Source organism: Eptesicus fuscus, chromosome 20 (assembly GCF_027574615.1).
Source record: "Eptesicus fuscus isolate TK198812 chromosome 20, DD_ASM_mEF_20220401, whole genome shotgun sequence".
NCBI lineage: Eukaryota > Metazoa > Chordata > Mammalia > Chiroptera > Vespertilionidae > Eptesicus > Eptesicus fuscus.
This window is the reverse complement of record NC_072492.1, coordinates 41,711,600-41,779,207: the sequence shown is the minus strand read 5'-3', so window position 1 is coordinate 41,779,207 and position 67,608 is coordinate 41,711,600. Positions and strand designations below refer to the sequence as shown.

The window sequence follows — 67,608 nt, the reverse complement described above, 5'->3', positions numbered from 1 at the left end:
ATAATTCTGATGAGGGTAACACTGATATCCTGAAAACGCTGGTCTTCCTGCTTGTGTTAGAAGAGGAAGGCTGAGCCATTGGCGATGATGATGGCTGCTGCTGGTAGAGGTGGTGGCTGTAGTGGAGGGGGCAATTGTAGTGATGATGGTGGAGGTGTTGGTTGTGGTGATGGTGGAGTGGATCCTGTAATGATGGTGCTATGGAAATGCTGGCTGTGGTGATGGTGGAGGTGGTGGTTGTAGTGATGGTGGTGATGGTGGAGGTGATGCGTGTAGGGACAATGGTGATGGTGATGGTGGTGGAAATTGTTATGGTACGGGAGTGCCTGTTTCTCGGAATTTATTACTCTGGCACACTAATGCAGCGTTCCAACACCAGCTTCCTCCACTTTCCCTGGGAGCCAGGACTTCACGCCTGAGGACTGTGCTTGAGAGAGCCCTCTTGCAGGTAGATGGAAAGCTCCCCTTCGGACGTTAGCTGCTTCTCTGAAGGCCCAGGCCTGGGGCAGTCCCTACGACAGACATCAAGGCCCAGAAGGATGGGGCAGGGAGAGCCCGTGGATGGGTGCGACGAGGCGAGGCGCGTGTCAGCACCGTGACAGCCACAGCGGAGAGGATGTATGTCGGATGGAGGCCAGGCCAGGGCTCGGGGGACTGTGGCCTGAGGACTTAGTAGGAACTGCCTGTGGGGGGCTGGCTTGAGGCTTTGGTCTCCCCTGGGGAGCAAACATCTAGTGGTGGCAGCTAATGTCTGGCCACTGGCCCTCTGAGAGAAAAACGTTTCCGGAAGCCCTGATCCACAGTGTGCTGATTTCCGTGGTATCAATACCCCTGCGGTGGCTGATTTCGAGCGCCCCGTGTGATATCCCTGAGCGTGGAGTTGGGAAGAGTCACGGAGTCTGTACATTATCGGTTATTAGGTATAATAGACATAAATAACCGCAGCAGCAGAGACCATAGGAAAATGTAGTCAAAGTTTTGGAAAGTGATGAATTTTTTAGTGCTCATCACCTCAGTTTATAATGTAATGTACAGGGTGGGGCAAAAGTAGGGTTACGGTGGTTCGTATGGAAAATAATACAATAATAAGCCCTGTGTTTCGCGTAGTCGCAGCTGTACCCCCGGCATTTGCCCCACCCTGTATTTCACTGCGAGTTTATACAACTTAATGGCTGTTGAACGAATGGTGGGCAAACTTCCTGAACATGCCCAGTCGGCTGTCGCGAGGGGTGGAGGCCAACCCAGCACACCACGGGTGGCCTTTGCACGAGGTGTGGCTGTCCGAGGGGTTGGGGGCTGATGGGTATTGGTGGGTCTCTGTCTCCCCAGGCGGATGTTTCCATTCCTGTCCTTCACTGTGGCTGGGCTGGAGCCCACCAGTCATTACCGGATGTTCGTGGACGTGGTCTTGGTGGACCAGCACCATTGGCGGTATCAGAGCGGCAAGTGGGTGCAGTGCGGAAAGGCCGAGGGCAGCATGCCAGGTAGGCGCCCGCCTGCGGGGAGTGGGCACTCTTTTCCTCCGAGACGCCCCCTAGTGGATTCAGGAGGAACCTTCGAGTCCCTGCGCCCGGCACCTAGGATTTAATTCCCCATCCCCTCCCACTTCTCGCCTCCATTCTGTTTGTCATTTCTTTTCTGCCTGACTCTGGCCAGTCTTCCGCTCTGTCCCCTGCCCACACCTCCCCTCGCCCTGCCTCGTCTGAGCCTCCCGCGGCATCCTTTTTGGTATCCCCTTCGGAGCAGGCAAAGGCCCACATCACTGTGGGTCTGGCCCTGGGGGCTGCATGCCTCACAGGTTAACTGTCTGCAGGAAACCGCCTGTACGTCCACCCAGATTCCCCCAACACGGGAGCCCACTGGATGCGCCAGGAAGTTTCATTCGGGAAACTGAAGCTCACGAACAACAAAGGGGCCTCCAACAATGCCACTCAGGTGGGACTCCTCCCCGAGGGCCAACGGGGGTGGGAGGGGGGTGGGGGGAGGGGAGGGGTAGCCAGCAGGCTGATACTGTTGTGGAAGAGTCACTTTTCTTCCTCTCGGACTGTGTTTTCTTCCACCCACCTTGAGGTGGGGAGAAGCTGAATCTCGGGGCACAAAGGGTGTCCCATTCAGGCCAAGTGCCAGGCTGCCACCGCTCTGGTACCATGCTGGGCATGGAGTCGGTAGCTGTGTCCCAGGGCATGGATGCCCGGAAACGCCCTGTTGGTGCTAACAGCCTGGTCACCGTGGACGGCTGGGGAGAGGAAACGGGGCAGGAGGGTAGCATTGGCGCCTCCGAGGAGCTGGGGGCGGGCGGCGGAAGGCCTGGGAGCAGTTGCACGGTGTCAGGGCAGGGGAATGGACAGGATGCCCTCAGGGTGGGGGGGAATCCTTCGAACTCCCTCCTCCCCACCCCACAACCTTCCTGCTCCCCCTCAGATGATTGTGCTCCAGTCCCTCCATAAGTACCAGCCCCGGCTGCACATCGTCGAGGTGAAGGAAGGAGAGACGGAGGCGGCCTGCGGTGCTTCCAACACGCATGTCTTCACTTTCCAAGAAACCCAGTTCATCGCCGTGACGGCCTACCAGAACGCCGAGGTGAGGGCCGCCCCCGCAGCCCAGTGAGGGCCCAAGCCTGGGACGGGGAGGACGGGGGGGAGGGGGCCCCCAGTCTCCCCTGGGAGGGATTTTGGAAGTTTCCTAGCCCCACACTCAGGACTCAGGACTCTCTACTTCCCTCTCTCCAGATTACTCAGCTGAAAATTGATAACAATCCTTTCGCCAAAGGGTTCCGGGAGAACTTTGAGTCGTAAGTGCCACTGGTTTCAACTCACCTTTGCAGAGCCCTCCTGAGCCCGGGACCCCAGGCACATGCTCCGCGCAGTTTCCTCTCTGCCCCTGAGGGTGGGAGAGACTGGGATGGGTGCTGGAGGGCGGGTGGGCCAGGGAAGAAGGACCAGGGAGGCCTGTGCCATAGGCAGGCTCACAGGCGACCAGTACTGCTCCTGACCTGTCTTCTTGCCTCTAATTTTTTTTTTTTTTAGCATGTATGCATCTGTTGACACCAGTGTCCCCTCCCCGCCTGGACCCAACTGCCAGTTGCTTGGGGGAGACCACTACTCTTCGCTCCTACCCAACCAGTACCCCGTTCCCAGCCGTTTCTACCCCGACCTCCCCGGCCAGGCCAAGGATATGGTCCCCCAGTCTTACTGGTTGGGGGCCCCCCGGGACCACAGCTACGAGGCCGAGTTTCGAGCCGTCAGCATGAAGCCTGCGTTCCTGCCCTCGGCCCCTGGGCCCGCCATGTCCTACTACAGAGGCCAGGAGGTCCTGGCACCCGGAGCTGGCTGGCCCGTGGCCCCCCAGTACCCTCCCAAGATGGGCCCGGCCAGCTGGTTCCGCCCCATGCGGACTCTGCCCGTGGAACCGGGTCCTGGTGCTTCAGAGGCGCGGGCGCTGGAGGACCAGGGCTCCCCCTCGCTGTGGACGGACATCGCCCCCATCCGGCCAGAGTCCGGGGATTCGGGACTGGGCGAAGGAGACTCTAAAAGGAGACGTGTGTCCCCCTATCCTTCCAGTGGCGACAGCTCCTCCCCTGCCGGGGCCCCTTCTCCTTTTGACAAGGAAACCGAAGGCCCGTTTTATAGCTATTTTCCCAATTGAGCAGATGACTCGGCTGGAGGACACCAGCTAACGTAGACAACGGACTCGGGACTGAGCAGTCCCCAGCTCCCTCTGTTCCTTCTCCTTTTGTAGTTGGTGGGGAAAGAGGGGGGGTGCAAAAGAATTCTGGGGTTCACCGGCTGCTCCTTGGCCCAAGGAATGTTCCCTCCCCTCCCTGTGCCCTAACTACAGTCTTTGACCTGGTGCTGCTTCCGGCTGTGGGCTCCCAGCCGGAGAACAGAAAACAGAAGAAGGTCTTGGCCACAAGGGAGCGTCCTCTTTTCAGGGGGGCGGGTGGGGGGCTCAGGCGGGGACGTGAAGGTTCAATTCTCTTCTCTGTAGAAGAACTTTCAGCATTTTTATTTGTGTGTGTGCGCGCGTTACTCTCTGATGGGAAAATAAAGGTACGTGGATTTGATGACGGCCAGCCGGCCAGGGTCAGGGAGAGGGTGCAGGTGACTTTGGGCAGCTGGCCCCACCCACTCAGAGCCAGCGCGTCCCGAGGGAGGGACTGGGGATGGGGGGCCTGGTGCCTGTCTGGGGAAGCAAGATTGGTCATGTGTGCGTGCGCGCGTGTGCTTTTTTCTTTTCTATTTTTTTTTTGTTTTTGGAATGAGGCGGCTATTTATTGTACAGAGAGTGGTGTCTGGATATACTTCTGTTGTCTTCATCACTTTCTGAAAATAAACATGAAACTGTTAAGTGTATCTTGCTCTGGTGCCGGCTGGGGGACATGGGGCCGCACTGGGGATTGCACCCAAGTTGTCCTGTGGGCTCTGAAACGGAACCTGAGCTTCCAAGAACCTGTGCCCCCTAGAAACCCGGAGTGGCTTCATTCAGGGGATAAACTGAGTTAAAGCGAGAACACGTGTCCTACGGTCAGCGCTCAGATCGATGGGGGTGCCACCTTGAAAGGTGTCTTGGGGCAGAGAACCATCCCTCGGCCCGTGCGTGCACCCTGACCTGTGGAGGAGGGGTGTGAGGGCAAGGCCAGAGGACAGGACTGGGGTGGGGGTGGGGGTGGGGGCTCTGAGGGGAAGGATGGCCTGGATTTCTCCTCGTGTTTGTAGCAACTTTGGCTCTCCATCTTCATCTTAGGGTTGTTCACGGGTTAAAGGCGTAAATGTAAGTTGGACCACATGAAATTGCTGTGTTAGTAGGTCAAGAAGAGCCAAATATTGGCAGTTTCATATGATTCAACCTAGTACATGCGAAGGGTTTAGAACAGTGCCTGATAAGCGGTAAGTGTGTGAATTATTGCTGCTGTTACTGCTATCTTGCTCTAGCTCTGCTTCTCTCTTTACTCACAGATGAAGTGTGTTGGATCCATGCTTCTTTTAAAGAATTTAAGCAATGCAGAAAAGCATTAAAACCGCAACAAATTATCCCAAATCTAACCGCCCATCAATAATTATTAACATTAGATGGTTAGATAGAAAGACAGAAATACTTTTATAAAATTGGAATCATACTGAAAATGCTTTTTCTCAAGCAACACTCAATACTACCGAATTTTAGTTAACAACGTATAACAACAACAAAAAACAAACCCAAACCTGTCAAACCATCAAAACCCCCCAAACTCTCAAATGAATGAAGGGAATTGCTGAACTCAAGATCAATTTTTCTTCGCGATAAGAAACATTCCCTGAAAGAGCACTCTAAGATGAAGAAAGTCGCTTATGGGGAACATTAAGGAGCTGCAGTTACTGTGTGCGCCCCAGCCCAATTTAGAGTGCCCTCATCCGAGTGGGGGGGACGTCCTTATGGGCTTGGAGGTGTTATTGCAATTCTGTCTGGGGCCTGGGTCTCTTCCTGCCTGTCACAGTTCACGTGTCTTCTCTCGTGGGCCTCTACCTGGAGACCGTTTTCATCACCACCTGGTCGAGAGAAGGAAAAGGTAAGGAGACATATTTGGTTCCCTCCTCTTGGATTAGAGAGCTCAGAATTTTGGAAAAGACGTCGGGAGTTTTGCCCTCTTGCATTCTGTGAAGGCAGGTTATTCCTCACCCCGCCCCACGCTTTGGCCGTCGCTGTCTGGAGTGAGTGGTATTAAGCTGGGCTTATCTCCCCTCTTGGGGAACTGTGGTTAGTAATTACAGTCCTCTTCTCCTCCACTGTTTTTAAACAGCTTTTGTTCACTTCATTATATAATGAGGCGGAGGGAGTATGATTAAGTCTTACTCCATCATTGTTTTCCCAGAAGCCTGGCTGCATATGTTTTGATTCTGCGTCAGAAAGGTTCATTACTATTATTTCTTCTCTATTACTACTGAGTGTATATGAATATACTATTTGTTACTATAGTATACATACAGTCTTTAGTTAATATAATGCATTTTACCTTAAATGTTATATGGTCTGGCATTAATATTCCAATTTGTACTTTGTTTTTATTTGAATTCATCTGATCAGTTTTCTCATATTTAGTTGATAATGTTTCTCTCTCTCTCTCTCTCTCTTTTTTTTTTTGCTGCAAAAAGCTTTATTGTTTCATTTGGTCCGATGCAGGGGAGAGGGCTCTAGGGTGGTTAAAAGAATGGCTAGTAGTTTCGGGAAGAGGTTCAGGTAAAAGCCAGAGACATGGGCGTGGGGGGGAGCCTCTGAAAGGTTTCTGGGCTCCATAGACTCCTAGTCATGCTCGAGCGGGAGCCTTTTGAAGAGATACTCGCCCAGCCCAGCCTGGGAGCCCGCAGCCTGCGGAGGTGAGTCAGGTGTCCCCCATCTTCTTGATGAGTTTCACCTCCTCACCCCGGAAGTGGTTCCCCAGGAAGTCGCAGACGTGAGGGTCTGCACGGGTAGAAGCCAGGGCCTGCAGCTCCCAAAGGGCCTGGGTCAGGCTCTTCTCCAAGGCCAGGGCGGCCTCCGTGGCCCTGCGTTTTGGCCCAGTCATCCTGGGAAGGTTGCTGCACGTCCTGGAAGAGAATGCGGCCGCCTCGCTTGTTTTGCAGCTTTAAGAGATGCTCCGGAAGAAGCGACCCACACCCTCCAGAGCCACATCGTCTGGTCGAACTAGTAGCCCAGAGAGAGGCAGGTGTGGGGCCGTGGGTGCAGGTTGGCCAGGCGGTTGACCGCAGCCTCCTCCTCGGTGGAATAATTCCGGTGAATCTGGGAGCTCATGGTTGTCCGGCAATGAGGAGTTAAGGTAGGAAAAAAACACACCGGTGTGTTGGCTGGTCCCGGAGGTGGTTCTGAAGGCGGTGACTGGATGAGGCGCAGGAGAGTGGCCGGAGGCTGGAAGAACGGGCGTCCCTGGGTCTGTTCCGACCAAACACTGTAGAAGCCAGAGGCAGATCCGGGACCTCCGAGTGCGCTGCGCTCATGTTTTCTTAGTTTCATTTTTGTTGTAGTTATGTCTTTGTCAAGCTACAAGCTAATGGATTTAAAAACACATTTGAAGACTCTTTCCTTAATTTTTTTTCCATTTATTGACAAATATAATGATCACTAGTTAACACACAACTCAAAAACTTAAGCACTGCCGAAACCAGTTTGGCTCAGTGGATAGAGCGTCAGCCTGTGGACTGAAGGGTCCCAGGTTCGATTCCGATCAAGGGCACAAACCTTGGTTGCAGGCACATCCCCAGTGGGAGGTGTGCAGGAGGCAGGTGATCGATGTTTCTCTCTCATCGATGTTTCTAACTCTCTATCCCTCTCCCTGCCTCTCTGTAAAAAATCAATAAAATATATTTAAAAAAAAAAAAACTTAAGCACTGATAATATCATAGCTAGTTATATATTACTTCATCCCATCTCCTACCTTTTCTTTACAGATAACCAGTACCATGAATTTTGTGTTTATCTTTTTCTTGCTTTCAAAATTATGTGTTAACACTTTTTATTATCTCATTATTACACTGTTTAGTTTTAGTCGAACTTTATAAAAAGTATGTATGTCTGTATATATCTTATGTTATCTTTCTGTACACGAACAGGGACTATTTCTTCATTTATTTAGGTCACCCTTTTGGTCCTTCAGTAAAGTTTTACAGTTTATAAGTATGGGACTTGAACCTCTTTTATTAGATTTATTCTTAGGTATTTTTTTCGCTATAAAAGGTATCTTTAAAAAATGTATGTCCCCTAATTGCTTATTACTGGTATATAGAATTGCAATTGATTTTTGCATGTTGAGCATAAGATCCACCCACCTTGCTAATTTCTCTTATTATTTTTCAGTGGTTTGCTGTAAATTCAGATTTTCGCTACGGCTAGTCAGATTATTTCAAATAATGACACTTTGTGATCATTATGCTTTTAACTTTTTTCCTGTCTTCTTGTGCTGGCCAAAACTTTGAATGCTAGTTTCTTGCCGTTGGGCGATGATTCCCACCCCCTGTTTATTTCACTTTTCCCTTTGTTCCGGTTTGGCATTTCTGTAATTTATTCCTATTATTTTAGTGGTTACTCTATACATTTGAATATGCACATTTAACCTAACAAACTTGAATGATATTTTGCCTTCCTCCTAGTCAATAGGACAACTTCAGATCACTTCTTTCTGGTCTTCCCCCCCTCCTGACATGGTATCGATTTTCCTCCCAATTTACCGATTTTGAACACTTCAGTTCTGCCGTACTTTAATCTCCACAGATTAGACTCCTGTATTACTGTACTGAGACAGTAATTCTTGGGACTTATTTTTATGTCACCATTTTTTTTTTTGGTTCACTTTCCATTTTTGCATTTCTACCTTCTGGGATCACTTTCCTATTTCTTGAACTAAATCCTTTGTAAGTTATTTTAGAGAAGATCTCTCTGTAAATCCCTCATGGCTTGTTTCTTATAAAGATTATTATATTTCCCCTTATTGTTAAATGATAGTTTTGCTGAGTACACAATTTTAAGTGTGCAGTTTGTTTGTTTTTTAACATTTTATGAAAGCTGTTGCACTCTCTTCTGGCTTCCATGATTGTTTGTGAAACCTGTTGTTACTCTAATTATCATTCTTCTATAGGTCATCTGTCTTTTTCTTTCTGCTTTCCAGATCTTCTATTTATATTTGATGCCCAACAGATTCACTGTGATGGCAAGGTATGAATTTATTTTTTTATCATATGTGGGATATGTTGTGCTGCCTGGATCTGTGTATTCATGGTTTGCATCAGTTCTGAAAATTCTCATTCATTATCTTTTTAAATATTGCTTCTTTCCATTCTCTCCAATTTCAGCTTTTGGGACTCTAATCAGATGGATGTAAGACATTCTCATTCTATTATTTTTCATGTATCACAACTCTCTATTGTATTTCTTTCCCCTTCTTTCACTTTGTGGCACTCTGGATAAATTCTTGGGATATATATTTTAGTTTAGTTCTACTTTTAACTGTATCTAATATACTGATTAGCCCATCCATTGAGATTTTTTTTCACATTTTACAAAACACTTTTTAGACATATTTTACATATCTCCATTAAATTTTATTTAAATATTATGATTTCTATTAATTTCTATTAGTTCATTTATTTCTAATTTGTACTATGCCGGTGGTTTCCTGTTGTATCTTTTCTCTCACAATTGCATTTTGTTCCTGTAAACATTCTATACACAGCTGCTCTGTGTTTTGTATTTGATATTTACCGTATTTGCTATCTTTATGGAGGGTGGTGGTTAGGGTATTATCTAAATACTAGAGGCCTGGTGCACAAAATTCGTGCACTCAGGGTGGGGTGGGTGGGCCTCAGCCCGGCCTGCGCCCTCTCGCAGTCCAGGAGCCCTCAGGGGATGTTGACTGACAGTTTAGGCCCGCTCCCCAGTCGGACATCCTTAGTGCTGCCATGGAGGCGGGAGAGGCTCCCACCACCGCTGCTGCGCTCGCCAGCTGTGAGCCCAGCTTCTGGGTGAGTGGTGCTCCCCCTGTGGGCGCGCACTGACCACCAGGGGGCAGCTCCTGCATTGAGCGAGATCTGGCCGAAAATGGCTCTCCAACATCCCCCAAAGGGTCCCGGATTACGAGAGGGCACAGGCCAGGCCAAGGGACCCCACTGGTGCACGATTGGGGCCAGGGAGGGACCGTGGGAGGGCTCCAGGGCATGTCCGGCCTGTCTAACTCAGTCCCGATCAGCCAGACCCCAGCAGAAAGCTAACCTACCGGTCGGAGCATCTGCTACCTGGTGGTCAGTGCACGTCATAGCGAGTGGTTGAGCAGCCTTAGCATATCATTAGAATTACACTTTAATTGGTTGAACGAACAACCGGATGACCGGACACTTAGCATATTAGGCTTTTATTATATAGGATGTTGTTTCTTCTGACTCTCACTCATGGTGGGTTTGCCTTCTTACACACTTTGTGATCTTTATTTGTAAGGTTATGTTTGACTTTTAATCCATGGAAGTCCTATAAAACTAACGTGGGGAACTCTTTCTATCACTGATGTTGCCTCTGATTCAACAGATGTGGAACGCCAAGTTGTGGCTAGGCTTTTATCTCCAGCAGGATAGTTGACCTTCTTGGCTCAGGGCTCCAAATGAGCAAGACAGACGCTTCCAAGCCTCTAAGGCCTGTGCCTGGAACTGGGACAGCACCATTCCCAACACAATCTATTGGTTAAGACCAGTCCATAAACAGGGGGAAGGGAAGTAATTTCCCCTCTAGATGGGAGGAATGGCATGGTTGCCTAGCCATTGTGCTGGGACCTCTCCTTCACCATCAGCCTGGACACTGTCTTCATGTCTCTCTTACGTTGGATCTCCTGTTTCCTGGATCACATGTCTTTTTCTTTCTTTGTTTATTCTCGTGTTTTGCTGAAGGACATCACCCCACCCCCCCTTTATAGTCATTCCAGGCTGTTGCTACATTTTATTTTATTTTTTAAAAATACATTTTTGTTGATTCCAGAGAGGAAGGGAGAGGGAGAGAGAGATAGAAACATCAGTGATGAGAGAGAATCATTGATTGGCTGCCTCCTGCACGCCCCCTACTGGGGACCAAGCCCACAACCCGGGCATGTGCCCTTGACTGGAATCAAACCTGGAACCCTTCAGTTTGCAGGCCGTCGCTCTATCCACTGAGCCAAACCAGCATGGCCAGGCTGTTGCTACATCTTAGGTTGTCATTCCATCTTGCTTAGTCAGATACTCTTCTATCTGCTTTCTGTATTCCAAAAATTTGTTGAACTGTATTGCCCCTCTACTGTTCTCTTTGCTTCTCTGGTTCCATACAGTAAGAAAATTCCCATATTTCTATTTTGGTAATCAATATATAAATTTTAAACTAAATACTCTTCATCAATTTTGAATGGAACCTTGTAAATCTTTTTAACTTTCATAAGTTGGCCTTCCCCCATTAAAATGGGAAGTTTTATTTAATTTTGTCTTTGATTACCTTTCATCCCGTTCATGTTTCTTTTGCAGGGACACCTGTAACTTTCTGACTTGATCGCTACCCTCTGTTTCTCTTCCGATTACTTTATTTTCATTTTTTAAAACTTATATTCAGTATTCTGGGAGGGGCTTCCAAATTTATCTTAGTAATGGAATATTAATTTGAGGATGACTGAAAATTAATTTCTAAGGAGACAGTGAGCCAGAAGGTTAAAGGCCTGCACTTAGGATTTACATGAATGCCTTTGTGATTGTCTGTGGTTACAGCTATGTCTTAATATGATGTTTTATGAGTTAATAATGGCAAGGGTTATAAATAGCTGGGCGTAGGGTGAGGCCACGTGCCCCGGGGCCCGGGTGATGCTGGGTCCCAGGTCCGGGTGAGGCCGCGCGCCCCTGAGTCCGGGTGAAGCCGCGCCCCTGGGTCCGGGCAAGACCAAACCAGAGGGAGTCGGACCTGCATTACCACCATTTGTCCACCATCCAGAGCTGAGGGGTCAGTGCTGACATGTACACATAAGGAACTGGTGGACATTGAAATTGGGTCTCAAAAGAACTGTTGGTCCAGAAAGAAACTTACTACAGACTGATTCATTTGCCTGTCAGCATAACTATTACTGCTCGTCTCACATTCAGTTCTTATAAGTATATTTCTAGTGACACATGATCTCGCTCATCTAGGGGAAATGATGAACAACATAGACTGATGAACAACACAGACCCAGAAACAAGGAGGCATCGATCGGACTGTCGGGCCTCAGAAGGAGGGTAGGGGAGGGTGGGGAGAGGGGGGAGAGATCAACCAAAGGACTTGTGTGCATGCATACAAGCCTAACCAATGGTTAAGGACAACAGGGGGGTGGGGTGGGGGATGGGAATGGGGGGATGAGGACAAATATGTGACACCTTAATCAGTAAAGAAATTAAAAAAAAAATAAAGAAATAAATAGCTGGGCCTAAAAGTAACTATTGGGGTCAAGATGTGAAACTAGATTAAACACTAGTCTAATCTTTTCTCAGGCTCTGCAGGACCTGCCTTGTTTGAGTTACTTGTATCTAGATTACCAGAGGGTCCTACAAGTAGGGAGAAGGGGCACAGGAATTACTTCAGGACGTATCTGAGGAAACATAACTGCCTATGCTCCCATCCTTATATGACAACCATCCTTCTGCGATGAAAGAGACCTTGGGGCATAGATACGGGGATGAATCATCTCCAAACACACCGAATCATAATGGTTTTTCACTCTACTGATATGGTTTTCCCTCCATTCAACTGGGCTTGTTAGAGCCTTCATTGGGAGTTAACATTCTGCCATTGAATTTTAGTTTCCTTTTCAATTTTGTCTTATCTCAATTTCACTTTCATCCTGGCCTATTATTTTTATATCTCCACTCTCTCCTGACAGATTTCTTTATTTCTTTGAGGATGCTGAATAATTCTCTGGAATTTTCTTTTGGATCTTGAAATGGCAAGATAATTGAGTGAGGTAACTTACTATGGGGGCTTAGTAGCTATAAATCAGTTAAACAAATAGTGGAACGATAGTACTTTTGGGGCAAAATAATAGGTATTTTGTCTTCAGACCATACCCCTCCTTTATGAAAACTCTACCCACACCCTCTTCTTTGCAGGGATTAAGCCCCTAAAGGCCATATTTATAAGATCTGACCCTGCCTCACCTCATACCTCATCATATCTGGTTGGAAGAGGGTTGATATCTGGTTGGTGAAGGAATTGAGGTTGAAAGTCTTTAGTTAGTTTGAGGTATTGCTGGAGTTTGGGTTGTATAAACTGTGGTGTATCAGGGCAGCCGATATATGAAAATGGAGAGAATGCAGTTTGTGGAGAGGGGACAGAAGATGTGCAAAGAGATAGAGTGATAAAATATACGAGAGGGAGTGAGTGATAGAGCAAGAGTGAGAATGAGAAAGAACTTCCTGGTTCTAGTTCCTCTTAAGGTCCAAGTGCACTTCCTCTCTTTGTCCTCTGAGCCACACCCCTGTGCTAACAACATTTTCCCTTTCGTTTGCAGTGGGAGTCTTGGACCACTAAGACAACCTTGATTAAGACACCCCCTCCCAGTCATAATAAGCAAATCATATCATTGTGAGTAAGAGGATGAAGACGATGTTGCACATTCTGTTCCTATAGTGGGAGGACTTGTATCCAGCTCATCCCAAAGCAATATCCGATGATTAAGAACAAAGTGAAAAGGTGTAGGGGTGGGTAGGGTGGAAGGGCAGAGACCACATCCTCATTTTACCGCTGTGGAAATTATTTTCTGATCCATCAGAAGGTTGACCCTGCCCTTCCTAGGTCTTGCTGAGATCATGCAGGTTCTGTATGAGTACCAAAAGCTCAGAAAGCTTAGCCAATTCTTGATTATGGCGTTAAAGGTAAGAGAGAGCAATCATAGCTTCTAGTTATGATTGTGGTCAGCACCACAACTGTAGTCTGAAGTGGAGGGGCATATCCAGGGCTTACTTGTTTTTCATGTTCAACATTAGCCAGAGAAACCTAGAGCTGCAGGTCTATAAAAAGGAGGTGGGCAGCCCAGCAGGCATGACTCAGTGGTTGAGCATCGACCTATGAACCAGGAGGTCACAGTTTCATAGGTCGATGCTCAACCACTGAGCCACACTGGTTGGGCGAATTTCTGCCTTTTAATTGGTGTCTTTAGATCATTTAGACCATTTCTTCTTTTCTAGGAATGTGTCTCTCAGAACTGCTTCATCCCATAAATTTTTATATGTTGTCTGCATTTTCATGTGGTTCAGTGTATTTTAAAATTTCTTCTGAGACTTCCTCTTTGACACATGGATTATTTAGACATGTGTTATTTAGTTTCCAACTGTTTGGAGATTTTCCTGTTGTCTTTCTGTTATTAATTTTTAGTTTGATTCTACTGTGGTTGGAGAACACATTCTATATGATTTCAATTCTTTTAAAATTGTCGAGTTTGTCTTATGACACGGGATGTGGTCTAACTTGCTATATGTTTTGTGGGCACTTGAAAAGAATGTGTAATCTGCTGATGTCAGTGAAGAGTTCTATAAATGTCAATTGTCAATTAGATCATGTTGGTTAATGGTATTATTAAATTCTTCTGTATGCTTGCTGATTTTCTGTCTATCAATTGTTGAGAGAGGGAGGTTGAAGGCTCCAATATAATTGTCAATTTGTCTATTTCTTCTTTTAGTTACATGTCAATTTTTAATTCGCATATTTTGTAGCTCTGTCCTTTGGTGCCCACACGTCTAGAATTGTTATTTCATCTTGGTAGATTAACCCTTTCATCATCTCTGTTTCTGAAAATTTGCTTTGAAGTCTACTTTACATGATATTAATATAGCCACTTCTGCTTTCTTTTAATATTTCCATGGTATATCTTTTTCCATATTTTTACTTTCAATCTGCCTATAGTGTTATATCTGAAGTGAGTTTCTTTCTTTTTTTTAAAAAAAGTATTGATTTTTAGAGAGAGGATTTGGAGGGAGGGAGAGAGAGAAAGAAACAATAATGTGAGAAACATTGATTGGTTGCCTCCCCCACGCATCCCTATTGGGGCAGGTGATCAAACCTGCAACCCAGGTACATGCCCTTGACTGGGAATTCAACCCAAGATCCTTCAGTACACGGGCAAATGTTCTAGCCAGCGTTCATTTTAGGATTTTTTTTTTTCCATTTCACTGCTTTCTTTTGTCTGTCTTTTTGTAGGTTACTTGAACATCTTTTAGAATTTTATTTTTCTTTTACTTATAGTGTTTTTTTAGTATATCTCTTTATAGAGTTTATTTTAGTAGTTACTTTAGTTATTACATTATGTATTATATATATCTTGTCACAGTCTCTTAGTGTCGTCATTTTGCCAATTGGAATAAAGTATAGAAACCTCACCTCCCTTTATGTCTTTTTACCCTTTCCATTTTTAGTACAATTGTCTTAAATATTTTCTCTATATACATTTAGATCCATTTCAGGCAGTGTTATAATTTTGTTTCAACCATCAATTTAGGAAACTTAAGAGGGGAAGGAAATCCTATTTAATTTACTCATATATTTGTTTATCATGTTCTCCCTTCCTTCCTGATGTTCCAAGAATCCTTCTTTTGTAGTGTCCTTTCTGTTTAGAAAACTTCCTTTCATCATTTTTTTTAAAGGGTAGGCCTGTTGGTATCCAATTCTTAGTTCTTCATCTGAGAATGTCTTGATAGTCCCTCATTCCTGAAGGATATTTTTGCTGCATATAGAATCCTGGGCTGACGGTGATTTAAGCACATGGAAAATATGCCACTTCCTTCTGGCCTCCATGGTTCCTAATGAGAAGTTCACTCCCATGGGAATTGTTTTCCCCTATACTATAGGGCCTACAGGAAAGATGTCGTTTCTCTCTCACTGTTTTCAAGATTTTTTCTTTGTCTAACTTTCAGAAGTTGGACTCTGGTGTGTCTTGGTGTGGATTTATTTGAGCTTTCCCATTTGGAGTTCACTCAGCTTCTTGAATCTGTAAGTTTATGTCTTTTGCCAAATTTACAAAAATTTCCGCCATTATTTCTTCAAGTACTTTGTCAACCCTTTCCTCTTTCTTCTCTCCTTCTGGGACTCCAGTGACAGGAGTGTTAGAGCTTTCATTATAGTCCAACAGGTCCCTGAAACTCTGTTCATTTTTGTTTTTCATTTATTTTCTCTCTGTTGTCCAGCTGGATCATTTCTATTATTCTATCTTCCAGTTAACTGTGTCTTCCTCTATCCCTTCCATTTTACTAATGCATCCATTGAGTTTTAAATTTTTCTGTTATTATATTTCTCAGTTCTAGATTCCCTTTTGCTTCTTTATGTCTTCTATTTCTTTGCTGAAACTTTCTATTTTTCTGATGAGGGTTCCTATTTTTTTAATTTGTCCCAAGCAAGTTTGTTGAAGCATTTCTATCACGGTTGCTTTAAAATCTTTGTCAGATAGTGTTAACATGTCTGTCATCTGTGCTGGCATCTATCAATTTTCTTTTTCATTCAGTTTGAGCACTTCCTTGTTTTTTAGACAAGTGACTTTCTACTGAAATCTGTTCATTTGGTACCTATGTTATGGTACGCTAGACCCTTCTGTTGTATGGAACTGGCTGTCTCTGACACTGCTCAGGCAAGGGCTGGCTCTCTTTCCTTACTGACAGGTGGAGGTGGAAGTCCAAGTTTTCCACATTATCTCCACTGATGGACCCGAGGGAAGGTGGGGGACACTCCTCTCGGTGGGGAGGAAAGTCCTGACCCCTTATTCAGTCTTTCCTTGACACCAGGCCAGTGGGTTAGGGCAGTGGTCGGCAAACTCATTAGCCAACAGAGCCAAATATCCACAGTACAACGATTGAAATTTCTCTTGAGAGCCAAAGTTTTTAAACTTAAGCTTCTTCTAACGCCACTTCTTCGAAATAGACTCGCCTAGGCCGTGGTATTTTGTAGAAGAGCCACACTCAAGGGGCCAAAGAGCCGCATGTGGCTCGCGAGCCGCGGTTTGCCGACCACGGGGTTAGGGGAAGGGAAGGTCAGTTGCTTCCTTACAGACTGACAAGAATGAATCTAGACTCTTCACTTGGTCTTGGCTGGCACGTGTGCTGCCGTTGTTTTGATAGTCTCTGCCTGTAGTCAAGTGACTATTGTCCAAAAGTTGTATGTGTTGCTAAGCTTCCCTTTTCCTGGTCCTTTAGCTCCTGGAGCTACAAGCTTCTTTGGTGAATATTCAAGAAAGAGCAAGCCCGTGTCCTGCCATTTTCAGCAAAAGTCCTGTGATTCGCTCTGACCGGGCTGCCGTAGATCCTGGGCCCTTCCCGGAACAATCATTTTGGCTCGGGAGACAGGAACATACTGATTGGCTCGCCCCGAGATTCGGGGGGGAGGAAACAATCCCGGATTAAAGCTCTTGGCTGAGAATGGGAGAAGGAAGGATGGCTCCCCAAAGGAAATGCAAAGTTTCAGTCCCAGAAAAGATGCTGGGCAGTGAGCTCCAGATGTTCGTATACCGAGGAAGAATCCTAACCTAAGGCCTAGATGGATAATCAGAGCCCCCACGCCTGTTGCTAAGAGACAAACCGCAAGAGCCAGGTTCAGAATCAAGTTTCACGACTGGGCAAGATTTCCAGCACTGGTTACTTGCACATGGCATCCCTAGGAATGGAAATGGCAGACAGCCAACTGGGATTTAAGGGAGCTGTGTCACCAGAGAAACCCCAAGCCTGGCAAACAGGGACCTCCAACTGCTCAGTTCTGAGAGAATTCCAACTCTGACGGTGCCGGCAGGAAGTGGGACACTTGAGCAGAACCCCTCCTGGGAGGGGAATTCTCTTTAAACTCCTCTCAGGCCTGGCTGTGGAGGACAAGGGGTGAGATAAATCCAGGCAGCGGCCAAAATCAAGGGCAATCAGACTGACTAAGAGACACCTGATTTCACTAAAGGTCAACGAGTCTGCAGGTCCTGTCCTTCTGCCGGTGGTATTTTCCAGATGGTGACCATCGTCTGTTATTTTCCTTCCCCACTTATCAAAAATATCTAGGTTTAAAGATTTTTTTAAACAAACATGAGTGTTGTAACACCAAATAATGTAAAAAGTTATCAAGTGAAACCTTAGTCGGTGCTCACACCCTCCCCTGTTGCAGTGGTCGGCAAACCGCAGCTCGAGAGCCACATGCGGCTCTTTGGCCCCTTGAGTGTGGCTCTTCCACAAAATACCACAGCCTGGGCAAGTCTATTTCGAAGAAGTGGCGTTAGAAGAAGTTTAAGTTTAAAAAATTGGACTCTCTAAAGAGATTTCAATTGTTGTACTGTTGGTGTTTGGCTCTGTTGACTAATGAGTTTGCCGACCACTGCCCTATTGGGTCCACTATGTCCCTGGGAGGGCTACACCACTGAGTTAGGAACTTATTCTCCAGAGGTTTTCCTACATACATATTTAAACTGTAAACAAGAGTAAAGTTGAGCCCTAACCAGTTTGGCTCGGTGGATAGAGCATTGGCCTGTGGACTGAAAGGTCCCAGGTTCAATTCCGATGAAGGTAAGGTGACCAGATCGTCCCGCTTTTGGTGGGACAAAACCGATTTTTAAATAGGGACTTTTTTTAAAACGCCGTGGGACGCGGGACAAATTGTTAAAAATCGTTTTTTTTTTTTTTGTTTTTTTTTTTAATTTCTTTATTGATTAAGGTGTCACATATTTGTCCTCATCCCCCCATTCCCATCCCACCCCTCTCCCCACGCATGCCCCAATCCCCTGTTGAACTTAACCGTTGGATAGGCTTATATGCATGCATACAGGTCCTTTGGTTGAACTCTCCCCCTCCCCCCACCCTCCCCCTCCCCTCCCCTATCCTCCCTCTGAGGCCCGATAGTCCGATCGATGCCTCCTTGCTTCTGGTTCTGTTCTTGTTCCTCAGTCTATGTTGTTCATCATTTCCCCTAGATGAGCGAGATCATATGTCACTAGATATATACTAATAAGAACTGAATGTGAGACGAGCAATAATAGTTATGCTGACAGGCAAATGAATCAATCTGTAGCGAGCTTCCCCCTGGACCAACAGTTCTTTTGAGACCCAATTTCAATGTCCAGTAGTTCCTTATGTGTACATGTCAGCACTGACCCCTCAGTTCTGGATGGTGGACAAATGGTGGTAATGGAGTTCCGACTCCCTCTGGTTTGGTCTCGGCGAACCCAGGGGCACGGCGTCACCCGGACTAAGGGGCACGTGGCCTCACCCATACCCAAGGGGCGCGTGGTCTCACCCGGGCCTGGGACCCAGCCAAAAATCGGTTTTGTCCCGCCAAAAGCGGGACGATCTGGTCACCTTAGATTAAGGGCGTGTACCTTGGTTGCGGGCACATTCCCAGTAGAAGGTGTGCAGGAGGCATCTGATCCAATGTTTCTAACTCTCTGTCCCTCTCCCTTCCTCTTTGTAAAAAAATCAATAAAATATATATTTTTAAAAATAGTAAAATTGAAAAACCGGTTCCCTCCCCCCATCAATTATGAGGTCCATTCCCCAGAAGCAATACTTTTCAACCAATTCTCTTGTTAGCCTTTCTGAGGGCACTTCCATAATGCCAGAAAATATGCTAATATCTTTGTGCCCAATTCATCAAGTTCAAACAGTATCTCCTGACTCCTGCAATGAAAGACAACGAATTTAGCTCGTTTTCACTGCTTCCCTTCTTTCCCTAGTCCCTGCCAGTCACACATTTATGTGTTCCTTCTATCCTTTACTTTTAGGGCTTCTTTAAATAATATATTCAAATGTCTGTTTCCTGACTTCTCTTTGAATTATTGCCTATAGAAGAAGGACTATTTTACTCTTGTACTTGATGGATATTTTGGCTGGGTATAATTTCCCCTCAATATTAGTTAGGATTAAGTGTAACTGAAAATACGAGACCGAAATAACAGTGGCTCTGTGGAGAGCGGCTACAGTGTTTGGACAGGTTCAAGCAGGGGTCCTCACACTTTTTTTTTTTAATAATATATTTTATTGATTTTTTACAGAGAGAAAGGGAGAGGGATAGAGAATTAGAAACATCGATGAGAGAGATACATCGATCAGCTGCCTCCTGCACATCCCCCACTGGGGACGTGCCCGAAACCAATGTACATGCCCTTGACCGGAATCGAACCTGGGACCTTTCAGTCCGCAGACCGACGCTCTATCCACTGAGCCAAACCGGTTTCGGCGGTCCTCACACTTTTTAAACAGGAGCCCAGTTCCCTGTCCCTCAGGTTGTTGGAGGGCCGGACTATAGTTAAAAAAAGCAACTATGAACAAATTCCTATGCACACTGCACATATCTTATTTTGAAGTAAAAAAACAAAACGGCAAAAACACCCGCATGGGGCCCGCGGGCCGTAGTTTGAGGACGCCTGGCCGTTCAAGCCTCAGACGAATGAGAGGGCACAGTCCTCTCGTGGCCACGGGCAAGTCCCAGCTTGGAGGGCCGAGCCCTCCCAGCACAATGATCGCCAACAGCTGAGTGATATGGGCTTGATAGAGTTCAGGTGCATGTAATTGAGTAGGACTGAAACCCACGAGAATGCTGTAAACATCTTGACCACGCCCTTACTTTGCCTCGTGGCATTGGCTATAAAATAAAGACACGGCTTGTAGTCCGTGGCGCTGTCGCTAGCTCTCCATCAGAGAGGCTCTCCATCAGAGAGGACAGTGTCCCACCGAGCCCCAGCTTTCATTCTCTTGTCTGTCTTTTCTCAATCCTTCCCCGCCCCCACTCAGGTGCACCCTTGGCCGTGCTGGTGCGGCACAAGGCACAGACAAATGGAAGTTTATTTCCTTCTCATGGAAATGACTGCAGGGGACCAGGCTCCTCTCAGCTTTCTACTCTGCACCACATAAGATGTGGTCCTTGTCCTCATGGTTTAAGACAGTGGTCGGCAAACTGCAGCTCGCGAGCCACATGCGGCTCTTTGGCCCCTTGAGTGTGGCTCTTCCACAAAATACCACGGCCTGGGCGAGTCTATGTTGAAGAAGTGGCGTTAGAAGAAGTTTAAGTTTAAAAACTTTGGCTCTCAAAAGAAATTTCAATCGTTGTGCTGTTGATATTTGGCTCTGTTGACTAATGAGTGTGCCGACCACGGGTTTAAGATGATGGCTGCATGTTGGCAGCAGCCTGGATGGAGGAAGGCGCAAAGGAAGGGACCCCGGAACTTAGTCATGTGGCCACACTTAGCTTCAAGGTTGGCTGGAGATGTAACCTTGATTCTGGATGGCTATGTGCCTGGCTAGAATCCCAAGGTTCTCTTGCTAAGGAAGAATAAGGGCACAGATGCGGGGACAACTAGTGGTGCTGCCCATTCCTCCACCCTTTGCAGGCTTTGCTCCTCCTTCAGATTGCATCAGGGGTTGCTGACGAGACGTCTGATGACAATCTGATTTTCATTCCTTGGTAGGCAATCTGTTCTTTCCCATGGAAGATTTTTTTAAAAATATTTTTTTATTGATTTCAGAGAGGAAGGGAGAGGGAGAGAGATAGAAACGTCAATGATGAGAGAGAATCATTGACCGGCTGCCTCCTGCACGCCCCACACTGGGGATCAAGACCGTAAGCTGGGCATGTGCCCTGACTGGGAATTGAACCGTGACCTCCTGGTTCATAGGTCAATGCTCAACCACTGAGCCACGCCGGCCGAGCTCCCATGAAAGATTTTTAATGAGAGAATTACATTATCAGAGGCCTTGGGACCTGAGAGTTCAAGTCATTTTTTCACAATGTGCTGCTGACCTGCATTTATGCTTTTCCTAGACTCCTCCCTACCTGTGACCTCTGTGTTCACCGCTCAGCCAATGTGCACATTCTCCAGCTGTGTATCTTCAGCTTTCCTCTCATTCTCCTTGAGTGACAGCATCCTCCTTGTGGCTTTAACTACCACCCATTAGGATGATCCCAAATTTATCTCCACAACTTCTTTTTCTCAACCTCTAGATCCAAAACAATCTAATCATTTACCGGTGTCTCATTCTGATTGACCCACCCCCACCCCAATTCCTCGGGTGTCAATCTGAACCCTCCAGTCCCCCTTACCTCAGAGAAACTCTTCTGTGTCCCTCTCTTGAAGAATTACACAACAGTTTTCCCTTTTGCTCAAGCCAGCAATCTGCCATAGCTGAATGGTGCATGCCCCCTTATGGTACTCCCTCTCCCTGAACTTCCTTCTTCCTTTCTTCCCGAAAGCTAATTCTCATTAATCTCTCATAGCTCAGTTGAGGGGCAACATTTTGCAGAATGTTTCCTGGTTTCTTTTTGCCTCAGTCTGGGTTTGGTGCTCTTCTGTTGAGTTCCAAGGTATCTGGAGAGTCCCCATATCCCATTATCATTGTGACAGTTTCTAACCATCTGAACCCTCATCTGGACTGGTTGCTATGTAATGGTAGAGATGGGATCTTACCTCTGACTCCCTAGCATCTAGTGGAGCATTTGGCCTACAGAAGTGGCAGCTTCCATTTTGTTGTTTGTTTGTTTGTTTGTTTTGCTGTTTGGCTCATTGCCCATGCGTCTCCTGATAACTTTGGAAAAGTCCCTCCTTCACTTCATGTGGTCCTAAGGACTGTGAGTCGGGTTGCTCCCTCCATTTATAACTTCTCTATAGAGGTGGGCATGTAACCCAGGTGAGTCACAGTTTCTCATCCCCCAGCAACAGTGATTAGACCAGCAGTTGTCACTAACCAAGCAGGAGGCTTTCTTGAGATTAATATACACACGTGGGAAGGAGGTCCTCTTCATGCTAGGGTTGCTGGTTGAGATGACACAGGCACAGGGCTGTGGGTGGCTAACTTCCCTCAAAGTGAAGAAAGTCTCTTTGCAGAACAGAGCAAGGCAGAGACGAGCAGCGATAAGCCATGGGCAGAGATGGAGTTCTGGTGTCCTTGAGTCCTGACTAATAGAGACCTCCATAAAAGTTTAATGAGACATTAATAGACTAAGCAAACCATCTCCAGTGCCTCTCTCTGTGACCTTCATTCTCTCCGAGCATGGCCAGGCACCTCCTCATCTATGCTCTTCGGAGAGATTGACACCATCCCTTGCCTGCACTACGGTGTCAAGTCTGAACTCACTCGCCTGGCAAGTGAGACCTTTGCACTCTGACCCCAACTCTCCAGTCTCCTGTCCTCTTCCCAGGCAGCTTCTGTGTCAGCCATAAAAAAATGCTCACCGTTCCCTGCACTTGCCCTGTTGTCTTCCGCTGCTGCCTCTCTGGAATGCTCTTCTTCCCACCCCACCCCCCCATGCATCCCAATCCACCCTCCAAGACCAGTCATCAGTGGCACCGCCTTCAAAGCCTTTCTGCCCAACTCAAGCGGAGTCCAACCTCCTCCTCTGCAGCAGTCACCTCCATTGTACACCCATCACCCTGAATTACAATTGTTGTTTTACTCAGATGACCTTCCTCTACTAGACAGACTTCCTTAAGGTCAGAGAGCTGGTCTTCACCATCTCTGTATCACTGTCTCCCAACACCCACAGTAGATTGTCAACTCGCATGTGATGACTGAGGGGGTGTGTCTTATGAAGAGGCTCATTTCCTTATCTGTAAAATGATGGGAAGGGATTCTTCTGACCCCACACCCCCCCCAGGTTCCAGGTTTCAGAAGAGAGGCAAGTCTTATGATTGCTCACCAGGACCCGCTCTATGCCAAGAGGGTGGAGAGTGAGAAGGCAGTGTGGATGCCACCTGATTGGGTTGTGTCTACACTGGTGTCTGGCTCAGTTGGTGATGGGACCATATTGCCTTAGGGGACTCTGACTCTCCCTGAGATTTGCAAAGTTTTGAGCAGCCCTGCCCCCTCTCTCACGTTCCACCTCCCAGAAGTGATAGAAAGAAACGATAAGGTCAAAGGAAGGAGGTTCTTGGAAATCTCCTGACCCTCCATTCATGTGGCAGGACAGATTCACCCCCGGGAGGTACGGGGTGAGCTTTGGGGGAATCAGAGAAGGGTCTGGGGACAGTCTCTCTGTTGCACGCACACACATCCTCTGGCTGTGCCTCTGTTGCTGTATGAAACTGCCCACACCCGTGAGAGGCAGCATGGCCGAGGGTCTGGAATCCAGACTGGCTGTGCGGCCTGAGGCAAGTCATTTAACTTCTCTGTGCCATGATTTCCTCATCTCTACAACAGGGATGATAATAGTGCTTACCTCATAGGGTAGCTGTGAGAAATAAATGGGTTTGCATTTGTAAAACACACAAGTGCTATGGAAATGCTTGCTTAGACTATATTGGAATTTCATGTGTTGAAATCCAACCTTGGATCCCAGAAGCCTTTTTGTCCCTAAGGACGAGACCCCTCAAAATGGCGTGTCAGTGGAGTGGGTGTTTGGGGGAGGTAGTGGTGGAAATGGTCATGGAACTTCTTGGAGGATAAAAAATATATATAGTGAAATGCCTCAAGTGTCCACAAGAGGGCACCCAATTTTCCCAAAAGAGCCCACTCCATAATGGAGAGCCTAGGTCAGTGATGGGCAACCTTTTGAGCTTGGTGTGTCAAACTTCGCCAAAAAACTGAGCATAACTCGGGTAGTGTGCCACTTTGAGGAAAAAAACATTATTTCGCAAATGTTTCATCCTCAGGAGGAGCAAATGTTTCATCCTCGGCATGCGGCCGCCTCAGCGGCCGCGTGTCATCAGAAATGGCTACGTGTGTCAGTGCTGACACTCGTGTCATAGGTTCGCCATCACTGGCCTAGGGACTTACGGCCTTCATTTACTTCCACTTGGGTGTCTGTGTCTGTATCAACCGAGGTCAATCTCCTGCAGCCAGTTCTGTGGGGGCCCAGATAGGCAGAAACACTTCTGAATCCCGCCCCCTTCACACCACCCCCTCACAGAGGGAGTCAGGGTCGGAGGAAAGAGCACTGGACTTTATAGGAGAGCTGAGTTCTCTGCCTGCCACAGTCATCCACTGTTGTCACCCACCTGTGCCTCAGTTTCCTCTTCTGTACGTGGGGGAGAACAAGGCCACCCAGCTCAGGCCATGCGTGGCAGACTGGCTCATGCAGGAGATGGGAGCCAAGCTTAGAAAGCTGGAAGGACAGGGGTCCTGCCAGCTGTCGGTGGGAATCAAAAGTAGTTCCTACAATTGCCTAACCGTTTAGCTGGAGCAGGAACAGAGCTGTCCCTCAGCTCACATGAACGTGTGTCCCTCCCTCAACATGGGCCCCGGGGCTCTGCCTAACCCCAGACCCTGCCCCCCGCTCTGCAGCCCTCCTCCCCCTGCAGAGAGGACAGGCCCAAGGCACCTCAATCTCGGTGGCCCTCTACCGCTTACAAGAACCTCCCTCCTTTGACCTTATTGTTACTAAGGGATGTGCGGAGGCTATAGGGCGGTGGAAATCCTATAAATTAAAGGATTGAGGGTCAAGAGGTGGTTGGATTAGGGGCGGAGGGAGTGGGGAGGAAACGGTGTTGGGCGTGGATGTTGGAGGCACAAGCCGCTGCAGATAACGTTTTCTGAAGGAGGGCCTGAAGGGTCTACGGAACCTTCTCAGGCTTACATGGTCTTTGTATTCATTTAATTAAATCATTCTGGCTTTTTCTTGCAGATAAAAATTTTACAGTGAAATTAAGAAAATTATAAGTTGTTCCTAATCTATCACTCAGACATATATTGTATCACCCAGATATAGATGATGTATATTAATGACTGCATTTAAGTTTCTATCCTGTTTTTCAAAATTAACATTATAGCGAGATCATTTCCCCATATCATCCAATAATTTAAAAAAAGCATGATTTATGAAGCCTGTGTTGTATTTAATTGGGAGAGTGGATAAGAACTTATTTAGCCAATTCTTTATGGATGGAAGGTTAGGTTGTCAGTCTTTACATAGTCTCTAAATTATGCTTCAGCCAACATCCTTGCACATGAATCTATGCCAACATATGCTTGTTCTTTTAGGATAAGAACCAAGAGTGGAATCATTGAGTGAAAACACAAATAATTATTTCCAATTTATTTATTTTTTTTAATATATTTTTATTGATTTCAGAGAGGAAGGGAGAGGGAGAGAGAGAAACATCAATGATGACAGAGAATCATTGATCGGCTGCCTCCTGCATGCCCCCCACTGGAGACTGAGCCAGCAACCCAGGCATGTGCCCCTGACCGGAATCAAACCCAGGACCCCCCAGTCCACAGGCCGACACTCTGTCCACTGAGCCACACCAGCCAGGGCTTCAAACTTATTTTAATTCCAAAAGATCTTTCCGCTCCTTGTAAATGTGTATAAGCAATTCTAAAGGGTACGAAAGAGAACACGGAAGCCCTGCCCCACTCTTTGTCCTACTCCTGCGAGGTGACACCCTCCACACTCTCGTAAGAAAGGTTCAAGATTTCCCCATGTGCACTGACAGGGACACATGCCCTAAGGTGTGTATTTGTATGTGATGGGGGAACAGCAGATCACCATGACAGCCCTTTCTCCGTCTTTTTAAAATCAAGTAAATCATTGTAAGAAAAACACACATTCGTTGTAAAAACAACAGCAACAACTAATCAAATCACATTAGGAAAGAGAAACAGAGTGGGGACCCAGGGGCCTGAGCCTGTTCCTGCCTCCCTCCGTCTCCAGGTCTGCTTTGGTGGTCACGGTGATGAAAGGCCCCGAGGAGAGGCCCTCGGACCCCTGGCGCTGCAATGCCGGAGGGGAGACCCCGAGGGGGCTGGTGCAGATGGTCTGGAAGCTACCATCCCAGACCGTGCCATTACAGTCTGTGATTCTGGAAGGACAGGGGTCCCAAGGGCCTGGGGAAGGTCTGGCCTCCTTGGTGGGACCCGAAGCAAGGACTTGCAGGTCCGCGGCCTGCCTGGAGGTCCCGCCTTAACAAGCCCAGCAAAGTGAAGGGCCTTCCCTGCCCGGACATGGCTGCCCCTGCCCCGACGGCTCTATTGGACGGAGCTGCTCTCCGGGAAGCTGGGAAGGAGCGCTCTCCTCACACCCTCCCACAGTCCGAGGGCCCACAGGCTTCCTCCAGCCTCCGCAGGCAGACACTCTTCAACGCCAGCGTCCCCCAGCCCCCAGCTGAGACGTTCCAGCCGCCGGCCTGCAAGCTGAGAGAAGCCACAGGGCGTAGCCTGTGTGGGCAAAGAAAGGTCACAGGTCATTTAAGATGACTGAGGAGTTGGAATGAGATCACGTCCAGGGTCCTGGGGAAGGCTGCACCTGGGCCACCAGTGAAGGGGACCCCAGGCTAGCAGACTCAAGGGACTGAGGAAGGAGACAGATGTCCGTGGGGTCCGCTGGGGCCACCCCTCTGAGCTCCAGCTGCCAGTTCAGGCGGCGCCCTTCCGACAGCTGCGACTGGGCTTCTGATCAGTTTCAGGGCGTGAGCTCAGGTGCCGCTGGGGCCTCGGACCCTGAGCCAGTCCCCAGGCACTGACCTAGGAAGCCCTCCCAGCCCAGCCTTGACCAGGGCCTGACCTGTCTGTCCTTCAGGCCAGAAATCCTTCTGGAAGTCTCCATGGAAGTCACATTATCCACCCTGTTCCAAGTGCCCCCGCCCGAGCCTGGCTCAGGATGGGGGTTCTGACGCCGTCTGCCTCTGGAATCACAGGGGGGCGGCCTGGTCTGTGGCCTCAGGGGGGGGGGGAAAGGCCCTGCCCCCCAGGACCTGCATTGCCAGTGAGACGGCAAGGCAGATGACAATACGGGAAAACAACACGCGTTCTGGGCCCGGGGAGAACAGGAGCTGGGAGTCAGGTGTCTTGATTTCTTCTCCTGTAAAAGGAGGCAGTGGTGTTGGCCACGTGGGCTGTTAGGAGGAGTAGAAACCTAAAGTCCTGTAAGGTCCCTGAGCCCCTCCCCAACGCCAGGACCCCTGCCCTCCCTTCTCCTCCCTCCTGTGTCCCAGCTGGGTTTTCTCACCAGCGGTGACCAGGTCGCGAGCCCTGCAGCCCCTGGGGAAGCAGGGGGGCCTCCATTGCTCCCCGCAGAGGCAATCGAGGGCGCCTCTGGTCCTGGGCTCCCTCTGGCCCTCGGCCACCGGGCCAGCTGCACCGGAGCCGCCAGGCAGGCAGCGTGGCTCTGCCCCCCAGGCCCTGCGGAGTGCCTTTCCCACGCCCCGGGCCCCCTCTCACCCTGGCCTCCCCGCTGAAGGTGCTGCCTGGGCCGGCGCCCATGGGTGCCTCCTCCACCTCTCTCGGTCAGCCGGGGCCATCCTGCCCTTTCAGAACCTGCTGGTCCATTTAGCCAGGTTTCTCTGTGGGTCTGAGGCGGGACTCCCCGCAGCTCGAGGGCCCTTCCCTGGGAAAGGGGGTCAGACATAAGGATACCGGAATGACCTTGTGTTTTGTCCCCGGAGTGCGCAGCTCCGGAGCCAGCGGGAGAGCCCTGCTCTCAGCAAGAACCGGAGCCTGCGCGGAGGGGGGTGAGCCGCAGAGCCCAGCACAGCCTGGAATTTGAAACGTGGCATCCTCACTGCATCCAAACTAACGTTCAAGAGGTGAGATCGAGAGTTTGACACCCACAGACTGTCCCTGAAAGAATAATTTGAAGATGAGCTCAGGAAAGAGAAAGAATTTTTAAAAAGAGAGAGAGAGAGAGCCCTAGACAGTTTGGCTCAGTGGATGGAGCATCGGCCTGCAGACTGAAAGGTCCCGGGTTCGATTCCGGTCAAAGGCATGTACCTTGGTTACGGGCACATCCCTGGTAGGGGGTGTGCAGGAGGCAGCTGATTGATGTTTCTCTCTCATTGATGTTTCTAACTCTCTTCCCTCTCCCTTCCTCTCTGTAAAAAATCAATAAAATATATTTTAAAGAGAGAGAGAGAGAGAGAGAGATGAGGTAAATAAAAAGTAGAGGGCAAAGAAATGAGTATGGTGCCCTGGCCGGGTGGCTCAGTTGGTTGGAATGTCTTCCCATACACCAAAAGGTTTTGGGTTTGATCCCCATTGGGCACCTCCGTGAGGCAATGGATCAATGTTTCTCTCACATTGATGTTCTCTCTCTCTCTCTCTCTCTCTCTCTCTCTCTCTCTCTCTCTCTCTCTCTCAATAAAAACAATAACAAGCTGGAGAACACACCTCAGGTGATGTCAGTGTGGGAGTAGGCAACGGCCATGCTCTTGAGAGAGGATGACAGTATCAGCTTGTTACGTGCCGGCCACACTTTCTGTAAATCCATGCAGTGGAACAGATTATGACTCTGTTAAGATAAATGACGCAGTCATATGACTACATGGATATGTACTATATCTTTTTTTGAGCCTAGTAGTATATCTTGCATGGATAGATAGATAGGTAGCTAGATACCCAAGATATACTATTAGGTGCGAACAGAAACAAAATAAATAAAAGGAAAGTTGCAGAAGAAAGTTCATAGAATGCCTGTTTTAAAATATATATTCATATGCAGTTTGGAAAATCACCTGGGTGATGCAACCAACACAGGATTCAGCAATTGCACTCCCAGCCAAATGAAAACATGCATTCACAGAAAGTGTGATAATCGTTCATTCTGGGGTTGAGAGTTTAGGGGTTCGTTGTATGTCCTCCCTACATTGCCTGTTTTATATTTTCATGATAAAAATGAAAATTCTATACAACAAGTGGTTACATTGTGAAGATCATGAATAGCGAATGGAATCTTGAGATACAATTTCCAGGGACATAATCAGACAATGATGCAAAAATTGCTTCTTCTCAAGTAGCTCAGGTGGAAGTGCTTAGCTCCAGGAATGAAAATAAGAATAAAATACCAAGGCAGCAATTTGGATCAAATTGTTTTATAAAATGGGAGAGTGACAAAGTAGTATTCCTAAACTATCTATAATATATTACTTTATATAGTGTCATTTACAATATAAAAGTGTAGTAATTTTGCCCTGGCTGGTTTGGCTCGGTGGATAGAGCGTTGGCCTGTGGACTGAGGAGTCCTGGGTTCGATTCCGGTCAAGGGCACATGCCCGGGTTGCGGGCTCAATCCCCAGTACGGATGTGCAGGAAGCAGCCGATCAATGATTCTGTCTCATCATTCATGTTTCTATCTCTCTCTCCCTCTCCCTTCCTCTCTGAAATCAATAAAAATATATTTAAAAATAAAAGTGTAGTAATTTTAACTGTGGACAGTGGCTACAGCATTTGGACAGGTTCAAGCCTCGGACTAATGAGAGGGCACAGTCCTCTCATGGCAAAGTCACGTGCAAGTCCCAGCTTGGAGGGCAAAACCCTCCCAGAGGCTATAGTTGTAAGCTTGAACCTATGGTCCAAACACGTGGCCCCACGTGCCTGAGTGATATGAGCTGTGGGAGGTGCATTTAAGTAAACAAAGCTTGGTCAGGTGCATGTAATTGAGTAGATTCGAAACCCACGAGAACATTGTAAACATCTTGACCACGCCCTTACTTTGCCTCGTGGAATCTGGTTATAAAAGAAAGACACAGCTTTCGGGCCGTGGCACTGTGTCTCCATCAGAGAGGGCAGCATCCCACCCAGACCCAGCTTTCTTCTCTTGTCTGTCTTTTCTCAATCCTTCACCGCCCCCACTCAGGTTCACCCTTGGCCGTGCTGGCGCGGCACATTTAACAGTTTACATGTTTTCAATAGTAACAAAAACGTGGGAGAGGATAGACCAAAAACTTGCATTTCTTTGGGTGGCCCAAATCTTCCAGCACCAGGTAAACACATCCTTAGGCTTAACTCTTTTTTTCAAGATTCCTTTAATATTATTAATCTTCGTTATCTTTTATATTACATTTTGGTGCCTATAAAGATACATGTGGCCAAAACCGGTTTGGCTCAGTGGATAGAGCGTTGGCCTGCGGGCTCAAGGGTCCCAGGTTCGATTCCGGTCAAGGGCACGTACCTTGATTGCGGGCACATCTCCAGTGGGAGGTGTGCAGGAGGCAGCTGATTGATGTTTCTCTCTCATCGATGTTTCTAACTCTCTATCCCTCTCCCTTCCTCTCTGTAAAAAATCAATAAAATATATTTAAAAAAAAAAAAAAAAAAAAAAGGATGGCAAGGCCAGAGCAAAAACGGAGTCCTCCCTTGGGCTTCCGCCTGGCCCCCAATTCCCAAAAAAAAAAAAAAAATACATGTGGCATATACTTAGGATTTAAAGTGTAATATTAAAAATAAGTGAATCAAACACAATTAAGACCCTAAACAATACCAATAATTTTCCATCTGTGTTCCCTTTCCCTATCCAGCTCCCTTGGTCTCTCCCAGAATTTGCCATTGTCCTGAGTTGTGAGTCTATTACTGTAACCCTTTGTTTAAAAATTTTAAATCCAATGTCCATATGCTCTTATCCAAGGTATTATTTAGTTGTGCTTCTTTTTGAGTTTCGTAACTCTTTTCAAGGCTCCTTGGGATTCTAGTCTACTGGGCTCAAGACGGGATGTCTCTGGTTTCATTTTCCCCATGGTGAGGTGTGGGGAGAGGAGTGTGGACCCACAATTCTTGAGACTGGAAGCCATAAAGTCACTGTAGCTAATTTCATAATTGGCATCAAATCTTTCCAACCTGTTTGGCAGGATGGCTTGTGAGTTGTCAGCACCCTGGACAGATCAGGGTCGTCTCAAGCGTTCTGCAGCCTTTTTATTTTTTAAATATATTTTTATTGACTTCAGAGAGGAAGAGAGAGGGAGAGAGAAACATCAATGATGAGAGAAAAATCATTGATTGGCTGCCTCCTGCACGTCCCCCCTGCCCACCCACCCCCTCACCCCCTCACTGGGGATCGAGCCTGCAACCTGGGCATGTGCCCTTGATGGGAATTGAACCCGGGACCCTTCAGTCTGCAGGCCGATGCTCTACCCACTGAGCCAAACTGGTTAGGGCAAGTGTTCTGCTGTTTTATAAAAATATAGAAGAAAATATTTTTATTTTCTTTCAGTGCTCACTCTAGAAATAACAAACTTTTAAGTCTATTTTTAAAATGGATTTTAAAAAGAGGAAGGGAGAAACATTGATTTGCTGTTCCACTTATTCATGCATTCATTTGTTGATTCTTGTATGTACCCTGACCAGAGATCGAACCCGAACCTTGGCATAGTTGTACCAATTTACAATCCCACCAGCAATGTGTGAAAGACCTACTGATTTATACCTTTCCAATACTTCATGTTATCAGTCTTTTTAATTTTAGCCTAAAACCTATCAGACAGAAATAGGTTTTGAGAATTAAGAAGGGAATATAAGTTACTGGGTTAATGAAAATAATCATGAGTGAGCAACACATATAATTATGTACTGATATTCTTGGAAAGGTGGATGAAATGGGCAATTTTCTCAGAATATAAATGACAAAAAAAATCCACTTGAGAAGAAAGAAAAACAATGATATTTTGATGAATACTGAAGAAATAAAAAGTATTACCAAGGGTGGCCGGAGGCAGACATTGCAGTGAGCCCGTACGGTTGGAGGGGTCTGGGAGTGAGTGGCGAAGGTTGGTAATGACTGGGCCCCGGGGGCCACGTCTTTTGTAAAACTCAGAGCAATCGCGTGTGCAGCCAGGCCTGACACCCACTGCACTGGGTCTAATAATTTCATGTTTAGTCATTTAGCCTAAAAAATCAGATGCAGACACTGCTTCGAGGATTTTTTTATCGCTGTGTGACGGCATATTTAACAGGCTGTACCTCTAAGCCTCCTCTTCTCCGGTGGGGTATTATGCGTACTTTAAAAATCATGTCTGTTCTTTCCCAACAATGAACAGTGCGTTACTTTGAACGGGGATGAAGGATGAAAGCAAACAGTGTTGTGTTGTCCCTTTAAAAGAACTACAGGGGCCCTGGCTGGTGTGGCTCAGTGGATAGAGCATCAGCCTGGGGACTGAAGGGTCCCGGGTTCGATTCCAGCCAAGGGCACATGCCCGGGTTGTGGGCTCGGTCCCCAGTGGGGGGCGTGCAAGAGGCAGCCGATCAATGATTCTCTCCATCATTGATGTTTCTGTCTCTCTCTCCCTCGCACTCTGGCCCGGGCGGCCCTTCTCCATCCTCCCCTCGGTCGGACGGACACACCCTGAGATGGAGGGAGCGAGGGGTCGAGGCTGTGGGGAGAGGCCGTCCAGGGTGGGTGCGCCCTGGGGTGCCCGTGTTGCAGGAGGGACCCGCACTCGTGTGCACGTGCGCGCGCGGGGACTCCAGCAGCGCCCCTGGCCCGCTCCCGGCACCCGGGTCGCCGAGCCGGCCCTCCCGCATCCCAACGCGGCTTCCCCGCCCGCGGCTGACGCGGTCCCGCGCCGCTCGGGGCAGAGGCGACCCGGGACGCGGCGAGTCGAGTCTCTCCGGCCCCAGCGAGGCCCGCGCTCCCACGTCCCCGGTCCTCGGGCTCCGCCCCGCGGCCACCCGGCGGGCTGCACCCGAGCCGCGGAACCGGGTCCCGGTGCGCCCGGCCACCTCCCATCCTGGGCTACCCCGGCCGGTGCCAGAGCAGCGACGGTGACGCCTGGGGCAGGCACCCATCTCTGCGCCCTCTGCCTTCCTTTTGCCAGCCTGGACCCCCGCCCTTCCAGAATTTTCTGGCCCCTTTAGCCAGGTTTCTCTGTGTGTCTGCGGTGGATGGGGCAGCCACGTCCCACAGTCCGGGGCTCCTTAACGGGGCAGGAGGCTCCACCAGCGACTGTGTGGGCTGCTGTGCTCCGTCTCAGGGACTGATGGTGGGGAGGGCCAGGAAGACCAGGGGTGCTGCCCCCTCCTCCTGGACCGATGCCTGGGCCCCCCATGTTTTGTGAAGGTGCTTTGTATCCTGCTTTTCTTGGCTTCTTTTCCTGGCTAACGCATGGGAAACTTAGTGCCCCCTGTGTCTGCACCCACACCGGGGCTCTCTTCCCTCCGGGCAGGCCCTGGGGCTGCACTTGGAGTCTGCGGAGCCCCCGCTGGCCCCCTCCCCACTCCCTCACGGTCCCTTTAAATGCCAGCTTCCCTGTCAGTCGTCACCCAGTAAAATCTGTTTTCACCACTTTAATGTCCGACTGGGTGGGTCTTTGAAACCCTGCTCCCTGACTGGTTCAGCGTTCTTTCCCCGCTCCGTTTATTATAAATACACACACTCACCCCCAAAGCCACTCTTCATTCAGAAAACTCAGGGAATTGGGGCTTATAAGATTTCCAGCCTTTTAAACACACAATCTCTCTCTCTCTCTCTCTCTCTCTCTCTCTCTCTCTCTCTCTCTCTGGCGCTGTTTGGGGTTGGAGGACCCACAGTAGGTGAGGTGAGAGCTGCCCCCTCTTGCCTGCCTCCCTCTCCCTCTGCCACCATTGTTGGGCTCAGGGATTTCCTCGGCTCTTCAAGCTCTGACCTGTGCTCACCCAGGGAAGTGGGGGGAACCCGGGCCTGGCTTTACCACAGGTGTGGTCCATCTCCTACCTTCCCAAGCCACGAGATGTGGGGCCAGTAAGCCCACCGTCCGCCCCTTTGCCCCAGGCCTGCCACATCCCCAACCACAGCCGGGGTCCAGGTCTGCGCTGGCTGCCCCAAGGCCCCCTGGTGAGCATCCTCCTGTGTGTCGTTGGCCTGGACTGAGATGGGCTCAAGAACAGGGCTGTGGGAGCCCTAATCAGAGCACGCAGGATGATCAAGGCCAATTTGCCACACGCATGCCCACAGGCGAGGACGCGGCAGTACTATTAGGTGAGAGGCCCCTTTGCCCGATGCAGGCGAGGGCAATGGCTACCTGATTATGTTAATGCGGCACGGACTGGCCGAGGCCTCTCCTGTTGGAGCGTGTGTATAAGTTGCCACTGAGCAGCCGGTTTGGGGGCTGCCTTTGTGCGGCTGCCTTCTGCTTTGACGGCTCCTGTAGTAGCAATGGCTACTCGGCCTGCAGTTAAGTCTCTCCTATATATGCCTACGACTTCCCAGTCTCCATCTAATACCCGGTGTCCGAGGAGCTGTGCTCCCAACAAGGGCCCGCCTGCCCGGCTGGCTCAGTGGTTGAGCGTCGACCTATGAGCCAGGAGGTCACAGTTCAATTCCCGGTCTGGTTGTGGACTCGATCCCGAGTGGGGCGTGCAGGAGGCAGCTGATCAATGATTCTCATCATCGATATTTCTCTCTCTCTCTCCCTTCCTCTCTGAAATCAATAAAAAATAATTTTTAAAAATAGGGCCCACTATTCCTGCCTCAGACCTGACTTGAGCACCCACCGCCCCCTCCACGTCCCAGCCAGTCTCCCAGCGGCTGGGAGGCGGCCACCACCCACCCACAGCTGCTTGGGGCCCCTCACACTCTGTCCGCAGAGCACAGCGTGGCCTGGGCACCCCGACAGCAGTGACCCAGCCTGACCAGGTGGGAGGGTTTCTGAGAAGCCCTCAGTCCTCCAGCAGGAAAGCCCCTCACAGCTGGGCCCCGGCAAGAGCAAAACCAATCTGACCATTTCCCGCTGCTGAGGTGGCGCCCGGGCTGGGAGAAGATGCCGGTCTAGATGGCACCAGCCACAGAGGCCTTGGTTCCTGTGGGCAGAGGTGTTGCTGGCCTCCCATCGCTGTTTGAGACAGATCTGTGCGATTCTGTCTCTTTGAAACTCTAATTCTTAAAAGATGTGGAAGTTGAACCCAGGCTGGTGGGTCAGGCTGTGTTGCTCTGAGTGGAGGCGGGGGGGGGGGGGGGAGGGCCGTGCACCTTGGTTTCTAAAAAAATAAATAAATCCTGAATGTGTGCAGGCTCTGGCTCTGCTGGGATGGGTTGGGGTTATTTCTGGTACGTGGTGTCAGGGCAAGTGTGTTGGTTTTGACTTTAACACTGGAAACCGGAGATGTGGCCCTCTACCCCGCCCCAGGGCAGGGGGGAGGGGAAGAAGAGGACTAGGATGGGAAGGACCTGGTAACTCAGGAGTCCCCTCTGCTCTTGCCAAACCCCAGAGAAAGCACAGCTCGCTCTCAGGACACCCATCAAACCAGAGCAGCGCCTGGGGTGGGGCCGGGGGCCGAGACAACGAGTGAATTCAGGAGTCCGGGCCCCTCCGCAGTCTCCTCTGAGATACAAGCGGCCAGATGCAGGGACGAAGCGTCTGAAGAGCGGTCAGGCACTTGACCAAAATCGCGTAGTTTGAAATAGCGGCTGGGCTCAGCCTAGGGCAGTGATGGGCAACCTTTGGAGCTTGGTGTGTCAAACTTCGCCAAAAAACTGAGCATAACTCGGGTCGTGTGTCACTTTGAGGAAAAAACTAACTCCAAGACTCTAGTCGCAAATGTTTCATCCTCAGGAGCAGCAAATGTCTCATCCTCGGCATGCGGCCGCGTGTCATCAGAAATGGCTACGCGTGTCAGTGCTGACACGCGTGTCATAGGTTCGCCATCACTGGCCTAGGTGGTGGGGTAGTGGGAGAAACGGCAGCTTGCCCTGACCGCCAGCCCCTTCTCACCTCTTCCCTCCCACCTCTCCTTGAACACACGCGAATCGGGGGGGGGTGGAGGTGGAGGCACAGCCCGGACCCAGGACGCTTGGTGTGGGGGTCAGCACTTTGTGCCAGCGGGTGACAGGGACCAGTTTTCTGCCTGGTTGAGTTGTTTTGACTTTTCCTTTAGGCACTCAGAAGCAATGGATATGTTTAAAGCAGTACAAGGTATCCTTTTTCTCTTAAAATCTCACCCTGAGCCCTGGCTGGTTTGGTTCAGTGGATAGAGCATCGGCCCGCGGACTGAAGGGTCCAGGGTTCAATTCTAGTCAAGGGCACATGCCTGGGTTGCAGGCTCGACCCCCAGTAGGGGACGTGCAGGAGGCAGACGGTTGATGATTCTCATCATTGATGTTTCTATCTCTCCCTCTCCCTTCCTCTCTGAAATCAATAAAAAATATTTTTTAAAGAACAACCTCACCCTGAAAGCCAGCATTGCAATGGAAGTGACTGGGGCTCCGAGGCTACTGCAACAGTAACCTCCAGGCAAGGTCAGGTGCCGCCCAGAGCAGTGGTCGGCAAACCGCATGCGGCTCTTTGGCCCCTTGAGTGTGGCTCTTCCACAAAATACCACGGCCTGGGCGAGTCTATTTTGAAGAAGTGGCGTTAGAAGTTTAAGTTTAAAAAATTGGGCTCTCAAAAGAAATTTCAATCGTTGTCCTGTTGATATTTGGCTCTGTTGACGAATGAGTTTGCCGACCACGGGCCTAGAGGGACAGAAGTAGTCCGCGCAGGCTGTGAGGATTGAGGGAAAGAGAGGGCGTCCACCTTTTAGGCCAGGTGCGGGGTAGCTGTGGGCCTGTGCTGAGCTGGAGCGCGTGTTTAAGTGAAGGTCACAGGCCGGAGTCTGGGACAGTCTTTATTGGCGCTTGGAATGAGCAGTTCGCCTTAGTGAGAGGCGGACTGTGGAAATGAGCAGCGACAGTGGCGGACGCCCAGGTCCGGGCTGCAGTGGGGATCCTGCTCGCCTGCAAGCAGTGCTCAGGCGTGCACGCGCACACACACACGCACACACGCACACACGTACTCTTCTGCACACGCACACACTCACTCACACCGGGGGGGGGGGGGTGCTCGGAGCCGGGAGCCCTGCCTGCACAGTCTGCTCCCGCCCCTTGGAGAGGCCCCGTCGGGCTGGGGGGTGGGGAGGACTCCTGAAGGAAACCACTGGGCTGAAGGAGCGGGGAGCTGCCGGTGTTTTGCAGTCTGGGAGAAGGGGATCCAGGAGGATGAGAGAGATTGCGAGGGACCAAGCAAGGGGAGCCCCGCGGGGCCAGAGCACCGGGAGATGCTGGCGAGGGGCTTGGGAGGGACGGGGTGGAAGACAACGTCGTCCGACTCCTCCCCTTCACTCACCCCAACCACACAGCTGGGGCCAGAGCCCTGGGCATAGAAAGCCTGGGGAGCATCCAGGGGTCCCCTGTGTCCTAGGAAGGCACTGAAACAGGGGAAAGATCCTGGAGAGCCTAGAGTCTCCCCCAAGCCCCCCAACAGGGAAGAAAGGGGGTGACAGAGCAAGAAGGGTCTTACATGCCGGTTATGGGGGCAACGAGACTGGGAAGCACGAACCCTGTTCTCACCCAAACATGGGACGGGCGACGGGCTGAGATGCACCCCTCTGGCCGGCAGAGGGGAGCGGGCCAGAGCCAGGCGGCCCCTGTGGTCTCCAGGGCAGTGGGGGGCGGAGGAGGGGGAGGGCCTGGCCTCGCCCATGTGTCCAGCCCATGTGTCCGTGGTGGGGATGGAGGCAGGAGGGAGGAGGAGGGAGCCGCCCGCCCCCGGGGCCGGGGCTACCAGAGCACGGCCCCGTCGAGGTTCCCGTAGCCCGGCTCGGCCCGCAGCCGCCAGTACGTGTTGTTCGTCACCCACCACTCCTTCCCGCTGCCGTCTGTCTGCCGCCTGGGGGAAGAGAGCCAGGAAGGAGACGTGTGAACATCCAGAAGGAAGGCCGGTTGGAGATGCTGCCTCCCAATGCGGCCCCTCTCAAAGCAGGAAGGGGCCAGAGCGGGGGACAGGGGAGCCTCAACCGAGGGCCCAGGACCTGAAGAAGCGAGCCTGGTGGACGATATTGTTCTCCTCCATCACCCTGCGCCTGTCCCGCTGAAGCTGCTCGATCCTTCTCTTCTGGGCCTCGGCGGCCTGGATGTTCCCCTCCTCCAGGTACCTGAGCATCCAGACCGCCATCAGGGGAACGGTCCCCTCCGGGGCCCCCCAACCCGAGGCCCTGAGGCAACGGAGGGAAGGAAGGACGCCGTTCCAGCGCCACGTGGGGGAGGGAGGAGCTGCCCGGCACTGACCTCTGGTCTGGCCGGAGCCGAGTGTCCGTGGAAGGCAGTGACCGTTTCAGCTCCGCCGTCAGCTCATTCAGCTCCAGGGCAAACTGGGTGAAGCCGAAGTTTCGCTCATGGTCTGGGGGCATGGAGTCTGGGGGGAAGGCAGGGGCTGGGGCAGGTGGACTTCCATAGCTGCCCTCGCCCTGCCCGGTCCTCCCCCATCGCCCCACTTACTGGGTTTCCAGATGCACTGACCACCAGGCAGGGGTCCCCGGTACAGCCCCTCGTTCCACTTCCCGAAGAGCCGGTGGAGGACACGGCCGCTCCGGCTGAACACGGCGCCCTGCACCTCGTGGATGTTGGAGCTCCAGTACTTGGCCTGGGGTGGGGTGGGGTGGGGTGGGGGCAGGTGGCTTAGGGAGGTGTTCCCTCCGCTTCCCCAGCGTGAGCCGCGGGGGCGGCGGGCGGCCCGGCAGGGGCAGGGGCGTGTGCCCACCTTGCAGAAGGTGATCTTGCAGTGACAGGAGCTGTCCTTCGTGTTCCGGATGAGGACCTCCCCATAGTGCTCGATCCAGCGCTGGCCACTCAGGATGTTGTGAATGCAGGACGTCACCTTGTTCCACTCAAAGTGGTCCCCAAACCTGGGAGAGACGGAGCACGGGAGGGCAGCGGGCCGGCCCTGAGCCAGAGCCCCCGGCTCTTTGGGGGCAGGTCACCTGGGTCTGTGCAAGACACCCTGGGGCCCTGGCTCTGACCTGCCGTGAAGGGTGACTTACTTACAAAGCAGAGCGGCCTTCCCAGAAAATATTCAACTAACACGTCTCCGCTCATTAAATTCCTGAGTGCCTAAGTCAGGCATGTCAAACTCGTGGCCCTCGGGCTGCAAAATGAGGCATGTGGCCTGCCAGCCTCGAGTTTGACATGCTTGGTCATAGAGATTAAAAAACACAGGCTGGCCGAAACCGGTTTGGCTCAGTGGATACAGCGTCGGCCTGCGGACTGAAGGGTCCTGGGTTCGATTCCGGTCAAGGGCATGTACCTTGGCTGCGGGCACATCCCCAGTAGGGGGTGTGCAGGAGGCAGCTGATCGATGTTTCTCTCTCATCGATGTTTCTAACTCTCTATCCCTCTCCCTACCTCTCTGTGGAAAATCAATAAAATATATTAAAAAAACACACACACACAAAAAAAAACCACGGGCTGTGCCCTTGGATGCCAGGATGGTGGTGGCCCTGTTCCACTACCCTGTTTACCCCCCACTTCTATCGGTATTACTCATTACTCTTACTTTATTTTTTTTAATATATATATATATATATATATATATATATATATATATATATATATATATATTTTTTACTTCAGAGAGGAAGGGAGAGGGAGAGAAAGAGAGAGAAACAGACCGAGCCCGCAACCCGGGCATGTGCCCTGACCGGGAATCGAACCGCGACTTCCTGCCGGGCTACTCTTATTTGATAGAAGAGGGAGCTCGAGGCTCAGAGGCGTCAAGTCCTTTTTGCCACTCGATTGACTGTTAAGTGGCAGAAGCAGGACTCTCAGCCAGGACTTCTGACCCCGAAGCCCAGGCTCTCCCTCCCGCTCCCCGACACCGGCCTCTGGCTGACTCCTGGCTGCAGTCCCCACCTGTAAAATGAGCTGGATGTGGTTTGTGACCAGCTCTGAGATCATTTAGGTGTGTGTGTGTGTGTGCGTGTGCATGTGCGTGTGAGTATGTGTGTGTGCGTGCGTGTGTGTGTTCTGGCTTGAAGTCTCCAATGCATTTCTTACTGTGAGTCATGGTCAAAAAGTGTGAAAGCCACTGCATCCGATGCCGGCGATGAGCCCTCCCAGCTCTCCCAAGCTAAGCCGCCTCCCCTTTCTCTATGGGAAACTGCTGCAAATACAGGGGCAAAACGTAGTCCCCTCCTGTCCTGCCTCCGCCCCATCCAGCCGGGAGGAGGGCCTGTGGGCGGAGGGCCTGTGGGCGGGCCTGGCTGCGCGCACCGAGCACCGAGGACACTCACCTGGGCAGGCTGACGTTCACGGTGCCCACAGGCACAATCTCCAGGGATTTCCCCCAGAACTTGTTCTTCCATTTCATGTCTGCGGTGGGGTTGGGGAGGGAGAGGGACAGCAATGATAAGACCAGAGAGTGTCCCAGCCCCTCCCCCATCTGCCCTGCACCGCCCGCCCAGGTCCACCCACCCATGGCCCCTCCGCACCTTGCCAGAAAATGAAGTTCTCAGACTCCGCATGGCAGGCCGAGATGGGGGGGTGGTGGGAGACCTTGGGGAACAAGGAAGTTCTCTTGAGGCTGCCCTTGAGGCCCCCGAAAGTCCCTTCCCCCCCACCCCCCTGGGAACCGGAAGATCAGTTAGTTCCAGTCTCTTTCCCTGTGATCCTTGGCCACCACCCAAAGCCCATCATTTTCTCTTTGTCCACGAGGCCCCTGCGTTCCCCCTTCCCACTCGCTCCCCGCTGGAGTCCTCTCACCACCCGGTCTACGGTGCCCTCCAGAACCCCTGCTGAGGCCTGGAAAGTTCTCTCGCAGGGACAGGTGGGGACTCCACTGCGCCCTGCTGACAGCCAACCCTCCCAGGAGGACCCCTTCCCTCCCCTTCTCCCCAAAGCTGATACCATCCTGCAGCCTCCGCGCTACGTGGAAAACCCTGACCTTGTGCCCACCCCTGGAACCTTGGACTCCGGCATCTCCCAGCCTGCTGTCCTGCCTCTCTGCCCATCCCCTGTCACCTGGAGCTCCTGCCAAGACTCCCGGCCGCTCTGCTTTGCCGTGGCCTGTCAGCCAGGGCTTCCCCTCCTTCCCACGCAGCTGCGGCTCCTCACCGCTCCCAGCCCTCTCACCTGTCCCCCTGCGGCCACTCGCCACAACCCCCAGCACCTGCAGACCCCTCTGTGCTGCCCCAACTCCCTGCTCATTAGACCCCCCTCGCCCCTGTGTGTCACACAGACAGCACATGCTGAGCAACTTCAGAACCGACAGCGCGTCTACACCTGGGACCTCAGCATCACCCACAATCCTCTGAGGGCCTCCACCCAAGCCTACCCTTCAAACCACATTCACCCCCATAATCAGAGGGAGAACACAGCAGGCGACTCCTTCCACCAATTTACGGGCTCCCACCCCAATCCTCTGCCAGGCCAGGGCCCCTCTCGTCCTCACGCTGCCTCCCGCCCCTTCCTGTAGCCCCCCCCCCCCCCCCCCGCTCCTCCCATCGCCCCTCTCTCTGCACTGCAGTCTTTCCCTCTAGATCGCTCTTTCTCTCCGAACTGAAATACATCCTATTCCTGCCGCCAGAAGCAAGAGTAAACCTTGCCTTTCCAGTCAGGCGCATCTTTGCTGGCGCATGCGGGGGGCAGGCACTGGCCGCAGCTGCCCCAGAGGGGCGAGGTGGGGGCACTTTCTGCTCTTCACACGGTTGGGCTGCGGGAACTCATCACCATGTTTTCAAAAACATTTCAAATAGAAGCCAACACACAAAATTGCCTCAACCCTTTATCTCCCCCTCTGGCTGCCACCGTCTTTCCTTCCTCTTTCCCTCACGGTAACGTTTTTTTGAAATATCCTGCACTTCTCTCTCTTACTTCCACTTTACAGGCACCCAGCCTCACCCCCAACCTGTGTCTGAGCTCTCCCTCATCAGGAAGCTAAGGACACCCCCTAAGTCCCGTGGCCCCACCCTCCCCCTCCCCCTGCACCTCAGGGCTCCTCCCCCCTCCCCCCCACACTCCCCCAGACCCTTTCTGTCAGCAGTCGGGGACTTCGGGGACTTCGCCTGCCACCTGAGGGGTGACTTCCTGATCCGTCAGCCCCCCGTCCAGTGCTTTCCGAGGAGCTCCAAGCCCAGATGCCCCAGGGCCCACTGGACGTCTCCCCTTGGAAGTCAAGCCCCCGTGGACAGGAGTCTCCCTAATTCAGTTACCTTCTTCCCCTATGCTCCATCTTGCTAACTGGCAACGCCACACACACACACACACACACACCCCAAAATTCCCCAGTCCGAATTCCAGACCAGACCCCCTCAGACTTCTCCCTCTCATCAGCCGCCTTCCCTGCTCCCCAAGTGTAAGAACATCCTGTTCACCGCTGAGTCCTGTCAAGGGCAAGACATAAATAGCTCTTAACCCCGCACCCCCGTCCACCCAATCCAGCTGCCACGGCCTAAGTGCAGGTCCTCATCAGCTCCAGAGGAAGGACCGAAATGCCCTCCTAATGGCTCCTCTGACCGTACACCTCTGCCGGAATGCTCTCTACAAAGCGTAATTCTGAGCACGTCACTCCACCAGTGCCTCCCCGTAGCCTTCAGGACTTAAAAACAACCAGCCCCTCCTCACCTCCACCACCTACAGGGCTCCGTGGGTCTGGCCCTGCCTTGTCCCCCAGCCCTGTCCCTAACGCCTCCCAAACGCCTCCATCCCTTCCTTTACTGTCTGGAACACCCCGTCCGACCCACTCCCGTGTACTCCTGGACAACTCCATTCTTCAAGACGTAGCTCAAGATCACCCCCTAGAGTCGGGGTGGGGAACCTTTTTTCTGCCAAGAGCCATTAGGATATTTCTAACATCATTCACTTAATATAATTCACTTCATATAAATTATGTTGCTATGAAAAAAGCTCCCAGATTTATTGAATTTCAAGTCCCACCTGTGGTTGCCTTGGCAGGGCCAGACCAAATGACTTTGGGGGCCTCATACCACCCGCGGGCCGGACGTGCCCCAGCCCTGCCCCAGAGCCTGCCTTCCCAGGCAGGGGTGCCGCAGAACCTCCTACGAGCTCCCATGATCCCAGCTCTAGCGTGGGGCACAGTAGCCCCTTGTTTCAGTCTGTCTCCCACACTAAGCGGGGCGCTCCTTCGAGCAGAGCCCTCTGTCCCTCCATCATGTGGCCCGGGGCTCTCCCAGGCCCTGGCCTCTCGGAAGCGCAGGTGCTTCCCTGCCCCGCCCACCCGTGAGGACAGCCCCCTTCTCCCGGGGCTCCCACCTGCTCACTGATGAAGCGGAAGCCTCGGTCAGGCCGCTCACACTCGTAGGTCTCCCCCAGGACGGGGTTGAAGGGCTTGCAGCCTGCTCGGTGGTACGTGGAGGAGTAGGCAGAGACGGCAAAGGCTGCGATGTACACCTGCAGGGGGAAGGCCGGGGAGAACGCCATGGGGTGGTGGGATCGGAGCAAGGGCTGGGGTCCTGGGGTGGGACTTTGGAGCAAGGGGACAGCGCAGCCAGGATTTTCTGGGAGGCAGGGGCCCGCGGGGTGTGGGGAGAGGCAGCCTGACGGGGCCGGGGGCGGGTTGGGGCCAGTACCATGCGCTCGCAGGGGTCGGCGATGCGGCTGGCCTGGTCCAGGAGGCTGCTGTACTCCAGCTCCTCGCAGAGCCGCTGCAGAGTGTTGAGTGGCTCGTTGAGCTGCACGGGCATCGACACCTTGGACAGGTCCTTGCCGATGTTGTTGCGCAGGATGTTCCACAGGCTGACGTCAACCCCGGGCCCGCTGGCCGCCGGCAGGCAGCGGCGACGGGGTGGCCCCAGAGCTCTCCCTGGAACACACCCCGCTGGGGCCCAGCCCAGCCAGGTCACTCTCTGGCACCCAGACACAGCAGGCCCACAGCCCAGCCCACAGCCCACTGCCTCCCACCCCACGTCCCAGCCTGGACTCACTAGGGGGCAGGGCGGCTGGGAATCTAATTCTTTTTTTTTTTTTTAATGTATTTTTATTGATTTCAGAGAGGAAGGGGGAGGGAGATAGAAACATCAATAATGAGAATCATCGATCAGCTGCCTCCCGCACGCGCCCCCCACCGGGGATCAAGCCCACAATCCAGGCATGTGCCCCCGACCGGAACCGAACCCGGGACCCCTCGGTCCGCAGGTCGATGCGGGATCTAATTCCTCAGTTCACAGGCCGACTCTCTATCCACTGAGCCAAATCAGCTAGGGCTGGGATCTAATTCTTGACATGCTCTGGGGGGACCCTGTACCCCAGAAACCCTTTCCGAGTCCCCACCCTTGCCTTCTGTTCCTTTCATAAACGTGGAGACTGATTATCAGGATGTAGGTTATTCAGCCCATTTCACAGGTGAGGACACAGGCTCCAGCAAGTAAGATGACAAGTCCAAAGCCACACTGCTGAGCAGCGGCCACGTGGGGGCGTCTCCGTCTCTACAGGCCCTCCCTGACCCTTTTCAGAAAACCAGACCGGAGCCTGTCCCACCTCTGGAGCCACTCCTGGTACATTCCAGAGCTTCCGGCTTAGCCTTCCTCACCTCCTGGGTCACCTCTGGAATTAGCACCCGAAGCTACCAGTCACCACAAGGGACTGCCTCCCCAAGGGGCCTGGGCGTGGCCACCACCATTTCTCCGCCGCCCCCGCCCCTCGCTGCCCAAACACCTGGCGGGCACCTTTCTGATAGCGCTCAGCTCCCCTGAGGTCCAGCACCTCCTCGGACAGGCTGGTGGTGATCTCACTGATGCTCGACTCCTCCTCCTCTGAGCCCTGGGCCGGGACAGATGACAGGCCGGGCAGACTGGGCCTCCCCCGGGCGGCTGGGCAGTGCCCAGGGCCTGGCAAGACTCTGCCCAGCTAGCCCTTTGGTGGGAAGGGGAAGAGAATATATTTGGGGAGGTCTGAGCCCTAAGACACTGACCCGGGAGGCCTGGCATGCCTGAGGGAGGGCCTGGCCGTATGAGTGGGGTGGGAGGTTGGGGGTTAGGGGTTTGGGGAGAGAAACTCAGGGACTTTGAATCCGTGAGGAAAACAAAGGGAATGGAAACTGGGATCACTAAGATTCGAGGGTGTAGGGTGGGGGTCCAGGGAGCACCGGGTCTGAAATGGGGTCACAAGGAGATGGCTGGGGTGGAGCTGAGGCAGCAATTTCAGGGGAGCACCATGGGGATAAAGTGCGTCAGACTGGACGACGGTCCCCAGCAGAGATCCGTGATCAGGGCCCTCGAACCCTGCAGGGCTGTCCGTGTTCCCAGAACAGCAGCTGAGGCGGTTAGAAGGGACTGGGACTCCGTAGGGTCTCGTCTCTCTGGATCCCACCCCTCTATCCACAGGGCCCCCCGCTCTGACTGCCAGCTTCCCACCTCCCTCACCTCGTTCTCAGAAGAGCTGGCGGAGAGAAGCACCTCGCAGGCATCGAAGAACTCCGTGTGGGAATCCGCGAGGGACAGGACGCTGCTCTGAGACAGCTGGGGGGTCAGCTCCCGCCCCTTCATGTACAGAGTTTCTTGCTGTGGGAGCGGGACGGAGGTCAGCCGGGCCGGGAGAGGCAGGCAGGGCTCCCCTAGCCCGCCAGCTCCCTTCGGAGGGAAGCGTAACCGGGACTGAGTGTGAAACCTGTCGAGCAGGAGAAGACGGGGCGAGCGTAGTGGAGTGAACCCCAGCCTGGGGGTAAGGAGACACGGGTCCCACCATAACTGTTCACGCTTCCTGGGCACCGGCTCTGAGCCCGGCTCCAGGCCCTGTGTGCGTATGAAGTCCATCTGTCCTGACGCTCACCCTGTGAGGCTGAGTGTCCTTACTACCCCCACTTTGCAGACTACGACACTGAGGCTCCGCGTCACCAGGTTGGCCTGTGGTGGAGCCAGATTCAAGCCCATGGAGGCCCCGGAGTCTCTGCTCGGACTCCTAACTCCCAGCTCAGCTGGCCCGCAAGGCGGAGAGCGGAGCCCCCCAATGGGACTCTGTGAGCCTCAGTTTCCTCATCTATGACTTGAGGGAAGGAGTCGCTGCCTCACGGGCCTCTGAATTAGATGAAAGCATCTGCACACTGTTAAGCAATGACCAAGAGGTGGCTGCTGCCAGTGTTGGACGTGAAAGGGTTGGAGCTAGGATTTCTGGGCCGTTGCAGGTCTGAACTCCAGCCGTGCCTTCTTCCTGCTAGAGCGTAGGGCCCAGGAGGACAGAGGCCACCCGGCTCCTACCTCCTCGGGGTTGAGGGAGCTAAAGGAGTCCGCCGTGGTGTCCGAGGACATGGACAGGGAATGGAGGCGCCTTGGGCCAGCGGAGGCCTCGGAGACCTGCAGGGACAGGGTGAGGAGACAGGGTCCCAGGAGGATAAGCCTGCCCGGCCCTGCCAGGCAGATACGGCCTCTGCCACGCGCCCGCCGGGCCCAGATCTGGGACCACCCCCAGGCCTGCAGACCTCAGTCTCGAGCCCCCTCCTCCCATCGGCCACCCTGTCCCCAAGCCTCACCCCCAGTCTGGACAGCTCGGAACCCTGGTGCAGATGCCTCAGTTGGTCCCGTTCAGCGGTGAGGGCGGCCAGGACGCTGCTGAGGGAGCTGTGCACTGCGAGGGCAGGGGCAGGCCGTCAGAGCCTCCTCCTCGCCCCCTGCGCCCGCCACCCTCCAGCGCACACTCACCCTTCTGGGCCAGGGCCCAGAAACTGCGCTGCAGGTGGGCATAGTCTGGGGGTGGCAGCCCCCGGGGCCCTGAGTGGTCCCGGGACTCCAGGTACCGAGATAGGTTGGGAACAGAGCCGTGGAGACGACCCACCTGTGGGGGGAGGAGAGGGGTTGAAGGGGACGGCGTTCTTCAGAGCCTCCCACCCAGGGACCGGGGTCTACACCCCACCTCACCCGTCCGATGGTGTCGTCCTTGGCAAAGCTCTGTGTGCACCACATGCGGCTGGTCCGTTTCCCCTTCTTGGGTCTCTCCGTCGTCACGGAGGCCTAGCAAGTGCCAGTGAGGGAGGTTTCACTCTCAGGGTGGGGAGAGGGGCAGCAGCCATCGGAGCCGGGAGAGAGGCAGGTGGCCACGGAAGAGGGCACAGGGACAAGCGACATCCCAGAGAAAGGAGCCCGATGCCCCGGCAGACGGGGGGGAAGGGTGGCTCCAAAGGGACAGAGCGACAGCCCCGAGGCAGTCTGGTCAGAGGAAGAGAGGAACTGGGCAGATGCGTGCCTCTCTGAAAACAGCAGTGACGCAAGGGCACTGGGGACCTGTCCCAGGAAGTGATGGCATGGAAGCGGCAAGCCGGCGAGAGCCCCCTGGCAGGAGCCTGCACCCTCCCCTGGGCCTCACCTGGTGCGTGGGGATCACAGGGGCTGAGGGGATGCGGTGCAGGGACTCCAGGCTCTGGAGGAGTCTGTGCAGTTCCTGGAGCTTCCCCTGACACTCCGAGAGCTCTGCGGGAAGAACGAATGAGGAAGTCCTCCCAACACTGGACGGGTACCCCGAAGTCTGTCCCCCAGCTTTCCTTCCTCCTCCCCCGGCAGCCAGGGAAGTCCTGACAGTCTTCCTCCCCCTGACCCCGAATCGTGAGCCCACAGACGTTCCCAGTTCCCACCGTTGATCTGGCCCCACCCTGGTTTCCCCGGGAAAGCGGCACCCAATCTCCACTGTCGCCACCTCACACCTTCCCTCTGCCGCCTCACGCTCTCTGGGGCCTCACCTGGCTTGCACTCCCCTCTCCCGGGCCAACATCACAGCCCCCCTCCAGGAACCCGATGCTCGAGTCCCACTCCCTGCACTCCTCCGCCCTGCTCTGGCACCTGCATCTTCTCTCTCATGAGGCCTGGCCCCGGGTCTCGCCTGCCCATGTGCCACGAGCCCCACCACCCTCTGGAGGACGGGGACTCCCCGGACGGGGCCTGGGGAGACCCAATCAGCTTGGAGGCAGAGGCTGTCTCCCCCACCAGACCGGGGCCCCCTGAGGCATGAAGATGCCATTTTAACATTTTCTCCTTCTTGTGACGGCTGATGCCACGTAAACTTGACAGTGTGGGCCCTACCCGCGGAGACGTGGTGCCAGGGGCCCCTCACCGTGAGAGCAGCGGTCTAGGCCATCACTGCCCCTCAGCCAGGAAGACACCTTCTCCCGAGGCCCCACCCCAGGGAGAGCTGAGGCACTGATCGCTGTGGGGAGCTGGGCACCAGGAACCTGTGGGGTGAGTGGAGGGTCAGGAAGGATGGTGCCCACCTCCCTGGGTCTCGCTGTTCCCTGAAGCTGCCGCACCCGAACCCCACGGCTCCTGCCCCAGGGCCCATCTTACCTTCCGGTGAGAGTTGCTGGGCAGCGGGCCGCGGGGCACGTCCAGGCGCTGGGCCAGGCGATGGGCACGCAGCTGGGCCACCCAGCTCTGGAACAGGTCCTGGGATTTGATCTGCAGACGTGAGGGGGAGGGGGGCGGACACATGAAAGGAGGACTGCTTTCCAGGGCAGGAAGCTGGGGCTCTGGCTTTATGTCCAGCTTCTGCAAAGGCCCCTGCCGGAGGTGGAACCCAGCCTCCCCAACGTCCGAGCTCTGAGTCCTGTTTGTTCATATAACAACCAGCAGGGGCGGTTTGCCATTGGCTATTGGACACGATGGGAGCTCCCTTCTTATCAAACTCAGGGACGGACCCTCAGCCCCTGTCCCCCTCTCCTGGGTGCCCCAGTGCCTCTGCCAGGCTGGGGACCAAGCCACCAACTGGCTCGCAGGGATGTCACCTTGAGGTGGTAGATGTTGTCTTCGGTGTCAAGGTCAATGCGCTGGGCCTTTTTGTTGATGGACATGACAGACAGTCGGACATCGATGGAGCCATGCAGCTTCCCCTTGGTGATCTGGGGTGGGGGCAGAGTGGGGAAAGGGATGTTTTTAGACCCCGGGGCCACAGAGCCATCATGTCCCTGAGGCCACTTAAGACCAAGCAGCAAGTTCACTCTCATAACGAAGTCACAGTCCTTCTGTGCACAGAACTCAGAAGTCACATTCTGAGCTCCAGGGAGTCACAGAGCAGGGAAAACTGTCCCGCACCCCCTCTCGGGGGTCTGCAAGGCTGAGGAATAGAGAGCCGGGCTGCTTGGCCTTCAGTTCCTTATTCCCAGCTCGAGAACAGAACGAGGAGGAGGAGGATCAAGCTCCCCTTTCTTGGGCACTTTTGTGCCAGGCACTGTCCTGAGGGCCCTTACCAAGAGGACAATGACCTTACACGTGGGTGGTCGCACTCTCCCCATCTTAGAGACGAGGGAAGACACCTGCTCAAGGCCCCACACCCAGGAACAGTGTGCCTGGGATTCAGGTCCTGCTCTGGGGGGTTCCGGAAGCCCCCTGCCTGCCCAGGGCATTTTGGGACCCGATTCCTCCCATCACCCCCAGCCAGGCCCTGACTCACATCTTGCCGAGTGGTTGCATAGCGAAGGATCCCGTCCTCGAGCACGAAATATCTCTGTGCCGTCACCCAGGAGGAACAGGACCCAGGTGACCAAGAGGAAAGGGTGTGAGGAGAGAGCAACTACACACATGGACCCTTCTTCCCCTTCTTCACACACACACACACACACACACACACACACACACACACACCAATACCCAGCAGCCTCCAGCATCCCCCCGTGCTGCCCTGAATCTGGCCCTGCCCTTTGCCCTGGAACCTACCTTGTGCCAGCCCTTCAGAGGCCACTTCCTCTTCTTGAGCAGGTGGCCCTCCTGCCTCTCGGGCATGATACCCTCTGCGCCTCGCCGGCCCCGAGGCTCCTCCACCACCTCCCACAGCTCAGAGGCCTGCAGTCCAGGACAGAGTTGGGGGGGGGGTGCTGTTGAGGGTCCTTGGGGCCAAATAAAGCCCACCCCCTGCCGGCTTCCCGCCCTCAGACCTGCTGGGCACTGCTGGACTTGGCAGACTGAGCGCTCTCGGACAGCGAGGGGGGGCCCCTCTCTTGGAAGTCCATGGAGAAGGGAGCGGCCACTCCCTGCTGAGGACTCAGAGCAGGGTGGGAGGGGAAGGATGTCACCTTGTCCTGAGGGGGCCCTTGAAGCAAGAGAGAGGGAGACCTCATTAGCACAGTTCCTGCTAGCGCCTCCTCCACCTCCAACCTGTCCTGCTCCCTCTAGGACCACACTTCCCCAACACATCTTCCGCTCCCCTGTCCCGCCTCTCCTGAGTCTGTCCCTCCCTCACCTTGGGTGGGTCTCCCTGCCTCCAGCTTCCTGCAGCCACTGCGATAGCTCAGAGAGGCAGGCATGTGCCCAGAGGAAACCAGGAAAAGTCCACCCAGCCCCACCCTGAGCACACATTCTGGGGCTCCAGGAAACACTGGGCGCTTTCTCTGAAGGGTTCCTTAGGAGGATCAGAGTGAGGAGAGGAGTGAAGAAAGAGGCTCCAGAAAAGGCCAGAGGAGTTCAGAGACGAGACAAGCAAGATCTCAGTCCAGCTCCTCCTCCCTCCTTCAGGACCCCTGCACCGCCACCACCATGGCCTGGAGACTCCCCTACCAGGACCTCCTCCCCCAACGCCGAGTCCCCCAGCCCCTTCACCCCAACTCCCCGCTAACTGGTCCCCAGATCCTCTAGTTCTTGGGCTCCCATTTTCTGATGGGGAAACTGGGGCCTGGGACAGCCCCCATTGTTCCCTGTGCCTCCTCCCATCAGACATCCCCCTAGGATGCCCACCTCAGATGCTCAGTGTCCCCCAAAGCCTCTCCATCCCCTATCATCCCAGTCCTTGGGGTTCCTGAGAAGTACCACCCACCCAGAGAGCAGGGGACTGAGCGGACGGGGATGAGGAGGAAGTGGGGGGCGGAGAAGAGCTGGCCAAGAACATGCCGAGGTCTGCACAGGTCCCTGCAGCAGTGCCCACAGGCGCCCTTGGCACCCGCTCAGGCCATCCTGGCTCCACCGGGAGATCAATAATGCAGGAGGCTCTGTGTGTGTGAGACGGGGGAGGGGACTGGAGGGGCAAGGTTGGCCCGAGGCTGGGGCAACAGCTCAGATCTTCTGTGAAGCCTGTAAGCACCTGAGGAGCTGAGGGCAGAGGGAACAGGGACAGGTAGGACCAGGCTGGCCGGGGGCAGGGGTGACCGGGAGGTGGGGGCAGAGGGGCCCATGCTGCCAGGGGCTGACCTAGGGGGGACATTCCCGCATTCAGCCATTGAAAGTTCCCAAACTCTCCCAGTGTTTGGGTGTCCCTGTGCCCTTTCCCTGGCCCCGGGGGATCCTGGCCCCGCACCGCATGCCGCCAAAGGGCGAGGCTCTGTCATTAGAGGGTGTGGGGTCGCGGTGAGGCAGGTGAGCGCTCTGTCTCCACCTCCATTCCGGTGCCCTTCTCCGGAGGAGCAGACCCGCCAGCTTCAGGTGGGAGGAATGTCAGCTGACGCCGGCGTGGCCCCTTACCGCAGAGTCCATGGACGCCCGTGCTCCTTGGCCCGCACGCAGCTCTGCCTCTGAGTCACCGTCTCCACGTCGCCTGCTCCCTCCTCATGGAGCTCAGTGGCACCGGCGGCTGCAGGAACCAGGAAGGAAGGAGACCGAGGAGCCTCCCCTCTAGCCGGATCTCCCCACCTTCCCCTCCCCCGCTCTTCCTCCCGCCAAGCTCTGGGCAGCTGCTCAGCTCTGCCCCCCTGCTCCCGGGAGGACTCAGGGCTGAGTGACTCCCCAGGGCTGAGGAGGCCTGGGACTAGGGGCCGAGACCCCACTGGGCACAGCTCCCAGGGATTACAGAGGACTGGGGAGCTGCTGGCCCAAGCCAGTGGTGGGAAAGGGTTTACTCAGACTCACGTTGGCCTTGACCCATTAGTACCCACGTCCATTTTTTTTTTTATTAACTCCCGCCTCTCGTTTTACATCTGAAAATAGATTGCAAAGTTTGGAGCCAGCAAAGGTATCGGGTTGATGGGAAGGGACGGATGCCCCTTTTAGACCGTGCCAAGAGCATAGTCAGCAGGGCAGTCAAGGCTCCAAAGAGCCAGCGGATGGCCCCCCAGAGGCTGCCACTGGTCCCATGGGGTGGGGGACTCAAAGCACCTATGCGGCAAGACAGAGCCGGCAGCCTGCTGAGTCTGCACCAGGAGCAGGTCAGGGGCGGGAGCCAGCTGGCCGTTATGGCTAGCCGGAGCCAACTTGAGTACCCTCCCTTTCTGAGCACCTCTGCCCTGCTGGAGTGCTCAATTCTAATTAAAAATCGGCTCTTGAGAAAGGTCTAAACTCCACTGGAATGGATGTGAAACTGACTGACAGCCCTAAGTACAGTGAAGCCTTTCTGGAAAGCGGGTTTTTAATGGTGGGGCCTCGGGCTCCGCCAGCAGGTAAAGGGTGCAATGTGGGGTTCTTCTTTGATCCAGAACTGCTTTAGGCCACTTCCCCCATCCACCTTGTGCCCACATGGCCTTGGCTGACCCCTCCTGGTGTTACACCTCTCAGGAGATGCCTGCTCTCCACGCCATTCAGAGCCTCAGCACAGCTCACCGCCCCAGGAGGGCGCTGTTGCACCTGTGGTTCCTGGGAGTCGCGCGGGGGGGCAGCACTGTGCAGATCAGCTCTGGCACCCAGGAGCCTCAAGGGCCTTTTAATGCATTTCACATTGATGGAGCATCCTGGGTGTCCAGAACAGAGCTGGGCTCTGGCAGTTGGTCCCAGACCAGGCCACAGAGAAGCTGCTGCAGAGCGCCGCTGCGAGTGGTGCCTGTCCAGGCCCTGGGAAGCTGGGCCACTGTTCCAAGTCCAGGAGGAATGCTCAGCAGCCACTCTCCCCACGTCGCCCTTGCGTCCACCCAGCGACAAGAGTCGGCTTCTAGTTAAACATCCTCTCTCTTTCATTAGGCACTTTTGTTCCCCAAGACTTGGATGACAGCTTCTACTTAAGAGGCCCCAAAGCCCCTCATTTTCACAGAATGCTGGTTTCCCCCCAGCTCCTTTGCTCAGAACCACCTGAGACATGTTAGCTACTAGGCAAAGCTGGTGGCTGCCTCCAAAGGACAAGCCTGTGGGGATGCCATTTGTGGGTGTGCGGACAGGGAAGTAACAGGCTTGGACATGGAAGAGGAAGGATTTTCTAGGAAGGAAAGTGAGAGTCAGAGATGACCCTGAGGATAAGTGGATTGGGAAGATAAGCTTGTAAACAGCAAAACAGACTAAAATGCATTTATTTTTGTCATAAAGCAGTGTTCCCAGCCTTTCCATGGCACACCCGAGGATGGAGAATTCACATCCAAGCCCACCTGGGACCTCACTGAGGAAGCTCTAGAAATCCAGAGCACGTCTCAGAGCAGAGAGGGCCTGGCTCAAGTCCTGTTCTGCCTCTTACCAACTGCATGACCCTGGGCAGGCGCTGTAACTTCTCTGCCCCAGGAATAAATGAACTGACACCTAGAAAGTGGTTAGCATGCAGTCTGACACAGCAGGCTCTCCACAGAACCCATTCTTAGAACAATCACTCAGTTGAGCTACTCTGACAACCAGGGACAGGCTGGGGAGGCACGTCCAAGGGACAGTGAACACGAGGCAGAGGGCAATATCCTCATCTGCTCAGCCTCTCTGCCTTGAACCTGGAGCTGACGCTTTGCTCTTGTCACGTCCCAGGTTGGAAAAACGAAGGGCAAAGACAGTGATTAAAAGCCTCCATTCTGCAATGAAATCCTTCATCTGAGGAGGTCGTCATCAGTAGAAGCCAGGGAACACATGCCACTCCCACCCCAAGTTCATCCACATCTCCGCAAGGACAGCACAGCCAGTGGGGCGGGTGTGTTTATGGGCAGGCTGGCTATGAGTTCGGAACAGAGTCGGGAGGATCGGGCTGCCCAGTGGCTGGCTCGGCGGAGTTCCCCTCACGTTGCTGTCTGACGTACTGATCCAACAGGGCAGTCAGGTGGAGGGGCTGCTGCTGCAGCAGGGAGTGGGTCTGGGCCATGAGGAGGGTGAGCCCTCCTACCAGCTCCCCCTGCACCAGGGCCAGGCTGGGGAGCTTGGAGTAGTTGATGAAGCCTTGCCTGCTGAGGATGGTGTCATCAATGCAGCCACCTGGAAAAACACAGGGTCAGGTGGGCTCCCCACAAATGCCCCTCCTCTCTGAAACAACATTCCAGCCCTAGGAAGTGCTCTCCATTACCCTTCTCCACCTCCCATCTGGCTCCCACCTGTGCCCCACCCCACTCACACTGTTTGGGACGGATCCCCTCGCCCCCTTCCTAACTCTTCTCTAGAAAATCCTTAAATAAATCATCCACCTGGTCCAACCCCCACTAAGTCACTGTTTCCTAAACTTTTTTTTTTTTCCTAAACTTTCTTGAAGAACCATGGAGTATGTGTTTGTGTGGGGGGGGGGAGGGGTGGGGGAAGGGTTATAAACAGATTCCTGCCCCTTCCCACAGAGACCTGTGAAATCAGTATTCTATATAGAAACAGTACCTCTAGGGATTCTTAGTATCAGGGGAGTCTGGGAAACATTGCTCCCTGTTCCTCAGCACCCTATACTTGAGCTATTTGTTTTAATTATCTTTGTCTGTGGGTTTCAGCACCTAGTAAAGACTCAGAGTGTCTGACCTTCCTTCCTCCCCCAGTAGAGTCCTCTCTGCCTTCCCTAATCTTCCCCATGCATAAGGGATGCAGGCAGTGAGCCATCACAGGTGTCAGAAGACACAGGCAGCCCTCGACAAATGTGCTGCTGACTGAGGCCCCATCTGTGAGAGGGTGTCCTCTCCAAAGAGGTCCACCGCTCCCTTCACCCCCCCACCCCCCCACCCCCCAGGCAGGGGAGCTTGCTCACCTAACAGCGGCAGGAGGGGCACACTCTTCAAGATTCGCACCATCTCCTTGACTTTGGGCTCTTCGCTGACCAGCAGCAGGTTGTGCCCCACAAAAAGGGGCAGCAGGTTTCGGTACTTGGAATCCTCCAGGAAGGGCTTCAGGAACTGGAACAGCAGGAAAGAAGGGTTCATTGGGGACGAGTGGGAGGAAGAGCTGCCCACCTTGGTCACAGGCCACATCAGTTAAGGGTGAAGCCAGAGGGTCTCCTCAGCTCCTAATCGCAGTTTAGGCACCAGACGAGAGGGTTGCTAGTGGAGGGGAGGAGTCGGAAGTGCCCTCTGGGGAGAGATGCTGGGTCTGTGTGGGCAGGGGAAGGGGAAGGGGAACATGGGCAGGGTCCATGGGTAGGCGGCTCCCTACCTGGTTCGGGAAGGCCTTAACCAAGATATTGTGTTTCCGCAGCCGGTGTCGCATAAGCAGCTTGTCCTCCGAACTCAGAGCCACATTCTGGCAGATGGCTATCATTCGGTTGTTTTGAAAAACTGCTGCTATCTCCCGCCGGATGAGCCGGATGAGGCCTGTCTCCTAAAATCAGGAAGGGATAACCCAGGGGACATAAGCAGCTTCTTCTCCGTCCCCCTCAACTCCCCCAGGGATGAGCCCAAATGTGGGGGAAGATCAGGTACAAGCAGGATAGTTGGGCCCTTGACTCCCAGAGACATGTTCCACCTCCCATCCTATCCTTTCATTTTCATAGATAATCGGTCAATAGAGCAGTGTTTTTCAAACCTGAGAACACTGAGTCCCCCCGAACTGGTCAGAGCCTGACCCAGTCAACATTATTTGACCTAGAAGTCATGGTGCTGTTTGCAGAATTCCATGAAAATATTAATACATATATGGCAAAATAATGGAAGATTCACTACTGTGCTAAATCTAGATTCTAGATCTGCCCTGTATAGTAGCCACTAGTCAAATGTGGCTATTTCTATTTAAATTAATTAAAATTAAATACAATTAAAAATTCAGATCCTCAGTCACACTGACCTCATTTCAAGTGCTCGATAGTCAAATTCACACTGGTCTTCCTGTTCTTTTTAAAAACAGAAACCCTCTATCACTCTTCTAGGATAATGTGGAAGCTTCAAGTCCTTCAAGACAGGACAGCCCTAGCCGGTTTGGTTCAGTGGATAGAGCGTTGGCCTGCGGACTGATGGGTCCCAGGTTCGATTCCAGCCAAGGGCACATGCCCGGGTTGTGGGCTCGATCCCCAATAAGGGGTGTGCAGGAGGAAGCCGATCAATGATTCTCTCTCATCATTGATGTTTCTATCTCTCTATCCCTCTCCCTTCCTTTCTGAAATCAATAAAGAAATATATTTAAAAAAAAAAAAAGACAGGACAGAGATCCTCTCCCCAACTACCCCGCCACCGCCACCACACACTTGGATAGCTTCCACCCACATATTTTTGGAGACAAGTTAGGAATGAGGGACATTCAGGAGACCCGTCCAATCCACAGAGGCCAAAGGCCAAAGCCAAATCAAGTGAAGATTTCACTTTAAAGTATCTGGGCCATGCCCTAACTGGTTTGGCTCAGTGGCTAGAGCATTGACCTGCAGACTCAAGGGTCCCAGGTTCAATTCCAGTCAAGGGCATGTACCTTGGTTGCAGGCACATAACCAGTAAGGAGTGTGCAGAAGGCAGCTGATCGATGTTTCTCTCTCATCGATGTTTCTAACTCTCTATCCCTCTCCCTTCCTCTCAGTAAAAAATCAATAAAATGTATTTTAAAAAATAAAAATAAAAATGAAGTATCTGGGCCATGGGTGAAAGCGAGGAAGTAATGATGTGGATGACTGTGTCTTGGAATCCCATTTCACTATGGTCACGGATATAAGACCACGTTAATTACCATACCACCATACCACCACCAAGTAACATGCCCAGTCTTCTTACCTCCTGGACGGGCTTGGAGGGAGGTGTCAGGCATTGAGGACTGATAGCAGGTTTCGGGGGGATATACTCAGTCACAGCCATCAGTTTCTGCCGATCAAAGTGCATCACACGACGGTGGCGGGTAACAGCCTTGGAACCATGGCGGACAGTCTGGAGGGTGGGCAGCCGGCCTGGAAGGGTATGGAATAGCAGTGCAGTGAGATGCAGCCTCTTGGAGGCCTTAGTCTGCCCCAGGTGGAGAAAAGGGCCACTCTCCGGGCAGAGACAACCATGGCTCACAGAGCCGAACCTAGCGCAAAAGCGGGATGAAGAATTTCCTGCTAGAAATCCCGAATCCCCAAACCTTCTCTCCTAATGGCTGACCTTAGTTCAGTTGCTTGATCCTTTGAGGCTCCCATTTCTCCAGTACTTAGTTATTATTATTATTATTATTATTATTATTATTATTATTTTCCAGCACTTTTTTATGCACAGATTGGGGGGGGGGGGGGAGGAAAACCAAAGAGAAAGTATTTTGAGCACCAACCAACATCAGCAGCCCTTCTTAGAAATGCCAGTTCTCAGGCCCCATTTTAGACCCTCTGAACCTGGAGTGGAGCCCAGCATGTTTGAATAAGCCCTCCAGGTGATGCATGCTGAAGGGTGAAAACCACTGCTCTGAAGCCTTCTCCCATGATTTGAAGAGAGGGGGGAAAGTTACACTGCCCTCAGAGCTCCCCCAAACGAGTCTCCATTCCCTCTGCCCATCGTGTTGGCAGGCATCGCCAGAGAGCACCCCTCAGAAGACAAGGGAACTACTCGAAAGTACTGAGCCAAAGTGACCCCTTCATCCTCAATTAAAGAGTTCAGGCTAGAGCTTCCCACGTTCAGCCCTTCCCAAGACTGGGATGAGATCTCAGGGAAAGGTTCAACTAGAAGGTAGCTCTAACCTCAGAGAGCACGGAGAGTTCTTGGGGTGAGAGGTTGTATTGCCAGGGACCACAGATCTAACTACTAAAAGCACAGGCTCTGGACCCAGATGCAACCAGATTTTAATCTCTCTTCTGCCACTGGAGCTGTGACCTTGTCCAGTCACTTGACTGGTCTAAACTTGACTGGTTTCGTCGTCGGTAAAGAGAGGATGAAACTGCTTTTTCATCGGGGCGCTTTAAGATTTAAATAACACACGTAAAGCATTTATCACTGTACCAGGCCTATGTAGTGTGCTCAACGTCATTTATTAAATACCTACGGCATGCCTAATAATGTTAACAACTAAACCTGTTAACAAACAATAATGTTAACAAATAAACCTGTTGTTTATGCTGGTTCTGCCCTTAGGGAGTTTAAAAGTCTAATAGACAAATAAATAAATGCAAAGCTACAGGGCTAAAGAAAGGGTGCAAGGTACAGATTTAACAGGGGAAACCTGCTTTGCAGAGGGTGGTCAGGGCAGGTTTAAGGACGTGACATTTAGGCTGAGATCTTAAGGAGACATAATGTCAAGGTTGGGACCAGGGGTGGTCCAAAGTAAACTGGAGGCGAGCAAAACCTAGGTGATGGATTACCGAAACCCAAAGAATGCAGGGGGGCGTGGACAATAAATACTGTGGTACGGCTGACGCTGACGCTGTGCGCGGTTATTACTGGAATCTGGAGTCACAGGGAATGAGACTGGGGAAGGAGGCGGGCGACCTAGCTGGGGGTCATCGGGAGCTGCCTGGAGTCAGAGGCTACGGGAAGGAACCAGCAGTAGAGGAGGGGAGACGAGGACTAGAGAGCACCGGCCGTAACGCGCCGTGAGGATCTGGGCCGCTCCTTACCCGCCGGGGGCAGGCAGCCGCCTCGCAGCATCCCAGCCACGGCCGCAGCCATTGCCTTCGGAAGAACGGACGGGAGCCGAGTGAAACGGAAAGAGCTAAGGATTGTGGGATACCTGGGGCCGGAAGCAGTGGGCGGGTCCTCCGACTGGAGCAGTAATCCGCATGCGCTGCGAGCCCTCCCTTTTCCCCCACCCCCCACGCCCGACCTGGCGTCGGTCTCCTAGCAACGACGCTAAACGGCTGAACCGCTCTTCTGCACGGGCACGCACTCTCCTCCCAGAGTTTTCGGCCAGCAAAACCCCTCCGCAACCCGCAAACTCCAGACCCTCCACTTCGGGTTACTTTTGTCTGCTACCCCACTTCAGTAATTTGCCGTGAATCAACCCCTTTCCCTTGTCTCCCAAGTCTCTGAGCTTCTCTCTCTCCCTACCATCCTGGATCCCGCCATCCCCAAGGCCTATCCAAACTCTGCTCTTCGTTCCAATCCCGCCCCAGGCCAGCAGCCTTTAGATCATGCCTGGAGGTGAGTAGGGAGATGGGATGGTAGGTAGAAGAGTAGGATTACAGGAGGGTCAGGCCTCTGAGAATAAGGGATTGTAACAATTGAACCTATCTTTTCACAGCTCAGCTGGCCCAGAGTCCAGAGAAAGGGGAAGTGTGCATTACTGAAGCCCTTATCACTAAGCGGAACTTGACCTTCCCTGAGGATGAGGATCTGTCAGAGAAGATGTGAGTGCAGGGAGAGAGAAGGGTGCTGGAATATTGAAATCCCCAGGAATGACCAGTCCCTTCAGCTGTACTGACTTGGCAGCTAATCTCTGTCCCTCCCTTACTCCACACATTCAGTCAGTGGTAATGCCCAATTGATTTCCTCTCCTTCAAAATCACTCTATTTCTTTTCCACCGTGTCCACTCAGCTGCCTTAGATAAAGCTGTCATCACCTCTCAAACTCCTAATTAGTCTCCCATGACCCCAGTCCAGGCTCCCCCGACTGTTGCCAAAGTGATCCTTTTAAATGAGAATTTCTGATCATGATATAATCTTCCAAAATAAAATCTAAACACCTTAGCATGAGTTGACCTCTGCTGCCCATTCAGCCTTATTTCTTGCCACTCTCCACAAGCGTGCAATTCCTCTAAGACCCCATGTTCTCACACCTCAGTGCCTTACTACTTAGAGTGGTTTGGTGCTGGGGAGAGGGGAGGGGGGGCAGCCGCATTAACATCACCTGGGAGCTTGTTAGAAATGAAAAATCTGAGCCCCACCCCAGACCTACTGAATGAGAATCTGCATTTTTAACAAGACCCCCGGGGGATTTACGGGCAAGTTCAAGTTTGAGAAAGGCTGAATAAGCACAGACTATTCCTTCTGTTTGAAATGCTTTCTCCTCACCCGCCTCTCACCTTCCTGGCTGATTCCTCCTCATATGTCACTTAGCCATCCACTCCTCCTTAAAGACCTTCCCCACCCCCCAAGCTTCCCTGCTAAGAGACCACAGAAGTGCCACTCTGTTACACCACCCCACTGACTGCTCCCCCAGGTTTCACACTATTGCTGAACTACAGACTGTCCGCCTGGACCGGGAGGGGATTACCACTATCAAGAATCTAGAGGGCCTCCGGAACCTTCACAGCCTCTATCTGCAAGCGGTAACTTCTTGCCCCTCCTCCTTCCTCTCCCCTTGCTTCCTGTGGACCAAGTCTGTCTAATCTGAAAGGAGCCAACCAGGTCATCTAGCCCATTCCCTGGTGTCCAGGCCGGCAGACCTTCATTGAAACCGTTCCCAGATGAACCAGAGTCTCCGGAATGGAAAGACCAGTCCTCCCAAAAGAGATCTCGAGCATGTTCTTGAATCTGTTTTTTTGTCAGACACTTCTCCTGCTCTAGTTCTTCTTGGTGTCTACCCTAAATCTCTCAAGTTATATAGCTCAAGCTCTTTTTCTGTTTTGAAGAAGAGGAAGGAGCCACGAAGATTCTTCTGTGTCCTTCAGAAACTTGAAGGCTGTGGTGGGGGGGGGGGGGGGGGGGTGACCTTCAGCCTCACCCACATTGAATATATCCAGCTCCCTGAACCTTTCCCCACAGAAACCAAACAAATCAAAGTGATATGTGTTCATTGCTCTCTTCGTGGATACAAGCCCCCACCAAGACCCTTTCCATTTCCCTGCGTCGCCTTGGTTTCCTTCTCTGATTTCCAGGTCACTCTTTGGTTGTGGGGTGAGCAGGGTATACATGAATCCATTTTAGCCAGCCCCAAATTTACACCCTTCCCCGTCCACCTGGAGAAAGCGAGCCATCCCAGGGTTGTGACAGACAGTTCAGTGACTGGGTCAGCGTTCCCAGCCGCAAGAGTCGACGTGGTCGTGGGGTTTTGTCCCTTTAAAGGGCCCCTCACCCAGCTGACCTCAGGTTGGTTTCCCACCTTGGTTTCTTCCTGCAGAATAAGATCCAGCGAATTGAGAACCTGGCCTGTGTCCCCTCCTTACGGTATGGGGTGCCAGGGCTCGGGGTGGGGGGAGGGTGGGGGGGAACAAAGAAGGGCGAGGGTGAAGGGAGGGAACCTGGTAACATCCCCGAAGAACGGGTTCAGATCTCTCCAAGCCTGGCTTCCTGTCGGCTGAGGACCCAGCAAGCCTAGCTCTGCTTCCCTCGCCCCAAAAGGCCACGTGCCCCCACTTGCCGTCCGGCTGCCTAGCCTGGGGCCCGAGCACCTGAGGCCCTCTTCCTCCCCTGCAGCTGTTCTGCGATTCAGCTCTTTCTCTGGACCCCTCCCTTCCCCTACAGCTTCCTGTCTCTGGCAGGAAACCGAATCCAGCAGGTGGAGAACCTCCGCGACCTGCCTTACCTCCAGTTTCTGGACCTTTCGGAGAACCTGATAGCAACACTGGAGCTGGGTAGGATGCCCTCACCCCGGCTCATGAACCGACGTCCCGTGTGGGGCCCTCCCCCCTCCCTGCCCCCATCTCCCTGTGCCCGCGTTAACTGCACACCCTCCAGGGGGTCGGGCTGTGCAGAGGCGGTGGCTTTGGGCTGGAAGGTGGGTATGAGAACCTCATTCCCCCACTTTGGTTCGAGCAGATGAATTCCCCCAGAGCCTCCTCATCCTCAACCTGACTGGGAACAGCTGCACCAACCAGGATGGCTACAGGTGAGGAGGAATCGACGATGGGAAGAAAGGGGTGATGGCTGAGCTCCTCTGCTAACTCCACGGGGGCCCCCCTCTCAGCCTGCAAATCTGGAGTCTGGTCCATGGTCCCTTTTCCTCCCCCACCCCAGCTCAAGTCGGCCCCTTTTTCCCTTTCACCCCCATAACTCCACAGAAAACCAGCCCTTAGCACTTTGGGGACTCCCTGCTCCCGAGCCACCATCCTACCCGGTGTGGGTGCTGTTGCTCTGGGTGCCGTGTCCCAGGCTCCACACGCAGGGTGCCCTCCAGCGTAGCCTCTGCCTTCTGCCCTGCAGGCAGCTGGTGACAGGAGCCCTGCCCCTGCTCATGGACCTGGACAGGCAGCCCGTGTCGGAGCGCTGGAACTCGGATGAGGAGGACAAAGCCTCGGATGAAGAGTTCCCAGAGCTGAGTGGCCCGTTCCGCACAGAGCGAGGTGACCCTGCTTCCCAAGGCTGGCAGCCTCCCCAGAGCTCACCCCTGCCCTGGGGGGTCTGGGGAAGTAGCCCCAAGCCCAGCTCAGCCTCTGGGCCAGAGGACAGTACAGCCAGGGCCAGATGTCAGCCTGGGCACCCAGGTGACTCCCCCCCCGCCCCCCCCCCCCAGCCTCAGGCTCCTCCCAGTTGGGAATGGCAGTTTGCTCAGATCAGCCAGAGACCAGCTCCCTTAGCCTGGGGGCCTTCCTGCTGAGCCCGGGCTCCATCCGACACCCCGACACCCCGACACCCCATCCTGGCCCTCACAGGCTTCCTCAAGGAGCTGGAGCAGGACATGAGCAGGCACAAGGCGCACAGGCAGCAGGCAGCCCAGAGGGAGCACCTGCTGAGGCTGGAGACCCAGCCCGTCCTCACGGAGCTGCCCCAGCTGCCCGGGAGGCCCATGGCCGGGGACCCCTCCGCTGCCGCTCCCCAGCAGGCGAAGGAGCCACCCCCCGAGGCTGCCTCCTTGCCACAAGCCTCCTCTGCCACCAAGAAGCTGTGCCCCCTGGTTTCCAGGGGCCCCCAAAGCACTGTTCAGGCAAGGAAGGGGGTCAGAGCAGCTGCAGCCCCCAAGGCCTCCCTGGCTGGGGCCCCCAGCACAACCAAAACTGTGACCAGGAGAGTCAAGAAGTGAAGTAGCGCCCTCGGCCGTCAGCGAAGCCACGGGAAGAACGAGAGCAGACCCCCTCCCAGAGCCCCCCTGTGGCAGGAGCCTGTCCCAATAAAGTGTCTCCAGGCCCTGAACGTGTCCACGTCACTGGGGGCGGCTCGAGGGAAGCAATCAGCCAAAGAGATGAGAAATAAAACCTATTTATTAAGACGAGGCTGAGCCAGCCACTCAGAACGAGGGGCGTGAAGGACCTGCTCTGATCCCACGCCCCCGGGGTCCAGGCCCACCCCAGGCCCGAGCCCCCCGCCAGGCCAGGAGGAGCTGCGGAGCTCAGGCGTACGCCTGGCTCTCCCTCTCCACAAAGGCCTGGAAGAGGCCCCCCAGTTCCTGGGAGGGTGGGGCCCCCGCCCCGGCCAGCAGCCCCCTCACAGCCTGCAGGCCTTCCTGCTCCAGATCCTGCTGCTTCTGCCGCAGCCGCCGCCCCTGGTCCTGCCGGGAGAGGCAGAGATGAGTCCCCGCAGGCTTCCCTCCCATGAAAGGGGGACATGGCTTTGGCCTCACGCAGCAGGAGGAAGGACAAAGGACCGACATGCTCCTGGGCAGCTGGCTCTGAAGGGAGAGACCCCCCCCCTCCCCAGCCTGGAGCCTCTCCACTCCCAAGCCCCCTCATTTCCCCAAAACCCAGCTGGGCGTGGGGGCGATGAGTGGTCCGCCCAGGAGGCCCTGTCCCCTGGGGGTTACCTGCTCACTCTCCATCAGCCCCAGGGCCTCCTGGTGTCCGCGGTAGAGAGCGTGCCGGCGATCCACCCGAGTCTGGAAGCGGGGCACGGTCCGAACGGGGTCCTGTGCTCCAAAAGTGGGGGACAGCACCTGGGGGGCCTGGGCCGCCCCCGCCCCGAAGATGAAAGGTTTGAACACTGACCTGCTGGGGCACAGGTGGAGGGATGAGGGACGGTCACATCCCTCGCGGACCCTGCCCAGCACCCTCCGCGCCGGCCCCCAGCCTGGCCCTCGCACCTGGCGGGGTCCGGCGTGGCGGTGAGGAAGTGGACGCAGGGCTGCGCGGGGTCGCGGGGCAGGACGGACACCATGCTGGCCGTGGTGCGGAAGCCCCCCGAGTCCATGCAGATGCCCCTCTCCTTGTCCCTGAGGATGTCCATCATCGCCTCGGCCGTGATGCCCCCTGCCAAGCAGGACAGGGTGAGGGGTCCCCCGGGCAGAAGGGGTCCCCAAAGCTATGGGAGCGGGGAGAGGCTGGCAGCGCTGTGGCCCTCCTGGCCTTCACCCCCTCACCCCCGTCGCTCTCTGACCTTGCCGCTGCCGCAGCAGCTCCCGGCCGGCCCGGAAGCGGGCCTTGGCAGCCTCCATGCGCACGGGCTGCTGGGTCAGGGAGAAGACCTGGGCGAAGTCGAAGGGGCCCTGGCCACCCCACCAGCCCCGGGCCTGGGCGTGGGCCCGCAGCGCCGGGTGTTCAGCCGAGATGTCCGTGCCAATGCTCAGCTGGTTGGAGATGTTGCGGGCGCCCTCTGTGGAGGAGAAGGGGGGGGGGGGGGGTGGCGCGTTCATTATTGAGCGCCTGTTCGGGCCAGGGCTTGGCTAGGTGCTGAGAACACAATGGTGACGAGGGAGAACAATCACAGACATAAGTGTGAGTCTGCCATCTGTGGTGGGCGTGATGAAGAGGCACCTGCTTGCATATAAGGGGGAAACCGGACCATCAGGGAGTCCCGGAAGGCTCCTCGGAGGAAGCAGCAGGCTGGAGCACAAGAGGACTTAACCATGTGAAGGGGGAGGATACGTTTCCCACGGGGCTCATTTTCCATCTCTCTGGATGGCTCCACCACCCGCGAGGTTTGCACCTGGACTGGCTCTTCCCTGCAGCCACCAACCCCCCCCCCCTAAGGCTGGCGAAAGGCTGGCAAAAGGCAGGCGCCAGCACCGGCCCTCACCCTGGATCCTCTGTGCGGCCCACAGCCGCCCCGCCGTCTCCAGCACCCAGGCCTCGGTCCTGTCAGCCAGCAGGAAGGTGTTGTGGTAGCAGAATGGCGTGGGGTCCTCCCGGCAGCTGCCCCCCTGCCCATGGCGCTCCAGCAAGCCTGTGATCACGTGCACGGCCTCCTGCGCTGAGCGGCTGCGTTCTAAAGCCAGCCTGGCACACAAAGAGGCCCAGGGCGCAGGGGGTGAGGGTGGCGGACGCTCCAGGGCACAGAAGAGGCCCAGGGAGGGTTGGTGTCAGCCCGAGTCCCATAGAAAACCTGCCAGCACTGCAGTGATCCAGGGGTTGTCAGGCTGACTCTGAGGGTGCCATGCGAAGGCCAAAACAGTCTCAGAGAAGTGCCCTGAGCCCACCACCTCTCCCATCAGAGCTGCTCCGCTTTCATTGGTCTGATAAACCGGGACTCTCCGTGAGATTTCATTTGAAAAACATTTCGCCTCTACTGATTCTGGGCCAGGAGAGGCCAGAGGTGGCCGCCTGGGAGAGCTTCCACCCAGACTGTGGAGCTGAGGCCCGGGGAGGAGGGGCAGGGCGGCCTCCTGGGGTGACACCAAGGCGAGGCGCAGACAGGAAGAGGCCCTGTGCGGACCAGGCTTAAAGAGGGGGGGAAGGCCTGGGCCAGTACTCGGTCCCCAGACTTCTGGTGTGTAGAGGGGGGAAGGGAGGGCAGGGGCCGCACCTGAGTAGATCCATGCCCAGCAGGGCTTCCCCCTCCCCAACCGGCTCCTTGGTCCACACGGCCTCGTTGCCAATGCAGACGCCATGCTCGTTGGCGCCCATCTCCGCCCCCCATAGCCAAGCAGGGCGGCTTAGGATCACAGCATGGGTCTCGGCCACCTGTTCCACCGCAATGTAGGTGCACTGCAGGGGGGGAGAGGGGGAGTCCGCTCAGAAAGGGGCAGGTTCCCACCAAGTGCTGGCGCCATGCCAGTCACCTTCCACAGCCCTCAGGGGAAGGCCTTAGCATGCCCACTTTACAGATGAGGAAACTGAGGACGACAGAGGTTAAATAACAGGCTAAGTCCAGGCTGGTGGATGTGAAGCTCATGCTCCTTCCACATCTGGAGGCCTCCCAGGTGTGGGGGGCAGAGAGGAGAAAGGTCTGAGAAGAATGCCTGCATCTGCCACCACCCGGCACCCCCTGAGGCCTCACCCACCTGGAGCCAGCTGCCAGGGGCATGAGTGCCTGCGGGCACAAACACCACCTCCTGCACCTCATCCCGGGGTCGGTCTGAGTTCTTGGCAAAGATCACAGCTGGGATGGCCGAGGCGGGGGGCACCGAGACAAAGCAGTCACAGGAACACGGGGCGTCAGGGCTCCACGATGCCATCTGGGGAGAGGTGGAGACGAGGTGTCCCTCTCCACTATCCTAGCCTGGAATCAGTGCTAGGGAGCCCCTCTCCCAACACGTGAAAACAGACACTCAGGGAAGGCATTGCAGTCGGGTTCTGGACGCCCCGCACCCCACGCACACTCCATGACTCCATGTGCAATGTGACACGGGGGCGCCCACTCTCTCCCCACGCTCCAGGCTCAGGAATGAGCAGGCCAGCGCAGACCTGCGCGCTCCTAGGGCCCTGCCCTTCTGAGAGTCCTGGCCCATCTCCCTTGTTCCCCTGCGCCTCTCCAAGTGTCCCACACCCCTCTTCTGTCCACCCCTCTGGCTTCCCCGTAATGTATGCTCCTCACCCTCTCTCCCTGCTAGATCCCCAGCTTAGTTCCGGGAGCCAGTGCCTCCATTTAGGGTCAGGTCTGCCCGTTGGACCGAGGTTCCCAGGTGACCTGGAAGGCCTTGCCCCCGGGGGGCGGAGCTGGAACCGAGCACCTGCAGTTCCTCTATCTGCCACCAGGATGCGCGCTAGCACCACTTCTTGGAGCAGAGCGGCCTCCCTAGTCTTACGTGGCTGCCTGCCCTTCCCCGGGCGCAGCTTTCAAGCAGGAAAAGGCTGAGAATCAGCGCGCAACGCCAATAGGGTCACCGTGGGGAGCAGGAGCTGGGAGTGGAAAGGAGCCACGTGAAAAGAGAGGAAAGAAAAGTCGGGCTGGTTTATTAGAAAGCTGGGACTGCTGGGGCATCTGGAAATAAAGAAAGAACTTGTGCCCTGGTTTGAATTCCAAAGGCACGACCCCAGGCTGGTGCCCCACCCACCTCCCCAGTAAGATCTGTAAGAATGGTCAGTCCCTGGCTGGTGTGGCTCAGTTGGTTGAGCTTTGTCCCATGCACCAAGAAGTCACTGGTTCAATTTCCGGCCAGGACACATGCCCAGGTTGTGGGCTCCATCCCTGGAGGGGGACATGCAGGAGCCAGCTGATCTCCCTTTCTCTCTCTGAAAAAAAAAAAATGTTTTTAAAAAGAAGGAAACAGTATTTTTTTATTTTTAAAATAAAAATAATATTTTTTATTGATTTCAGAGAGGAAGGGAGAGGGAGAGTGAGAAACATCAATGATGAGAGAGAATCATTGATCAGCTGCCTCCTGCACACCCCACACCGGGGATCGAGTTCGCAACCCGGGCATCAAACCATGACCTCCTGGTTCACAGGTCGAGGCTCAACCACTGAGACACGCCAGCTGAGCGAAAAGGGTTTTTTTTGTGTGTTTTTTTTTTTAAAGAATGGCTAGGCCAGGAGATGTAAGGGAACACATAAGTTAATGCCTTTTTGAAGGGCACCTATACATAAAACTCATCCAACCTCCCCCCAAAGACTCATTCTGCCCCCCCCACCCCCCCCCCCCCCCGTGCTTTGAAAGAAAATTTGGAAATTTCTACTCCGAAGATACGGTGTCTTTACACATAGTGAAGCTGAAACAGAAGTCTTGACCCGGGGTCGCAAGTGTTCTGCTTCCTGGGTCATTTTCCTCTCTAAGCGATCTCCATCACGTCCAGCATTTAAGCGAATGCATCTCACCCCTTTTTGCTCTGTGAAGTCCTTCAGGAATGGGAGAGACACTACAGATTATCTATTTTCCCCCGCATCCTTCAGCCACACAATCAGGGCTGCTGCTG

The 67,608-nt window shown here is 53.4% G+C and overlaps 5 protein-coding genes across 6 annotated transcripts in view; 2 read left to right on the top strand and 3 right to left on the bottom strand.

Annotated features, from left to right (window-relative positions):
* The window catches only part of TBX21 (T-box transcription factor 21), a 10,552-nt gene extending 6,907 nt beyond the window's left edge, over positions 1-3,645 (top strand). The window contains exons 2-6 of the mRNA XM_054709707.1: positions 1,330-1,484; positions 1,814-1,935; positions 2,422-2,580; positions 2,730-2,791; positions 3,027-3,645. Coding sequence (XP_054565682.1) covers positions 1,330-1,484; positions 1,814-1,935; positions 2,422-2,580; positions 2,730-2,791; positions 3,027-3,645 — 1,117 coding nt within the window. The remainder of the gene's footprint in view (positions 1-1,329; positions 1,485-1,813; positions 1,936-2,421; positions 2,581-2,729; positions 2,792-3,026) is intronic.
* Positions 3,646-36,932: 33,287 nt separating this feature from the next.
* On the bottom strand, positions 36,933-49,848 carry OSBPL7 (oxysterol binding protein like 7). Of its 2 annotated transcripts, XM_008153770.3 has the most exons (22): positions 49,724-49,848; positions 49,506-49,631; positions 49,243-49,296; positions 48,578-48,691; positions 48,141-48,251; positions 47,911-48,028; positions 47,170-47,273; positions 46,725-46,817; positions 46,509-46,641; positions 46,340-46,434; positions 46,068-46,163; positions 45,237-45,374; positions 44,541-44,634; positions 43,446-43,693; positions 43,129-43,266; positions 40,350-40,413; positions 40,152-40,230; positions 38,624-38,768; positions 38,362-38,506; positions 38,152-38,278; positions 37,896-38,018; positions 36,933-37,753 (listed from the first exon to the last, which is right to left on the bottom strand). In XM_008153770.3, the coding sequence occupies exons 1-22, from the start codon at positions 49,796-49,798 to the stop codon at positions 37,645-37,647; spliced, it is 2,529 nt and encodes an 842-aa protein (XP_008151992.2). In that variant the 5' UTR covers positions 49,799-49,848; the 3' UTR covers positions 36,933-37,644. The 2 variants fall into 2 exon arrangements, with proteins under 2 accessions (XP_008151992.2, XP_054565127.1); XM_054709152.1 differs by lacking the exons at positions 36,933-37,753; positions 37,896-38,018 and having other exon boundaries at positions 38,159-38,234.
* A 3,121-nt stretch (positions 49,849-52,969) lies between these two features.
* On the bottom strand, positions 52,970-58,422 carry MRPL10 (mitochondrial ribosomal protein L10). The gene is made up of 5 exons (XM_008153769.3): positions 58,348-58,422; positions 56,546-56,715; positions 55,008-55,172; positions 54,607-54,751; positions 52,970-53,861 (listed from the first exon to the last, which is right to left on the bottom strand). The coding sequence occupies exons 1-5, from the start codon at positions 58,397-58,399 to the stop codon at positions 53,605-53,607; spliced, it is 789 nt and encodes a 262-aa protein (XP_008151991.2). The 5' UTR covers positions 58,400-58,422; the 3' UTR covers positions 52,970-53,604.
* A 129-nt stretch (positions 58,423-58,551) lies between these two features.
* LRRC46 (leucine rich repeat containing 46) lies at positions 58,552-62,737 on the top strand. The gene is made up of 8 exons (XM_008153767.3): positions 58,552-58,870; positions 58,971-59,076; positions 59,889-59,997; positions 60,789-60,835; positions 61,133-61,242; positions 61,427-61,496; positions 61,811-61,950; positions 62,260-62,737. Exons 1-8 carry the CDS (start codon positions 58,861-58,863, stop codon positions 62,625-62,627), a joined length of 960 nt encoding a protein of 319 aa, XP_008151989.2. The 5' UTR covers positions 58,552-58,860; the 3' UTR covers positions 62,628-62,737.
* Positions 62,738-62,787: 50 nt separating this feature from the next.
* On the bottom strand, positions 62,788-66,352 carry SCRN2 (secernin 2). The gene is made up of 8 exons (XM_008153766.3): positions 66,290-66,352; positions 65,757-65,930; positions 65,279-65,460; positions 64,553-64,752; positions 63,914-64,129; positions 63,621-63,786; positions 63,345-63,525; positions 62,788-63,092 (listed from the first exon to the last, which is right to left on the bottom strand). Exons 2-8 carry the CDS (start codon positions 65,928-65,930, stop codon positions 62,934-62,936), a joined length of 1,278 nt encoding a protein of 425 aa, XP_008151988.2. The 5' UTR covers positions 66,290-66,352; the 3' UTR covers positions 62,788-62,933.
* Positions 66,353-67,608: the final 1,256 nt, after the last annotated feature.

Excerpts from the sequence above, each read along its gene's own strand:
- SCRN2 (XM_008153766.3), bottom strand. The coding sequence starts at position 65,930 with ATGGCATCGTGGAGCCCTGACGCCCCGTGTTCCTGTGACTGCTTTGTC. Across the intron at positions 65,461-65,756 it reads CCCCTGGCAGCTGGCTCCAG|TGCACCTACATTGCGGTGGA; the intron begins GTGGGTGAGGCC and ends CCCCCCCTGCAG. Across the intron at positions 63,787-63,913 it reads GCTGCTGCGGCAGCGGCAAG|GGGGCATCACGGCCGAGGCG; the intron begins GTCAGAGAGCGA and ends CCTGCTTGGCAG.
- LRRC46 (XM_008153767.3), top strand. Across the intron at positions 61,243-61,426 it reads GATAGCAACACTGGAGCTGG|ATGAATTCCCCCAGAGCCTC; the intron begins GTAGGATGCCCT and ends TGGTTCGAGCAG. Across the intron at positions 61,951-62,259 it reads CCCGTTCCGCACAGAGCGAG|GCTTCCTCAAGGAGCTGGAG; the intron begins GTGACCCTGCTT and ends TGGCCCTCACAG.
- OSBPL7 (XM_008153770.3), bottom strand. The coding sequence starts at position 49,798 with ATGGACTTCCAAGAGAGGGGCCCCCCCTCGCTGTCCGAGAGCGCTCAG. Across the intron at positions 38,769-40,151 it reads GTGAACGTCAGCCTGCCCAG|GTTTGGGGACCACTTTGAGT; the intron begins GTGAGTGTCCTC and ends CGTCTCTCCCAG. Across the intron at positions 37,754-37,895 it reads CACCAGGCTCGCTTCTTCAG|GCGGCAGACAGACGGCAGCG; the intron begins GTCCTGGGCCCT and ends CTCTTCCCCCAG.
- MRPL10 (XM_008153769.3), bottom strand. The coding sequence starts at position 58,399 with ATGGCTGCGGCCGTGGCTGGGATGCTGCGAGGCGGCTGCCTGCCCCCG. Across the intron at positions 56,716-58,347 it reads CGGCTGCCTGCCCCCGGCGG|GCCGGCTGCCCACCCTCCAG; the intron begins GTAAGGAGCGGC and ends ATACCCTTCCAG. Across the intron at positions 54,752-55,007 it reads TTAAGGCCTTCCCGAACCAG|TTCCTGAAGCCCTTCCTGGA; the intron begins GTAGGGAGCCGC and ends CTGCTGTTCCAG.